At 33.4% G+C, this 72089-nt stretch overlaps 1 long non-coding RNA gene across 1 annotated transcript; it reads left to right on the top strand.

The window, feature by feature from the left end:
- The first annotated feature begins 310 nt into the window (after positions 1-310).
- On the top strand, positions 311-52755 carry LOC126952634 (uncharacterized). The gene is made up of 3 exons (XR_007724967.1): positions 311-494; positions 45445-45521; positions 47412-52755. It is a non-coding gene; the product is annotated as an uncharacterized LOC126952634 (long non-coding RNA).
- Positions 52756-72089: the final 19334 nt, after the last annotated feature.

The following is a 72089-nucleotide window of genomic DNA, read 5'->3' on the forward strand; positions in this document are numbered from 1 at the left end:
ACATAAACAGCTTTTTATTAAAAGAATTTTGCACTATGTGAGAGTCTGTTAGCTAGAGAGAGAGTAGAGCATCTGAAGTCAGAGTTTATCCCAATTATAATTAATGTGTTTGGTCTACTTTTAGTTGTTTGGATTCCATGCAATTTATTTACTCTGAATGTTTACATCTATATAAAGTCACATATAAATATTATTGTTGTAGGAGTTATTCATAAGTTATTTTATGAAGATAGAAAAATGTGTCCTTGGGAAGTCTGCATTTTTTAAAGCATCTCCAGAAAAGCTTCTCATAAAACACTGGCTCTTAGAGCCAGGATGGCAATCTTTGATATGCAAATGCAGGCCATTAGAAACTGGGTCCACCCAACATGGTGATTCCCCTGACCTTCTTGCCCAGGCTTTTAATAGCTTTGAAGATTGTAACATTGGACTAGAGAAGGAATATACAGAATGTCATGCGCATCCGTGTGAAGAGACCACCAAACAGGCTTTGTGTGAGTAATAAAGCTTTTTAATCACCTGGGTGCAGGCGGGCTGAGTCCGAAAAGAGAGTCAGCGAAGGGAGATAAGTGTGGGGCCATTTTATAGGATTTGGGTAAAGGAAAATTCCAGTCACAGGGGGGTTGTTCTCTGGCGGGCAGGAGTGGGGATCACAAGGTGCTCAGTGGGGGAGATTTTTGAGCCAGGATGAGCCAGGAAAAGGAATTTCACAAGGTAATGTCATCTCTTAAGGCAAGGACCAGCCATTTTCACTTCTTTTGTGGTGGAATGTCATCAGTTAAGGTGGGGCAGGGCATTTTCACTTCTTTTGTGATTCTTTAGTTACTTTAGGCCATCTAGGCATATACCTGTGAGTCACAGGGGATGCGATGGCTTGGCTTGGGCTCAGAGGCCTGACACAGGACTCATAAAGAACTAACAGGTTCACAAATATCAAGCAAAACAAGAGTTAGTTAAATGGATTGCACTCAGAAAGTTAAAGCAAACTTTTTTACTTTGGCTTGGAATATTGTTAATCCTTGTTTTGGTTTTCAGAGTCAAGGAAACTTATTTAAACTATTTATGGCCTTTAATAATTGAGTAAGGTATACTCCTATGAACAACATTTGGAGCATGCTTGTTTTTCTCTGCTTGGTTCCTCTAAAATTTGGAGACTATCGGGGAGTACTCAACTTATGGCAATATAGCTGTTTGCATCAGTGCAGTAAGAATCCATTTTTCTTTGTCAACAGGACACATTTGGAAAAACTGGTTACTTTGCCAAGCTTTGGCTGAAAGGGTGAGCTTCCCTTTAAGGAATCAAGCTTGACATGCAGAGCCAATAAAAGTCCCTTTGGGAGAACTGGTCTCATACTTTGTCTACACAAGTTTCCTAACCTGTGGTCAGGTCAGTAAAGAATGTCAGTTTCTAACAGGTCTGGAAGCTCTGAGTTTATCTTGGGACCTCAAGAGGAGAGGATCACCCAACTTACAGGTATTAGGGGATACAAACTTATGACTAGGCTCGGCTTCAAAAGTCTTATCTGAAATTCCTTGTGGAATAGAGTTTCATCAAAGCCAACCCAAAAGGCCTATGTAAAAAATAACCATTCTTGCTGCACTTTATGCAAATAATCAAGCCTAGTATAAGACTAAAGTTTATTCATAATTAGTTTTTACCAAAAATGAGGACTGGACAGAAAAGTTTTGCTCCAAAACTTATCATACACATTGTCATTAAATCCTAGTCTCGTTAATTGTTTTTAAGCTTTCTGCCTACACTTTACACTGACCCTGTTTATTCATGTGAATCAAGTGGGGATCTTCTGCAGCTTGAAAATAAAGGATGGGTAATGTAAAAATGTGAACCAATATGCTAGTTCTGGACAATTATCTTGCAAATTCTGCCAGGTAATGAAAGTGAGTAAGGTACCCATAACCCAGAGGTTTCTTTGTTTGGGAAAATAAAACCAAGGAACTTCATAGACCCCCAAAGGGGAATTCTATATCTTGGCAAGCAAAATTTTAGATGGAAATTATCTACTACATAACACTTGTGGGAATTGCTATGCTTGCTCTACTGTTTGCAATAGGATTATACATGGTAGCACCTTCTAACTGAAATATTGGAGAGAGAGTTTCCATTGCAGACGTATTCTGCTTAATTATTAGCCTTAGAGCAGGAATAATAGTTGACAAAAAGGAAGGATGAAAGTTTTACCACCACTGAGTCTGCTAGGGCTTTTTGTTGGGTTTAGCGATGCACTTTTAAATGAAACATGCTGCTTTTAGATTAACACCTCTAGTAAAGTAGAAGAAAATCTACAGATACTTAAAGATCAAATCAAAATTATTGACAGGCTCATGGAAAATGCTGGCTTCAGCCCCACGTGGCTACAATCCCTCTTTAGTGAATTCCAGTCTTCTTTATGAAATTGGTTAGCCCCTTTATGAAGCCTTCTTTGGCTTATACATCTTGTATTAACATTTTAATTGTCTATGCTCAATACTATTGAGCATTACATAAACAATGTTACATTGCTCAATACTATAATTCAAATTGTTTCTTCTCTCCTAGAAGCAATCAAACTCCAAATACTGCTGTAAACTGAATCACACATGGACATGCCATTCTTTCAAGGACCCTTATATCGACCCCAGGAGGAACCCTAGCTGTTGTTCCCCATTCAATGCCCCTCTGCAGCAGGAAGTAGCCAGAAAGAGTCATCACCCAAAACCCCCTAGCAGCAGTTAGTGAGGCATCTCCACAGGGGGGAATGTTGTAAAAGTTATTAAGAAATTATTTTAGGCAGATACAGAGGAAAAGGGGTCCTTGGGAAGTTTTCATTTTTTAAAGCATCTCCAGAAAATTTCTTGTAAAGCCCTGGCTCTTAGAGCCAGACCAGCAACCTTTGATCTGCACGTGCCAGCCATTATAAACTGGATCCACCCAACATGGCAATTCCCTCAGCCTTCTTGCCTTTTCCCCACATGCTCCTGGCAACATGACCACCCCCACAAATCCCCATGTGTATAGAACATCCATCATGCTCTGCATTTGCTTATGAAAAGGCTAGGGTGGGAGGACAAGCTTTTTTGCAGGCTACGTGAATGACATGCCTGGTCAAACCCTATGCAAATCATATATTACCTCCTCCAGCCTCTGCATATATACCTGGCTGGTGTCCACTGCACTTGAGGACCTCCTCTTTTGGCTTTGGAGCCCCCTTCCCTCTGTCTCTGTATTGGGGTAGCTTCTGCCTTCTGTCTTCTCCCTTCCTTCTTGCCTATTAAATTCTCCACTCCTTAAAACCAGTCCAGGTACATGTGTCCATGTTGTTTTATCTAAACCGGCATGAGGACCAAGAACCCTGGTGTTTCTCCACTCATCAGAGCCAAATCATTTTGAGCTGTTAAATCCTACTAGAAAGCAGGACTAAAGGCTAATGAGTGGGAAAATGATAGAGACAACACATTAAACATGTAGAAAATCTCAGTTGCGGGATAATGGAAAGAAAAAAGAAAGCTAAATAGGAAAATGAAAATCCCTCATCCTCTTCAAGATCCCTCATTGCAATGGTATTTCACTCGTGGCCTTAGATTTGCCTGCATTACAATTATTAAGTACCTGTTTTATTTCTTTTTACTCAAAAAAATGTCTCAAAAGCAAATAATATAATGTTACACATTTTATAAATGATGCAATGTTGTGAAATGCTATCCTAGAGTTCTATGTCCAGGAAAATTATGTTACAAATTTGTGGTAATATAATAAAATAATTACAAACAAAACAATACAGTAAATAATGACTAATTTGGGAGGCATCAAGTATACATGTTATTATTTTATGCATCCACTTAAAGAATAAAGAACAGAATGTTTAGCTTATTTATTAAGGTAATGATGGAGGGTAATGAGAGGAAACAGAAAATATGTTGACGTAAATCCCAATTTGCCACAAACATTTTGAAGAGGCTATCTCACAATTTAAAAGACAAATTGTGAGAATATTTTTAGAATGTTCAGTTATGCTGTTTACAAAACATACTGGCAAATATATCAGATAAATAACAATGAAAACAAGGTAGATAATTTATAATCCAAATTATAACATAAATATACATAAGTTCATAGTTATATAAATACATAACTGAGTAAATAAAAAGAGACAAATAATCCTTAGAGAATAATATATACATATATTATCTATATTATATTTTCTCTATATATATTCTGCCTTCCAAGAGTTGGACCTTAATCCCTTCACCTTGAGTATGGACTGGATTTAACAATTCTCTGAAGAATAGACTACAGAAAGGGAAAAAAAGCAATTCTTTTGTAGAAAACTGGCAAACACCATTATTAACTAAATGATCAAGGTTGTATCATCAGTGATAAATTATGTTGACATCATGTACTCCCTGATAGAATATAATGAGAGTGGCTTGTAACTGAGGGAGTCTTCTTCCCCAAAACCTATATCTAATCCAAATACAAAACACGTTAGACAAACATACATTGAGGAACATTCCATAGATATTTGAACAATACACATTAGCTCTCTTATCTTCATAAAAACATGAAAGTGTGAGACACAGTAACAAAACAGAGCAGGTGAAAGACACGTGATAACTAAATGGAATATGGTATTCAGTATTGGCTCCTAGTACAGAGAAAGGACATTAGTGGAAAATTGGAAAAATCAAAATAGTACTTGGAGTTTACTTAAGTAATGTACCACCACTGTTGGTTCTGAATTTTAACAAGCATACCACGGTTATGTAAGATGTTAACATTAGAAGATAGAAATAAAGGAACACTTTATATCATCTTTGCAACTTTTTGGCAAATCTAAGATTAATTCTAAATAAAAAAGTTGACTAAAAGTAAGAAAATAGAAATTTAATAACAAAAAAAATAGAGCCCCCAAAATATTTTAGATAAACACATTAATGTTTAATGATAAAAGCAACGATTCACTAGAAATGTATTACTGTTACAAAACATGTACCTGATATCAAGTCCTTAGGAACTTAAAGGGATACAGATTATGAAGTTAAAATTCCAATGACACTCTGAAAACTACTGCTCCAAAACATGTGCCTGATACCAAGTCCTCGATAATTTAAAGGAATACAGATTGTGCAGTGAAACTTCCAATGAAACTGTGAAATATTAATACAGTTCTCTGGATAACAAGGGACTCATATAGATAAAGCTAAATATGAGAAAGAAATCTCATTAACATGTTTAAAAACTGACTTTACAAGTGTTAATAAAGTATGGTGAATAATAATTAGATAATATACCTTTTCCAGTATCCACAAGAAGTGTTTACAAAAGTTGATTAAGTTCAGGCCACAGAGAAGGTCAAACAAAGAGTCAAATGGAAACGAAAATTTCCTGAGAACTGAGAGATAAAGAAAATACTACATCTCCATTTTTTAAGATACACATAAAGATAAATTACTTATATAGTGTAAGCTTGAACAACATGAGAGTTAGGGACACTGATCCCCTGTACAGTCAAAAATCCACATATAACTTTTTTGATTCTCCAAAAACTTAAATACCAATAGGCTACTGCTGACAGGAAGCCTTAATGATAACGTAACTGATTAACACATATTTTGTATGTTATATGTATGATATAATGTATTTATTTATTATTTTTATGTATTTTATTATTATATATTATTATTATTATTTTTTGACACAGAGTCTCACTCTGTCACCCAGGATGGAGTGCAGTGGTGCGATCTTGGCTCACTGCACCCTCCATCTTTTGGGTTCAAGAAATTCTCCTGTCTCAGTCTCCCTAGTAGCTGAGATTACAGGTGCCCACCACCACACCCAGATAATTTTTGTATTTTAGTAGAGACGGGGTTTCACCACATTGGCCAGGCTGGTCTCAAACCCCTGACCTCAAGCAATCTTAGTCTCCCAAAGTGCTGAGATTACAGGCGTGAGCCACTGCGCCCAAACAATTTCGTCTTATAATAAAGAAAGATAGAGAAAAGAAAATGTTATTAAGAGTCATAAGAAAAAAAATATATTTACTATTCATTAAGTGGAAGTAGTACATCATTAAGGTCTTCATCCTTATCATCTTCAAATTGAGTAGGACGCACAGGAGAAAAGGAGAGATGGCCTTGCTGTCTCGGGGGGACAGAGATGAGTGAGGTGGAGAAAGTGGAAAGGGAGGCAGGAAAGGCAGGGATACTGGGCATAACTTTACAGAAATACATGGTAATTTCTGTCTGACTTTTTAACCTTTTCATTTATCTAAAAATGTTTCTATGCAATATCAATCTTTTCACTATTTGCTCTAGTTTGGTGCCCATATCATAAAAAGGTGCACCCTGTGAAAGAAATCAAAGCAGTCTGGAATAATTAAAACTCTTTTGCCTGATTGTCTAATATCAATTTGTTTTCTGACACTGCGTCCTCTACGTCGTCTTCCCCATTGTCTGTTACTGATTCAGAAGCAGGCATCTCCATCAAGTGGTTTTTATTAGTTCTTGAATTTTTCCAAGATCCATATCTTAGAACCCACATCCCCCCCCCTTTTTTTTTTCTGTGTACACAATCTATTTCATGGTTTTCTTGATTGGCTCCATTGTACATACTGAGAATTCATGTGCAACATCTAGACACTATTTTCTCCAGCACAAATACATTGTGTCTGGGTTGATAGCCTTTTCTATAACAATGATGCCATCTTTAATGGTGTAATCCTTTACAAGTTTCATAATGTTCCATAGCATTGACAATTACTTTCACAGAGTACCATGTGTAATGAACCTTAAAAGTCCTCATGACTCTCTCATATGGAGGCTGAATTAGAGACATTGAGTTTGGGGGCAAGCAGACTACTTTAATGCCTTCAGTGTTGCACTGATGGAATTCTAGAAGACTAAGGACATTGTCCAATATCAAAAGAACTTCAAAAGACAGTCCGTATGGGCAAGGTACTTCCTTGGAACATGAATGGAACTAATGTAGAAAAAAAGGTCTCATAATCTAACCAAAAGGCTTGAAGCTGGTATTTATCTTTTCTCTTCAAATGGACAGCAGCTTTATGGATAAAGGCAGTCCTTATCATAAACCCAACTGCATTTGCACAAAAATGTAGTTAGCCTATACTTTTCTGCCTTAAATCCTGATACTTACTTCTCTTCCTTAATAATAGGTGTCCTTTGTGACTTTTTTATTGTTGTTGTTTTTCCAGAATAGGATACTTTTATCTGCATTAAAAACCCGTTCAGGCAGGTATCCTTTCTCCTCAATGATTTTGTTAATGGCATCTCAGAACTAGTCTGCCAACTTTTGGTGAGTAGAAGATGGTCCTTCTGCTGAGGGTTTTTAACCCAAATCTCTTTTTATATTAATTAAACCATCCTTTCCTGGCATTACATTCTCCAGTTTTAGATCCTTTATCATCCTTTTGCTTAAAGTGGTCATATAATGACTTTGTTTTTATCAAATCATATTAGAGTTTATAGACATGCCTTTCTTATAGCAATTTTGCACCCACATAAAAGCTGTATTTTCAATATAAGATACAAAGGTATTTCACAAAAAGTGCAAGGTTTTTATGCCTGCTGGTGTAGCTGCAGTGATGACTTCACAAATTTTCTTTGCTTTTTTAATAATGGCTCTTATGCTGGATTCATTTATCTTAAAATAACAGGCAGCCACAGTAAACAACTTCAATCTATGACGGTACATATCAAGCATTCAACTCTTTCTTGTAATGTCGTAACTTTTCGCTGTTTCTTGGGAATGCTTTCAGCATCACTAGTGGCCCTTTGTATGGGTACAGTGGTGTTATTTAAGGTTTACAGTATTGCATTAAACACAATGAAGCACACATGGTTCTTACAAAATAACTATGAGAGATCAATTTTTACTGCAATCTGCAATTTACTGGAGAGAGGAATCGCTCAAACAGTGATAATTAGTGTCACAGAGCACTTTTTAAAATTTTTCATTTATTTATTTATTTCTATTTCAACAGTTTGGGTATAGGTGGTTATTGGTTAAATTGATAAGTTATTTAGTGGTGAATTTTGAAATTTTAGTGCACCCATCATCCAAGAAGTGTACACTGTACATTATGTAATCTTTTATCCCTCACTGTCTCCCAATCTTCTTCACTCCAAGTCCCCAAAGTCCATTCTATCATTCTGTATGTCTATGCATCCTCATAGCTTAGCTCCACTTATAACTGAGAACATACAGTATTTAGTTTTCCATTCCTGAATTACTTCAATTAGAATAATTAATTATTCTAATTACTTCAGAATTGGTAATTAGAATAATTACTAATTATTCTATGAATAATGGTCGTTATTATTCAGAATAATGGTCTCCAGCTCCATCCAAGTTGCTGCAAAATACATTATTTCATTCCATTTTATGGCTGAGTAGTATTCCATGGTGTGTATGTGTGTATATATGTATGTGTGTGTGTATATATATATACACATACACACACACACACACACACATATATACATATATATCACATTTTCTTTATCCACTCATCGGTAGATGTGCACTTAGGTTGGTTCTTTGTAATTGTGAACTGTGCTGCTATAAAATGAATGTGCAAATATCTTTTTCGTACAATGACTTTTTTTTGTTTGGGTAGATATCCAATAGTGGGATTTCTTGATTGAATGGTATATCTACTTTTAGTTCTTTAAGGAATCTCCATACTGGTTTCCATAGTGGTTGTACTAATTTACATTTCCACCAGCAGTGTAAAAGTGTTTCCTTTTAAGCTTATCCACTCCAACACTCTTTTTTTAAAAACAAAACAAAACAAAACAGAAAACAACAACTCTTTAATTATGTTCATTCTAGCAGGAGTAAGGTGGTATCTTATTGTGGTTTTCATCTGCATTTCCTTGATGATTAGTGATGTTGAGCATTTTTTTTTATTTGTTTGTTGGCTGTTTGTATATCTTCTTTTGAGAAACATCTATTCATGTCATTTGCCCACTTTTTGATGGCAATTTTCTTTTTCTTGATTATTTGAGTTCTTTGTAGATTGTGGATACTAGTCCTTTGTCAGATGCATAGTTTTTGAATATTTTCTCCTATTCCATTGGTTGTCTTTATACTCCACTGATTATTTCTTTTGCAGTGCAAAAGCAATTTTAGTTTAATGAGGTCCCATTTATTTATTTTTTCTGTTTCAGTTGTATTTGCTTTTGGGGTCTTTGCCTAAATCAATGTCAAAAAGAGTTTTTCTGATGTTATATTCTATAATGTATATGGTTTCAGGTCTTAGATTTAAGTCTTTGATCCATCTTGAGTTGATTTTTATATAAGGTGAGAGATGGGTTTACAGTTTCATTTTTCTGCATGCGGTGTGTGCATAGAGCCAGTACTATCTATTGAATAGGGTGTCCTTTCCTCAATTCATGTTTTTGTATGCTTTGTAGAAGGTCAATTGACTGCAAGCATTTGGCTTTATTTTTGAGTTCTCTATTCTGTTCCATTGGTCTAAGTGCCTATTTTTATATCAGTACTGTGCTGTTTTGGGAACTACAGCCTTATACAGTAATTTGAAGTCTGATAATGTGATGCCTTTAGATTTGTTCTTTTGCTTATTATTGCTCTGGTTATGTGGGCTCTCCTTTGGTTTCATAAGAATTTTAGATTTATTTTCTATAGTTCTGTGAAAAATGATGACATTTTCATGGGAATTGCATTGAATCTGTGATTGCTTTTAGCAGTATGGTCATTTTTACAATACTGATTCTTCCCATCCATGAGCATGGAATGTGTTTTGATTTGTTTGCGTCATCTATGACTTATTTCAGCAGTATTTTGTAGTTTTCTTTGTAGCGATCTTTCACCTCCTTAAGTATATTCCTTAGTATTTTATTATTCTTTTGCAGCTGTTGTAAAAGGAATTGAGTTCTTGATTTGATTCTCAGCCTTGTTGTTGGTGGTGTATAGCAGTGCTACTGATTTCTGTACATTGATTTTGTAACCTGAGACTTTACTAAAATTGCTTATCAATTGTAGAAGTCTTTTGGATTAGACTTCAGGGTTTTCTAGGAATACAGTCATATCATCAGTGAACAGTGACAATTTGACTACCTATTTTCCAATTTGGATGCCCTTTATTATTTTTTTTCTTGCCCCACCAGGCATTTTTAGGTGGATACTTGCAATACTTGAGCTCACAGCAGTAGTAGGTGGCTAAAAAATTATTACAGTATCACAGTATATATTACAATTAATTTTACACAGTTATAATTTAATACTGTCTTTACATTTGTTTATATTTACCTCTACTGAGAATAGCAACATGTATGGTGTATTTATATATGTCAGTATTGATAAATTTCAGCATTTTATAATAAATTAATGTATATTTTATGGTAGTAAATAAAATAGATTAGTACCTACATATATTTTATGCATGCATGACAGACATTTTCCTTAATTTTTTAATATTTCTGGGCTACCTGATTTGTGAGTTTTTTCAAATTGTTGCACATCTCCACACAACTAGTTAATATATTTATTTTTATAAATCCTCATTATAAGGAAACTCATACAGCTCAACTCTGTATTGTTCAAGGGTCAACTATATAAGCAAAACCAAAAATACTACTTTTGTTTGTTCAATACTGTTTTCAGTATTTCCATCTTATAGGTGTCAGAGCACTTTAGGATAATAAAAGCTCTGAAAATATCTTTAAAAATATAATTAACCTAGCATTTCTCAACTTTTTCCTAACCAACAAAACCTCTCTCATACAACACCTAATAAGTTCTCATGTACGGACTATTCTATGGGACACTTGGACAAAATGTCTTCAAACATGTTTTTCTGGTTTATAGAAGCAAATGATTAACATTGTGTACTAAATGGCAAAACGTTAATGTAAATGTTTAATATTTAGAAGTCACTCCTCCTGTAACTTTAAAATACATTTTGAAGTAGTTAAGCTTCAAAATGCATTTAAAATCTTTTTTTTTTTCTTTTTTCTCCTTTTCCCCTAGTCTTGACATGTAACTTTGATGTAAAATGTAGAAGCATTTTTTTCCTTAGTCTTAAAACATAGCTTCGAAATGTACTTTGAAACTCTGTTCTCTCTCTTTCCCATCAGACACGTGGTTGAATCATGCACACTTTCCCACCAGATGCTTGGTTGCATCTAACTTCATGCTTGTTAAGAAATTCCATGGGCTAATTTTACAACAAGCCAGTCAAGGAATCCCCGCTGTGGAATTCTCCTCAATTTGGAGATTACCTAACTTGAAATGGATAATCTACAACCTGGATGCAGCTGAAATGGCTTCAGCTGGCATTCCAGGTGGACAATAGTTCAAGACAGCCCTTGCAACAAGACATACAGACCTGCATCCTATATTACTCCTGCATGTTTCCCCTACCAAGTCTCTCCTTTTTAAACCCCTTCCCTCAGTCTAACACTGTAGATGGCTCAGGTGAGGCTTGAGCCTGGCCATTCCCCCTTCTGCTAGCATTTGAATAAAAGCTACTTTCTTTTTTACCACACCTTGCTTTTTAAAATTTATTTATTTTTTATTATACTTTAAGTTCTGGGTTACAACACCTTGTTTCTTATGCTTTAACTTCTGAGCAGTGAGCAGATGAACTTGAGTTGGTTACACTGCCTTTAAATAACAGACTCGTTGAGATTTAGATTGAATGAGTCAAGCATTTTAATGATCCATTCAGACTACTTGGCCAATAAACTGTTAGTACAGAATAAAGCTTTCTAAATAAATTTTGCCCCAGTCTTTATTTATTTTCACATAATACAAATTTAACCTATTAGCAAAAGCAGTAAGGAGAAGGTGCTAAAGCCTCACATTAATGCTAATATGAGAATAATATATTACCATGCGTATTAACTTCAATAAATATTTCCTTTCTTTAAAAACATGCATCGAAATTCTGACCAGACATTGTATTCTGTAAAACACTGAATGGAAATAGTTGCTTGTGAGATATTTTTAGAGAAGTTTGGAAATTTAAATGAAATATTACTATTCAAATACAAAATTGCAATGAACAAAATGTCCTTTCAAACAGAAAGTCACTCTATAGTTATGGAAGAGTTGAACCCTTTACAGGATTTTGTAGTATATCTCCATATCATGGATGTTCTTAATGATAATTATTTAATTGACTCTTTATAATTATAGTTTAGGATGCAGTTCAATTATTAAAAGACTTGTAGATGTGAAATATTTTATTCAAAATGTTGTTTAAAAAACTTGTTTGGCTTCTGTTCTAACGGACATTATGTCTGCATCTAGCATTTTCATTTACTGAGTCCTGACACCTTCTCTCATTTGAATGATGTTGTTAGCCGTTTTAAATGAAGTAAATGTTCTTCAAAGCATTATAAATTACTCATTAAGTATCTGATAATGTGTTTAAATGGGCAACTCACCAACAAAGTCTAGGGGAATCAATAATGAAGTTTAATTCAATCTACTACAGCTCTGCTAGCTAGTATACCATTTAAAAATTTAAGAGTATTTAAACTGCTGAGACATTTCCTGGCATTTTAATAGGCTCTTTTATAACAATATTTTTCCCTTGTATAAGCAATCATGACTATTGTTAATGGAGTCAATTCAAATCTCATTGGCCTTTTCTATTTTGTTATTGTTGTTGTTGTTGTTGTTGTTTTTGTTGTTGTTGTTGTTTCTCCTCTTAGGAGGCCATCCACCTCAGCCCATCATTTATTATTGACATTCCTGGCAGAATAGAATCAGGTTCTAGAATCAGGTTCACTCATCAGAGATAACTGTAGGGTACATTTTAGGGGGAATAAAGGTGGAACCTTTGTAGTATGGAAGATCAATAATATGGAAGAAGAGAAAATACTTAATTCCAGAATTTTAAATAAATATCAGTAGATAGCATTGAATCAAGTTGGGAGGATATCAAAGACTTTCATTTATCAGCCAATGCTCTATATACTGACAAACAAAAATAAAGAGATTTAATCTGAGTTCCAGTTAAATTTGTCTTCACTTTTGCAGCTACATTAAATTAGGTTTTAAAACACCTAATTTGAGTCTCAAAGTTTTATGTCTACTTTCCTGCCCTAGAGTTAACCATTGATTACACAAATGACAGCATATCAGCTTTTTTATTGTAAATAATAATAAACGCTGTGAAGAGCTGTGGAGGCAGTCATATTTGTAATTGCAGGCTTGTTTGAAGTAACGCAATTAAAATGTAACAACAATTTGGGTAACGGGAATGTCCACATAGAAAAATCTGTGTGTGTGGGTGTGTGTGTGGGTGTGTGTGTGCACACACATGTATGTAACTCGTGTCTATATCATCCCTATGTATTTAAATAAAATTAAAATAGTTCAACACTTATTGATAATTACTGATAAGCTGAAGTCTTTTTAGTCATTTCTGGATATAATTTCTGAAGCCTCAACTTATATTCAGAAATTTTAACCGTGTGTAGAAAAAATTGCAACAGTTGGTTTCTTTTCTGTTTTCCACAAATAGTAGAGGAAAATAACAATTCTTCCTATGTCTGCCAAAAAACAAACTCTGTTGTTTTTCTTATACATGCAAAAACAGGAAGTGGCTTCAAGCTAAATTAAAAGAAAAATAGTAGCTCTTGTAATGTTTAATATAGTGTATAGTTTATATAGGTTTTTTAAAAAAAGCTTGGTAATTTAATGTGTTCCTCTATTATATTTAGTATTCCTCCCTTTTCATTCTTTCTCTTTCATTCAAGAACATTAGCCTGTACAGACATTTTGAGTGCTGACTATCCAAATATTAAAAATTTAAAAAATAAAAAAGTTTTCATAGTCAAAGATTAAGGACAGTATTCTATTAACAAGTACTCTGATGGCATTTTGGAGAAAACTATAATTTTTTAAATAGCAGAATAGAAATAATTTGTTAAGAAATCTTACCATTTGGCTTGTACTAAAAAGAGACGTCTCAGAAACTGTTGACAAGTAGGAGGCCAGTTGATTTTTTTCTTTTCCAATTAGAAGAGTCTATTAGTCTCGAAGCTTAAAAACTTTCTTTTGAAAGCTAGAATAATCATATTCTTGTAACTCAAACTAGAGTGAGTGCAGCTTTTAAAAGGGGCACTTACACATAACTATTTCAGGAGTGGTAACTCTATGAACTTGTAGGTAGTAAACTCTTAAAAAAATTTCCAAGAAAACAGTAAATTTAATTTATTTATAAACTTGTAATTGATTTAATTTTTTCTTTACAACGGTGCTGATTTACTCAAGTTATATAGGCTTTCAATTAAATTCAATAAGTTTACCTTAAGTACCTACCACATGGAAGGGTCTGCACTAACGCTTTAGGGAATAAAATAATGAATGACAGTATCTGGTCCCAGGATATTTATATTTTTACTAGACAGGTTGATGAAATTTGGTAACATTTTATACTGTATAAATGCATAAACAAAGAAATCTACAATTATTACCAAAAACAATTGAGAATTAAAACAATTTCGTTGTAATTTCATGTGATAGAAACCAGCCTAAGCACTCTCCATATGCCATTTTAGCTGATCCTCCTACAATATGTGTTACCTAAGTATTCTATCAGGAAAGTGAAATTGAGTGAAATTAAGTACATTTCTTTATGCTCCTAATTACTATGTGGCAGATCTAAGCTACGAACCCAGAACTAGCCCCAAAGACACTAGAAATTGTATTAGGTGAAAATGAACAGGTACGACTTTGGCTAGCAAACATGTTTAAATGATATTTGTTCTCCTACTAAGAGAAACAAGCAAACTTATAAGAATAAATAAATAAAAAGAAATATTAACAAAAAATGATTTTTAAAAAGAACTCGAAAAATCTTAAAAATAAGAAATAAGTGGCAAGGAAGTGTTATAAGCAAATAGACTTGAAGAGGTTCAACCTTTTTCATAGTCAAATAAGTAAAAAGAAAAGTTGAAAGTGAGGAGCGCCTCTGCCCGGCTGCGGTGCATCAGTCCAGATGTGAAGTGGCAGGCTTGTGTATGATCTTTCTGCCCTCCCAAAGTTTGCATTTTCGACAGTAAAGTTTACTTTTAAATTAAAATTTTTTAATTGAGAAAAAAAAAAAAAGAAAAGTTGAAATGTGACTATTTTTCATTTTAGTATGAACTACTTCAAAGTCAATGTTTGTCATTAAAATATATATTTTATATATATATATGCCTATTCTCACAGTGCTATAAAGAAATATCTAAAATTGGATAATTTATAAAGAAAAGAGATTTAATTGGCTCACAGTGTCGCAGGCTGTACAGGAAGCCTTACAGCTTCCGCTGCTGTGGAGACCTCAGGGAGATTTCAATTGTGGCGGAAGGCAAAGCAGGCGCCGCACTTCATATGGCCAAAGCAGGAGGAATAGAGAGAGTGGGGAGGTGCTACACACTATTAAACAACCAAATCTCACCAGAACTCACTCACTAAGACTAGAACAGCACAAAGGGGGATGGTGTTAAACCATTCATGAGAAACCACCCCATGATCCAATCACCTCCCACCACGCCCCACCTCCAACCTTGAGAATTACAATTTGGGCAGGGACACAAATCCAAACCATATCAATATACATGTGGTAAAACGTATTATCTCCTTTATCTGTACTCCAATATTTTCCTCCTCCAATCTAAACATATGCAATCAATGTGTGCCATTTTAGGGTTTGTTTGTTTTTGTTTTTCCTGTGCATTATGAATATATAGTTTACAGGATAAATATAAACATATGCTTATAGACATAGATATATACACAAATAAATAGAAAAATAGAAAAACACGTTGACATAGATCAAATATGTAATGAATTTTTTTTCACATGAATTGGTTTATACTGTATAGTTTTCTTTTTTGTTTTTTTTGTTTTTGTTTTTTTAATCATTGTCTTTTCATCTTAACAATACATTTGGTGATCTTTTCATGTCAATATATCTACCATATTCTTTTTAACAACTATATAGAATGTCATGATATGGATGACCAAATTTACCTAAATGTTTTTCTATTATTTAAAAATAATAGTTACATGTTACATAACTATTCTATCAGGAAAGTGAGATTTTTTTGGTTTGTTTTTAAAAATAGTTTTTTGGTTTTTTTTTTTTTTGCTCGAAAAATATAGAATATAATAGAATTGACTTCCTTGATTTTCTAGGTTTAATGGAGTGAAAGGTTTGGATTTGATAAATACTGCCCATTCGCTTTTCAGAAAGGCACTATAAATTTACAATATCACCAAAATTGTATGAGGGTTTCTTAGTTCCTACATTTTTTTTATGACAAGATTTATATTCAACTTTTAAAAATTAGGTTATCTCATTAGTTTATTCATATTTCCTGAATGATTTTTTTATTCATCCAACATATTTTTTTAATTGAAAATCTACTGTGTTCAAACTAACATGATTCTAAGACCTGGAGACATGGTGATAAGCTATTCAAGCCAGGATTCTGCTCTATTTTGGAATTTTAATTCTAATGACAGAAAATAGTCAAAACTTGTGCTAATAAAATATAAATTAAAAAATTAATAACAATTTGATAATCTTTTTTTTTATAAATTGTGTGTTCATGTATTATGTCCATTACTTAATGGACATATTTTACTTAATGACTTTTCTTTTTAAATATATGTAGTTTTCCCTAAATTTTCATTAATGTTCGCCTTACATTATTTTAATAATTAAATCTGATAGTAATATAAGAACTGTTTTCTCCAAAACTTGGTTCAACTTTGTCCTCTCCATTTCATGATTTAGGGCCTCACTCTCAGAATACTTTTCACTTGTAATGGCAAGGTTACTTGGAGTCAGTAAGTTTTGAATGCCCTGAGGTTAAATAAAAAACACAGAGACTAGCTCTTCCCAGTCGCTGAAGCAATATTCAGGTTAGTTATATTTGGTTTGAATCACATGCTTATCCCTACACTGTCACTGCAATTAAGGAATAGAGTGCTTTAATCAGCTAGAAGTAAACTTCAGCCACAGGCTCTACCTCTAAAGGAGGTGAAGAGAATTCTACCAGAATTCTGTCAACTAAATTGGGGAATATTTCTCCTGAAAATAAACGTTAGAGCGTGAAACCAGAAAACAAATATTGAGATTCTTTTGGAGAATAGATACAGTAAGGGTTTTTGTTAAATTTAGGGACACTATCATATTTTTCCATATGGAGTAAGCATAAATATCAAATGATAATAATAATGTACTTAGTACCATCAGAAAAATCGCCAACACTATATATTCAAAGCTAAAAATTTTAGTAAGAGCTTTATTATTTCCTTTATTTCCCATAATTAATTTATTTACTTTGACCATTATAGTGAACTCTGCATGAACAAAGATTACATTCATTCACTCATCTTCCATTTTCAGAACTTAGCATATGGTAATTAAAAAGTATTTATTGAATTAATCCAATGGCTCAAAAATAAACCCTTCATTTATTTACAAGCTCTGCCAATATTCTCCATTCACATTACATTCACATTAGTGAATGTAATGTGAAATATTATATTATTTATAATATTATTATAAATATTTAGATATTAGAAATATACAAAATAGATTTCTTATTTCTCTGTTCTCCCTGTTTAATCTAGTCAAATTTAGAATCATGTAAATTTAAAGCAAAGTTAACCTTAGAAATCACATTTCATTTTATAAATTATAGAAAATTGACTAAAGGTAAATAGTTGAAACAAGAGAGACTAGCAAGTTTCCTCTCAGCTAAGTACTTTATTTGCTATATTTTGAAGAATGATTCAGGAATTTTAGGAATTCTTCAAGAAATTACAGTGCTTCCATGTTCCTTCCCCCAAAATGTGTGTAAACTCACAACCATTATTATTACAATTTTTTATCATCTAGCATCACTCTATTGGCTAAATCTCAAATCCAATGTGGGTTTCTACTCAAAAGCCCAGTCTCCTCACTTTTTGTTAAAATTCATGCAAGTGACATGTAATAATACCCTTGATTTCATAGATAATTAAGAACTTTGTTGAATAATACATACTAAGTCAAAAATAAGACCACTATGGCCTAGTTTCCTTAGGCCTTAATGTAAAAGATGTGTGCAATGTGTGTGTAAGTTTTGTTTCTGATTTATATGTTAGTAATTCAACTTAACTTTAGGCTTGAGTTCAACTTTCAAGGAAAAACCTAAATTAACATTCTAGATATAGATAAATCATGGATCACAGTTTCTTGGAAATATAAATTAAACTAGACATTTTCCTATATAGCATTATGTGGTATGGCTATCATAAATGAAAGATACACATACATTCAAATCTATGAAATTTAATTTTAATGTTTCACATTTTGCTACAGAGTTTTTCCACAAGCTTTGACCAAACTACTGCTATAAGTGATGAATAAGAAATACGTATTGAGGACAATAGCTTTGTTAAAAGCAGTCAGCCAACCCGGGTAGCTTCACAGGTTAGGTATCTGGAAGCAGTCTCTGAAATATATGTCTTTTTTTCTTTTTGAGAAAGAGCCTTGCTCTGTCACCCAGGCTGGAGTGCAATGGTGTGATCTTGGCTTACCGCAACCTCCGCCTACCGGGTTCAAGTAATTCTCCTGCCTCAGTCTCCCAAGTAGCTGGGATTACAGGTGCCTGTCACCATGCCCAGCTAATTTTTTGTGTTTTTACTAGAGATGGGTTTCACTATGTTGAGCAGGCTGGTCTTGAACTCCTCACCTCAGGTGATCCACTCGCCTTGGCCTCCTAAAGTGCTGGGATTACAGGCGTGAGCCACCACGCCCGGTCTCTGGCCTCTGAAATATTTACATGGAAAAAATGTTCATTCAGGCAATTAACTGAGGAGTGTTCTCACTGCCAATACCTCTCTAAGAGTAAGAGTGGAAGGGTTGAGAGAAGGGAGAACATGGGCCGCCGTATAGCCATAAAGAAACAAGACAAAAAGACCTCTGAATATCATAGCAGGATGAAGTTAAGATGGACCTGCAGAACTGGCCTAAATTGTGCATTCAATATCATGCATATTGATCAGTTACAGGACATATGCTGCTTCAGGAAGATTATATGACCTTGGGTGGAACAGTTTCCTTCATCTGGGAACAATCTACATGAAGAAGTCTGACATGTAAAGTTTTCCTGCCAATAGGCCCAGCAGCTAGGGAATCCCATTTGCCAACTAGGTTCCACTCTGCAACTAGATTGATGACACTGGGGTAGAATCTTGGGGTTTCTCTAAGTACCCTCTAACACTCTAGCATTAAATGAGATGAAAGCACACGAATATTACTGTAAAGGTTAAATCATTTGTCTAGCAGGATAATGAAGAAACTCAAAAGATTACCTATTTTTAAATGAGTATAAACATGCTCCAAACATGACATTTTTTATTCCATAAATACAATAGTTTATGCCAAACAGTACTCATTTGAAATGATTGACAAAAAAATGGAATTCTGCAGAAAGAGATCATACTGAGACTTCAAATTCTTTCTGAACCTATTTCTGACTCACATAAATTAAACAATCCTTTACTTTTAATTTTACAGTGTGTGCTTTTTGAGACCATGATTTTCTTAATATATTCTGTATGTCCTAATGGGCAGAAGAGAAAGAAAATGAAAGCCTGTGAAAATATGTAATACAAGTACACATTTTAGCTAAAGATATTTAAGACTTTCAATAATCCAAAATAAATAGTACAGAACAGCACAAGGGATCACTTAAAGGTCAGTTTTCAGTATCGAGTGCTGTTAGACCTAGCAAAGTAAATATAATGTTCTTGTACTTATTAAGCTAGAACAGTTTAAACATGAGGCATGTACCTATTAGATCTGCCTGTAGTACATTATCATTAAAAACAGTAATTATCTTTACTGCTGAGTGAATTAGTAAATTGCTCCTGACCCACTTTCCCATCTATTCATAAGACAGGCCAGATTGCTATTGTTTTCCTGAGGATTATTCCAGTATGTTGTCCTCTGTGTAATAAACCTAAACTCTGAATGAAATTATCCCAATAATGTATGAGGCTCTGTCTTTATGGAATTGTGTCATTGAGCAGAAAATTTCAAAGCCCCCAAAATATCTGTTACTGCTCTACCTATTTCACTGTAAATCAAAAAACTGGTCCTCAGTCTTTTCCTCCAAAGATGAACAAACCTCTGATCCTAGAAAAGATGATCTGAAACATACTCTACATTCTTAATTGAGAATCAGAGTATTTTCATCAGATACCTCATTCCAATAAAAGACATTTACACGTTTTAATACACAGTTTAGCATGGATGAGATACACCTGTTTACAAATATATACTCCTTGCCACATTTGCAACTGAAAAATTGACCTGATAGTAACACTTTTTGATATAATATTATAGATGTGTAATTTTCTTTAAAATCAAGTGATGATGCTAAATCATATCCAGTGTTTTAATGTTGTAAGTTTATGTCCATTTTGTCTACAGTATATATACAGAAGTCATATATTTGAGTAAATTTCCATGGAAAACCATTTTATATAAATAGTATTTTATCAGTGACTTGAAAGAATTCACTTCTGGGCCTAAGAGACAAAAGGTCTGCTTAGGTTCAGGTAAGGCTTTCTCCTTCACCACGCGGAGGAGGCTGATTTGGCCAGAGGCCAGGGCGCAGACACATCATGCAATGTGAGAAAATTTCTAAGAAAAAGAACCATCGGCCGGGCGCGGTGGCTCAAGCCTGTAATCCCAGCACTTTGGGAGGCCGAAGACGGGTGGATCACGAGGTAAGGAGATCAAGACCATCCTGGCTAACACGGTGAAACCCCGTCTCTACTAAAAAATACAAAACAAAAAAACTAGCTGGGCGTGGTGGCGGGCGCCTGTAGTCCCAGCTACTCGGGAGGCTGAGCAGGAGAATGGCGTGAACCTGGGAGGCGGAGCTTGCAGTGAGCTGAGATCCGGCCACTGCACTCCAGCCTGGGCGACAGAGCGAGACTCCGTCTCAAAAAAAAAAAAAAAAGAGCCATCGTGGGCAGATATCAAAGATTGACTGCCTAGATGAAAATGTTGGCAGATTTTTAATGTAGTAAGTTAATGGAAGAGGGAATTTGTTTCTCTATATTCCAACTGAAGACACCTAAGTGCCCAATGAACTAACAGGCAGTCTAGTATCGTCGCTATTTTAAATGGGACCCTTCCTGCACCAAAAAGAAGTCCCTTTCATGACCTTAAATATTTTCAGATTAGATTCGTATTAACTTCTGTTACTTCTGTTTGAATACAAGTTTATTATTAATATCTCCATTAACACCTTCATGGTGGAAGGAAAAGATAATGGATACAAGTGGTTCAGTAATATTTCGTTTCTTTCCAAATCGAGGAGGAATGTGGAATTTGCTAAGATGCCTGAGAAGTGGAGAGCATTCCTTGAAAGGGAATGGATGTGCCAAGAGTCTGAAAGCAGTAAATCACCTGGTGTATTTGCAGACTGAAAAAGACTCACGGGGCTGAAATTGAGTATTTGAAGAGAATATGTAGTTGGAGGAGTATAAAGGTCCCTCCAAGCAGACATTTATATCCTCTGATTAAGAGTTAAAGCTTTATGTCAAGTTTATATATGATGTATCTTGTGATACAATAGTATTTCAACATATTAATTGAGATTTCTTTTAAAATTTTATGCCGTCATTTTGACATTAATCAATTGTACTCTGTCTCCCTCCTCAGCTCAGTAAGATAGGATACTTCATGCTCAGTGCCTCAAAGAATGGGAGACATACCAAAATTCAGAGAAGAAAAGAAGTCAAGTAAATCTTTGGCCTTTGAATTTCAAAATGAGAGTAAATTCCAAAAATTCAGGGATTAAATGCTAGTTTCAAGAAGATGTTCAAGTTCCTTAAACTAGGAAGAGCTCCCTTATATAATGTGTGGTGTGGTGGGAAAAGGAATATCAGGGATGAAATAGTGACAGATGTGACAATGTAGCAAAGAAAGCAAGTTGAACTAAAGAAGTCAAGCCCTGGGAGTGGTCGTGGTGAGGAGATCACAGCAGTGACCTGTGTGTCCTATTGTCACTGTCCAAAAGCTGGATGAAAGGATGGGTGTCTTTGCATATGTCAGCTTCGATAAAAATGACCTTAACCACATCAGACTGTCATTTGTCACCATTACTCCCCTACATAGTCTGCATTAGTGAAACATGGCATGTAAGCTTCCTGAACTGAGATGAACTCCTGGGGAAGGAAGTATGAAGCTCAATTCAACTGAGAGTAGTTTCTGTCACTTAAAATTGGACTTATGATTTCAGTCAGATCTTGGAAGGCACATTGGTAGCATCCTACCAGGCTTTCAAAAGACAATGAAGCCAAGAAATACAATCTTTTATATCATTACTGATAAGAGATAAATATCATTTATGGACAATGCAGAAAGAAACCAAGCTGTTATATATAAAATAGTAGCAGAACATGAATAAATATAGTATTTGCACATAATACAGTTGACCTTTAAACAGAGATTTCGGTAACTTACCCTTGTGCAGCTGAAAGTTAGTGTGGAACTTTTGATTCCCCCAAAACTCAACTAGTAAGAGCCTACTGCTGACCAGAAACATAAACAATTAATTTAACAAATGTAGTACTTTACATGTTAAGCCAGAGAAAAGGAAATCATATGGAAAAGAAAATATATTTACTATTCATTAAGTGGAAGTGTGTTATCATAAAAGGTCCTCATCCTTGTTATCTTCAAGTTGAGTAGAGTGAGGAGAAGGAGGAGGAAAAGGAAGGGCTGTTCTTGCTGTCTCAGGGTTGGCAGTGGTGGACGAAAGTCCGTGTATAAGTGACTCACGCATTTCAAACTTGCATTGTTCAAAAGTCAACTGCATTTAAGGAATGTTGCTCTCTAAATTATATGACAGTGCTCTATTATACATTTTTACATGTAAAAGGATAAAAAAAACCTCTCAAAAACTTTCCTAGAAAGAGCAAAGATTTATCAGAATGTGTGTGGGTGTATGAGCCTGTGTATGTTTGTGCACTCGTGCATTTTTTAAAACTCTATTTTTGGCAGAACAATAATTTGGCAATCTATTTTATAATAATCCTATTGCCTTTAAAATGTTATCTCCATAACACTAAAAGCCTGAAACCACCATATTAGAGATGTAAGTCCAATTTATTTATTTTCTTTAGGTTATGCACAGACGTTAAGCGCAAAATTCAATCAATGTTAACACATATATACCTTTTATAAAGCATGTACATCGTGCCAGAAACTTTGCTCGTGCCTTTCCTTCCCACTACTGCCAATATAGCAGTAGCAACCACTATTATGATTTTTTAAATGTTGAATAAATTCTGTTACTTCATATAAATGGAATCATATCATATATACACTCATAATCTAGATTTTATCCATCAATGTGATTTTTGTTAATTTTCATTTACTTTGTTTCATGTATAAGTGGTTTATTCCCTTTCATTTTTGAGTAGTAGTAGTATATAATAGTCATAATTTGGTCATTTACTTTCCTTTTGATGAGCATTAGTTACAATTTTGTTTTGCTTATTATCAATAAAACCATCTTTCTCTTGACACATTTTTAGTTTTCTTGATTAAATACCTAAAAGTGGAATTACTGGATAATGGGGTAGATGCATACTTGATTTTTTTTTAATGTCAAACTGTTTTCCAAAGCAGTTGCACAATTTTACATTCTCACCAGGAATTTATGAGAGTTCAAGATACTCCATATCATTGACAACTTTGGTGTTAATATCTCAATCTCTCTCTTTCTCTCTTTCATTTTAGCCATTCCAGTGTGTTTGTAATTGTTGTATTAACCCCTTTTCCTTTTGCCCCAGAATAGACGCTGGCAACACTTACCGCTCCAGCATTACCCTGAGATAACTTTACCATGCAATATTTCACTTTTATTATTATTTTTGCATCACTCTAATATATTGACTTCAGAAACAAAATACATCATTCTATTTATAGCTTTCTGTTTTTAGTAGTGGCATTTTCATTTGCAAAGTATAATAATTCTCCGTCACTGAAAATGTCAAATCCTAAAAAAGGTAGCATTCCTACACATTATGTTAACATTGTTCTCAAACAGTTGGCCAAGGATTCGTTTGATATATATGATTTTTCCAAAATAGACAATTTTGATGATTCAGATGATTCTGCTGTTAGTTCTGTTTAGAAATAACTCCAAGATTAGTTTTTATATTTTATTTTCATATCGCTTCAGCCTCAAAGAGCATGTTTATGTAAAATTAAATGAGCGCTGGCAAAGAGCTGGGTTTTTTTTTGTTGTTGTTTGTTTGTTTGTATGTGGGAAAAAGGTTGATTTGCATGCCCGACCATTAATGATGATAGGCATCTTTCTATGTACTTAATCATTATTTATAGTTTTCCTTTATAAAATGTATAACTTTTTGCAACTTTTTTCTAAATTTGTTTGCTCTTTAATTATTGATTTGAAGATTTTTATATAATTCATATGCAAATCTCTTGTCGGACAAGTGTGCTGCAAATAATTTCTTCTTTTGAGCTTGGTTTTTCTTTTCTTTTGTATATTTAGATGGGGTCTCACTATCTTGCCCAGGTTGGTCTTTAACTCCTGGCCTCAAATGATCTTCCCATCTCAACCTCCCAATTTGTTGGGATTACAGGAATGAGCCAATGCATCTCCTAGTGTCTTGTCTTGTCTTTTCCTTTCTTTTCTTTTTTCTTTTCTTTTCCTTTCTTTTTTTATCCTTTTCTTTCTTCCTTTCTTTTGTTTTTGTTTTTGTTTTTAGATGGAGTCTCACTCTGTTGCTCAGCATCTGAAGTGCAGTGGCATGATCTTGGCTCACTGCAACCTGCTCTTCCGGTTTCAAGCAATTCTCCTGCCTCAGTCTCCCCAGTAGCTGGGATGACAGGAGCCCACCACCATGCCTAGCTAATTTTTGTATTTTTAGTGGAGACGGGGTTTCACCATATTGGACCAGTCTTGTCTCAAACTCCTGAACTCAGTTTATCTGACTGTCTCAGCCTCCCAAAGTGCTGGGATTACAGGCATTAGCCACTGTGCCCAGATACTTGTCTTTTCTTTTGTTTTTGGATGAAAATTTTATAGTTATGGTAGTAGAATTTATCCTTTTAAGATTTTCCTCTTAAGATTTGTGCTTTTATCTATCCCAGGATTGAAAACAGCATCTCCAGGTTTTCCTACACAACCTTCAGTGTTTTAGCTTTTATGCATAAACCTATAATCTACCTTGAATTAATTGTGTATGACCTGAGTCAGGGGTTGACATTTAGGTTTTGCTGTATGTTAATTCAGTTTTTCCAAAACATTTCTTAAATATACTTTCTTTTTCCTATGTCATTACCTTGGCACTTTTGTTGAATATTAATTGACTGTATATGTATACATCATATTTCTTGAATTCCTACTCCTTTCTAAGGATTAATCTATGTAATGTACCAGTACTACACTATCTTCATTACTGTTGCCTTAGGGTAAAAGTCTGAGTTCCCAACGTTATTCCTTTTTCCAAAATTGAACTATTCTAAGTTATTCAGTGTTCACATACATCTTATAATTATCTCCTTTAATTTCTACATAAAATTCTGTAGGAATTTTAATTACTATGCTTTTAAATTGGTAATAAATATGTGGATAATTGATACTTTATCAAAACTGAGTTTTCCGATTCATGAAGATGACATATAATTCAATTTATTTAAGTCTCTATTTCTCTCAGCAATGTTTTTAGCTTACAGTGGAGACGTGTTGCACACAGTTTTCTAATTTTTTAAACTACATTTGTAATCCAGTTCTAAATATAATTGTGATTATATTTTAATTCCAATTTCTTTTTTTTTTTTTTTTTTGCTGCAAGTATATAGAAAGTTAATTGATTTTTTTAAAACTTGGCTTTGTATCTTTTGAACTTGCTAACTTCATTTTTTACGTCTAATAAGTTGTTTTGGGGCTTTCTACAAAAATATTCAGGTTGATTGGGAATAAACATCTACTTCTTATTTTCTTATTTCTAAGCCTCTGTTAGTTTCTCTTTTCTTACAGCATGCACGGTTAGGACTTCCACAGAGATGCTGAGAAGATGTGAAGAGACAGATATCCTTGCCTTTCTCCATATCCCATTACATCATTAAGTGTAAAATTAGCTGAAGTTATCAGTATCTTCTTTGTATCATTTTAAGGAAACTATCCTTTAATCTTTGCAGAATTTTTTTTTTTTTTAATCAACGTATTGATTTTGTCAAATGCATTTGCTGAATCCTGTGAGATAATAACAGGGTTTTTTTTCTATTATTCTGCTAATGTGGTGAATTATATCAATTCATTTTTAAATGTGGAAATCACATTGCATTACTAGAGTAAACACCAATTTTTCATGAGATATTATCTCTCTTACATATCAATGTACATGATTTGTTAATATCTTCTTAATGTATTTTGTGTCAATATTTGTTAGGAAGTGGTCTATAATTTTCTTAAAAAGTATTTTTCAGGTTTTAATATGTAGTTCATGATGGGCTCAAAAAATGGTTTATAGATTTTATTTCCTCCTCTATTTTCTAAAAGACTGTATAATATTTGTGTCATTTCTTCCTGAAACATTTGTAGAATTCATCAGTGTAACAACATGTATCTAAAGTTCTTTTTGTGGGACAGTTCTTAATTAAGAATTTAATTCCATAGATAAAGAGCTACTGGGATTTTCTACCTTTTTCGTTGGTCAGTTCGGTACTATGTTATTCAAAGAATCTGTCCATTTAATCTAAATTATAATATATATTGGCATAAAGTTGTTCTTAACAGTCTTTTGTTTTCTTTTAAGGTCCTTTGGACTTGCTATAATATTCCTCATATACTCCTAATATTATATTCGGTGATTTCTGTCTCTTTTTTAATTTTTTCTTCTCTACAACAGTCTCCTGAGGATTTCTCACATCAATAATGCTTTCAAAAATGAACATTTAGCGCTAATGACTTTATCCCATGTTTATTCTTTTTATTTTAATTAATTTTGGCTCTTTATTATTTTTTTCCTTCTATATACTTTAGGTTTAATTTTTTCATATATTTTGAGTCTTACAGGAAAAAATGAATAATTGATTATTAAGCACTTATTCTTTTTTAATATGAGTACTTAAACTGTACATTTCCATACATGCAACACTTTAGCAGCAATCAGCAAATTTTGATATGTTTTATTTTCATCATCATTCCCTTTAAGTTACTTTCAAATTTCCCTTTAATTTGATATATCTTTAATCCATAAGTTATTTAGTAATCTGGCAGTGATGTTTCAAATATCCAGATATTCTAATTAAATTCTACTTTGGTAGAAAATATTACGTGTAATACTACATTAAAAAATACATTTAGACATATTTTATTGTCCAGTATATGATTCACCTTGATCATTTTCCATGTGAGCTTGAAATACACTAGTATTGAGATGTTTTCAAATTTTCTTTATCTTTAATAAATTTTATCTGGTTGCTCTGTCGTTTACAAAGTAAGGGTTGTGAAAATATTCAGCTTTGTATGTTGATTTGTCTCTGTCTCCTTTTATTTCTGCCAGTTTTCGCTTCATGTATTTTGACACTCTGTCATTAAGTACAAAAATATTGTTATATCTTACTGATGAATTGACCCTTTCATCATTATCAAATGTCCCCATTTTTCTCTGGTAATAGTCCCAGTCTCAAAGCCTATTTGTCAGAAAATTATATAGCTACAATGACTTCTTTGTGCCTAATGCTTTCATGCTATAGCTTTTTCTATCTTATTGCTTTCAATGTCTTTGTGCTTACTATTAAACTATATTTCTTGTAGTCAGCATACAGTTGTGTATTCCTTTTTTATTATCCTGCTTTACAATCTCTGCCTTTTTAATTGAGATATTTATCCTATTTGAATGTAATATAACTAATAATGTGATTGTTTTTAATTCTATAATCTATACAAATTTTCCCATTGGTTTCTTCTTCCTCTGTTTCTCTTTTTCTGTCTTATTTTGGGTTAGTTAAACATTTTCTAGTACTTCATTTTACTTCCTCAATTGCTTTTTTGGCTATACTTTTGGTGCCCTTTTAGTACTTGTGGGTTTTTGTTTTTGTTTTATGTTTTTTTTGTCTTTTTTCTTTTGTGACAGTGCCTTGCTCTGTCACTCAGGCTAGAATGCAGTGGTGCAATCAGAGCTCACTGCAGCCTTGGCATCCTAAATGCAAGCAATCCTCTCACCTTAGCCTCCTGAGAAGCTGGGACTACAGGTGTGTACTACCATAGCTAACTAATTTTTTAGTTTTAATTTTTTGTAGAGACAAGGTCTCATTATGTTTCCCAGGCTAGTCTTGAACTCCTAGGCTCAAGCAGTCTTCCACGTTGGCCCCTTATAGTTTTGGGATTATGGGAGCCACCACGCCTGGCCAATATTCATTTTTAAATATTAACTTATCCCAAACAAGGTGCCAATTTCTGTAAAAAGTAAGAAACTTGCAACAATACATCCCAATTGAACTCACTTTTTTTTTTTTTTTTTTTTTGCTATTGATGACACATATTTTTCACATTTATATGCAATAAAATCTATTATAAAAATATTGTTTTTAACGAAGCCACATGATGCTAGTTTCCAATTCAGGTTATTTCTCTTCAGCCCAAAAAAAATTTGAAAATTTTTAGTAATACATGTTTATTCAGAATGATTGCTTTCAATGTTTGTTTATCTACCATATACCTTGGGTTCAAGCCAGAGGATCTCTTGAACCTAGGTGTTAGGGCTACTGTCAGCTATGATCACTCCACTGTACTCCAGGCCAGGTGACAAAACAAGACCCATCTCTTAAAAATGTATATATAGTTTTTTTTACCTTAGTTTTTATAGGATATTTGTGATAGTTGTAGAATTTGAAATTGACTATTTTTTTTTCTTTCTGCACTCTAAGATATTATTCAAAATTATTTTTGCTCTCTGTCAGTGTTTCTGAAAGGAGGTCAGCCATCATTCCTATCATTGATCTTCCCTGATGTGTTTTTTTTCTCTGACTGTTTAAAGATTTTCCCTTTATCTTCATTAGCATCATACTATGATATTCATACATACAGTTCTCCTTTTATTTGTCCTGTTTGGGTTTCACTGAGACATTTTGATCTGTTATTTAAAGTATTTTCACCAAACTAAGAAATTTCAATTATTGTCTATATAATTTTTCTATCACATTATATTTCAATTTTCACTTTGAGACTCACATTTTATGGATGGTCCAGTGCTTACTAGCACTTGATTCTTTTCTCACAACACAGTGAGGCTCTTTTTATGCTTATAGTGTATTTTTTCTTTTCTTTAGGTTGAAAAATTTATATATATATATATTTTTGAGATTACTTACTCTGTCTCCCTAGTCATCTACTATGTTAATCAATCCAGAAAATCAATAAAAATATAGAAGATAAACAATTCTATTAAGAAAGTTAATACAATTAACATTTATAGAACACTACACAAAATACAGCGTTTTCAAGGTTTTATGGCCCATACCCCAAAATAGACTCTATTTAAGGCCATAAAACATATCACAATACATTTCATAGGACTTACGTCAATCAAAGTATGTTTTACAGGCATAACAAACATTAAATGATATATTTCTAAATTACCCATGGCTCAAAACTAAAATTATAAGTGAAATTAGAGAAAATTCTGAACCAAACAAATATAAATGAAAAGAAAACATATCAACATTGTATGTGATGCATAAAGGTTAACGGTTTTTATGTCGAGATTTATAGCATTTAATGCTCATAATGGAATACACAGAAAGGTCCTAAATCAGTGACACAAGGTTCCACCTTAAGAAACCAGAAAGAAAATAAAAAATTAAGCAAAAGGATGTAACAAATAAATGTGTGTTAGTCTGTTCTCCCACTGCTATAAAGACATAACCTGAGACTGGATAGTTTTTAAAGAAAGAGTTTTAATTGTCTCATGGTTCCACAGGCTGTACAGGAAGCATGGCAGTATCTGCTTCTGGGTAGGCCTCAAGGATCTTTTACTCCTACCAAAAGGCAAAGCAGGACCAGGCGTCTCACACGCAGGACCAGGACCAGGACCAAGACGGAAGGGAAATGCAACACATTTTTAAACGACTAGATATCACGAGAACTCACTATCATGAGAACAGAACCAATGAGGAAATCTGCCCCCATTATCCAATCACCTCCCACCATGCCCCACCTCCAACACTGGGGATTAAAATTTGACTTGAGATTTAGACAATGACACAGATTCAAACCATATTAAAATAAGAGAGGAAGTCAATAAAATAAAATTGAAACAAATCATAAATAAAATCAATAATGCCAACATTTCTTTTTTTAGGATCAATAAAATTAATACATCTCTAGACAGACTGATTTTTTTTAAAACTGAAGATACAAATGACTAATATTTGAATAAAAACACCCTATAGATATCCAATGAATATTTTGTCTTAATACATTGATTGTAGTTTTAAATTCTAGAGTTTCCTTGTGGTTCTTTTTTGTCGTTTTCCTTTCTCTGTGGCGATTTCTCAAATATTCACTCACTTTCGCTTTCTTTAGCTTTAAATCATTGAACTTCTTTATAATGGCTGTTTAAAAGTTATTGTCTGATAATTCTAGAAGTTGGGGCATCTATTTCTATTGCCTTTCACCCACTTCCTCTTTGTAGTCACATTCCCCTGCTACATGGCATGTTTAGAAATCTTTTATTTTTGGATTATATATTTTAGAGACTCAGGATTATATCACTTCCTTTTATGGGCTGAGATTTATTCTAACAAACTGTTACAAATACTGACAGATACTTTTCATTCATTGAGCTTGTGTTTATTCTTTGTTTGGACACATCAATTTCTGTTTTACCCTTGGATTTTACATGTGACCTTTACACTAGGGCATGGAAATGACTCTTACTCCTAAGGTGAGGTTTCCTTGGGTCTCAGCTTTTTATCTTTGGTGCTCAGGGAGGTTGCTACTATTTGGCTATTCCAGCATTCTAATGTCTCCCAGAATTGCACTTCCTGTAGTATCTCTGTTCAACTCACACCCACACAGAGGCCATTTCTGTTAATACCTAGTCTTCTTTCCTTCTGCATGAGTAGCTCAGCCCTTGGCCAAAGACCAAGGTAAATTCCCACACAGACTTCTGAAACCCCCTTTGTGTAGTTCTCCTTTTTCCAGAACACTACTCCAGAAATTCTGGCCATATGTTCAGGCTGGAACTACAATAACTTCTTCCTTCACTCAGAGGTGTACTTAGTTCTCCTCCTTGTAGCAATAAGATTATGTCACTAGGCAAACACCTGGAGAGAGTTCAGGCCTCATCTTGTGTATTTCCTTTCTCTCCAATATGAGAGTCCTGTGCTGAGTTTTATTAAATACCTGAAAATAGTATGTTTCCAACTTCATAGTTGTTATGGCAGTAAGGTAACTCTGAACCCATTTTCTCTGTGAGGCCCAACGGAAGTCAACACTCCATTATTATTTATTAAAATATTTTTCACCCTGCTGCTTATTATTTGATAATAACTGCAATACACTTGTAACCAGTGCCCAGTTTATCTTCATTATATTGGTGCATTTTTATGTTGGTGAAACTGTAATATTAGACACTCTTTTGTAATAAATAAAAAGTATTCATATGTATCCCATAGTTTGAGAATATCTGTTTAAAACATTTTAAATAGATCCAGGCACAAGAAAAAATAATTTAGAATTTGCCAAAAAATTCTCCCTCTGCCTCTCTTGTCACATTTAGTGTTTATTCAAACTCATAGCAAACTCATAAATTATCGTTGGCTGGCTTATGCTTATCCTCTCAGCTTTGTATAGTCAATATTATAGAGAAGGCTTTCTTTTTAGCTCCCAGCAGATATTCTTTCTATTTTCTCTACTTATAAAATATTTATTAGTGTTAATGAAGATAACAATTTATATATAAATGTAATTGGACTTTTTAGTTCATTATTGTCTGTTATGACCCAGTCACTGTATTAGGTACTCAACATCTTGTGCAGGTTTTTAAAAAACTTTGTGCTTAAATTATTTACTCATCTATAAACTGGGGATAAATTAATTACTATTAATAGGATCGTGAGAATGCAGCAGCATAATTTATACAAAATCATTTGGATAGTGCTTGGCACATAATATGCATGCATGCATTATTAGAGGTTTATTATTTACATCTTACAAACTTTATGAATAGCTACCATTTTCATAACTCCATTACTAATCATCCTCTGTAATAACTCTCTTCATCACTCATTGACTTAAATTATTTACCATACGTTTCCTAGAAAATGATATTTGTCCATTTTAAACTGAACCTACTTAAAACTGTACCACAGTTTCCATCCAAAATACAAGATTTTTGCTACTAGATGATTTGCAGGTACTAATGTTTTATTTTTATGACTTAGATCAAGAACTTTTTTTCTTCTTTTACCTCCCACATCTTCTCATCCTTCTTGTGAGTTACATCTACATTTTACATCAACTGTACTTTCTCTGTTAGCATTCTTGTTAGACCTTAATATTCTGTTTTGGGAAAGGACAATAATTTTTTTTAACTGTTTTGGATTCTTTTATTTCCTTCCCTTTATTTGGTAAACCAGAGATATGTGAGTCTTCACAAACTGTAAATATGTGTTTTTAAAGTATTATTCAATCTATTCCCGATGACTTAAGGCTAGCGTTTACACTGCCTTTCTTAGTATTCAATAAACAAAATAACCCATTGGGGAATTAACTAATTGGGGAATTAATTATTAATAATTGTTTTAGGCTGGGCATGGTGGCTCATGTCTGTACTCTCAGCACTTTGGGAAGCCAAGATGGGTGGATGGCTTGACTACATGAGTTTGAGACCAGCCTGGGCAACATGGCAAAATTCCATCTCTTCTTAATATATAAAGGAAATTAGCCAGGCATTTGTGGTGGCACATGCCTGTAGTCCCAGCTACTCAGGAGGCTGAGATGGGAGGATCTTTTGAGCCTGGGAAGTTGAGGCTGTACCGAGGCTGTAGTGTGAAAAGATTCTTTACACATGCATATTAAGCAAGTATTACCAATTCCCTAAGCAACTACCATGCATTCCTATTGTGTCTCAAATTGATTCCTTCCAGTGGGTTCTTGGTCTCATTTACTTAAAGAATGAAGTCGCAGACCCTCACAGTGTTACAGTTCTTAAAGATGATGTGTCTGGAGTCTGTTCCTTCAGATGTTCAGATGTGTCTAGAGTTTCTTCCTTATGGTGGGTTTGTGATCTTGCTGACTTCGGAAGTGAAGCTGCAGACCTTCTGCAGTGAGTGTTACAGCTTCTAAAGGGAGCGCACACCCAAAGAGTGTGCCACAGCAAGATTCATTGCAAAGAGTGAAAGAGCAAATATCCCACAGCATGGAAATGGAGCTGAGCGGGTGTCACTGCTGGCTTCCGTGGCCTGCTTTTATTCCCTTATTTGGCTCCAACCACGTCCTGCTGATTGGTTCATTTTACAGAGAGCTTGTTGGTCAGTCTTACAGAGTGCTGATTGGTCCTTTTTACAGAGTGCTGATTGGTCCGTTTTTACTGAGTGCTGATTGGTGCATTTACAAACCTTTAGCTAGACACAGAGTGCTAATTGGTGTATTTACAAACCATTAGCTAGACACAGAGCACTGATTGGTGCATTTACCATCCTTTAGCTAGACAGAAAACTTCTCCAAGTCCCCACTCCACCCAGAAGCCCAGCCAGCTTCACCTCTCACTATTATCAACTGTACAATACAATTCAACCCACATGGATATTGACCAGTACTCAATATCCTTAAAATTACATAGTACATACATTCACTTAACAGACGTAGCACATTTAGGTCAAGATATTTCTCATCAACACGGATATTCCCTACCAACCCTGGTTTCTCAACCACCAAGCATGGAGAAATCATCATCCCGCTTGGGAAGTTCTTCCCTCCTCGCTCCAGGCTCCTAACACTTGGGGGTGACTATACTGAAACTATACCTGGCATCTGGTTCTTACTTCAGGGCTATAACATCAAGACAATCCTCACGTTACCCTTAAATAAGACATCTCAATGGATTCGTGACTACTACCCTATTAACCAGTCATGGGAGCACTGTCATGCATTTGGTATTTTTTTAACTTTGGGAGTGCTGTGACTCAGCATGGCAGGAACCTGATAACTGCCAAATCAGCTGTAGCTGAACTTACCTTGAACATTCAGAATCAACATACCAACATACCAATGAACATTCTGAATCATCCATACCATGATAAGGTGCTAAATTAATTCGTGCTTGAAGGACATACCAAATTAATCAATATACATTTACGCCTGCACGTTTACGCACACTATTTCAAGAACCACTTCTGATTAAATCCGCAAAACTCCCGTCTCCTGATCTCTGAATTTATTATTAACTTGGGTAAAACGTACTCTTGCCAAACTCCAAAAACAAGAGACTAAAACACAATCTAGTCAGCGCCCTAAACAATCATATTTTAATCTTGAAAAACCTCAACTCAACTCCTCAATTAACATTATTTTCTAAAAATTCTAACGTTCTCTGACCAAATAGGATCTTCCTATTTTTTACGTCAGCTAATGTCTGTCTTAGTACTTACATAATACTTCGAGCATTCCTCTCTGAAAAGTGTGAACTCCACATATTATATTCCTAAACTAATATGACTTTAACTCTAAATGACCCCTCAGACTAAATCTCTATCAACTCAACTTTTTAATCCCCTAAACTTTCAGGACTGTAGACAACTATCATGCCACTGCACTCTAGCCTGGAGGACGGAGTGAGACCCTGTCTCAAAAAATAAATAAATTATTATTTTAGTGTGACTACTAACATTTGTAAATGATTATTATTTGCATATGTATAAATGCAAAAATGTATATGTCCATATACATATTTATAAATATGCCAATTTAATGTGCCAATGTATGCCAATATAAATATGCCAAAGATATTTATATTGTCACAGAAACACAATATTTGCAATTCATGGCTAAGGAAATAGAAAACTAGATGAACAGAATGCAATGTTTAATGGCCTAGATTCTAGTGCCATAATTCCCCTTTGCCCGGTTTTATCTTTATAATACAGTGGATAATAATTACACCAATTTAATGAAGTTTTTATAAGAACTAAGTAAATTCGTATATGCAATAGCTTGGATTTGTGCCTGGTATGTAGTAAGTTTCCAATAAATCATAGATCTTATAGTTTACAGAGATTTCAGTAACAAACGTAAGTAACAGGACTCGGTACTGGAACCCGTTACCCTGATAACTGTAGCTCAAAGACCACAATTAGGCTCTACTGTCTCCCTCAGAAGGCCTGGCATATTAGGTTGGTGCAAAAGTAATTGCGGTTTTTGCAATTAAAATTAATTACAGGCTGGCACGGAGGCTTACGCCTGTAATCCCAGCACTTTGGGAAGCCGAAGCGAGCACATCACCTGAGGTTGAGGAAGTCGAGACCAGCCTGACCAACATGGAGAAATCCCGTCTCTACTAAAAATACAAAATTAGCTGTGCCCAGTGGCGCATGTCTGTTATCCCAGCTTCTCGGGAGGCTGAGGCAGGAGAATCGCTTGAACCTGGGAGACAGAGGTTGCCATGAGCTGAGATGGCACCATTTCACTGCAGCCTGCGCAACAAGAGTGAAACTTCGTTTCCAATAATAATAATAATAATAATAATAATAATAATAATAATAATTACAAAACCACAATTACTTAACATTCTAAGAGTTTTGCACACATTATCTCCCATAAGCACACATTCAATTAAGGCCAATTTACTTATTTATTGAGCTCACAGTAAACTTTTTTACCTCCATTCATAAGGGCACCACCTACTCAAATTTTTGTAAACCTCAGAACACTGCTCAATTTTTCATGGAGCCAGGCTTCCCATAATACTTTATTATTTCTTTTATTACTGCACAATTTACCTCATTATTCCCATGATCTCAAAGAACATGCAATCAATAACTATAAGTTCCATTTCTCTCTTTATTGTCTATAGTACTGTCTGTTATTTTTGAATCCATAACACCTAATATTTGAATTGATTTATGAATGTGCCACTTTCAAATATTAACAATCTATTATGCGTTTACATTTCTTTATAATCCAATCTAACTCTGAGTTTAGAAACACTGAAGGCAGTGATTTCTTTGTATTTTTATCACCCATTCATCGTACTTGGTACAGTGATCCCAATGTGCCTGGTCATTATAACTACATATTTATAATTAATAATACTTAAATATATTTAGATAAATTCACAACTAATACATTGGTGATTTATATTTGATTGTTAGACTATAATTCTCAGAAGAATTTAATGTTACATCATTTTACAAATATTCCTGTTTAAAATATTTTGAATCAGATGGACATTATCATATTTTTCTAACAAAATCTGTGAAGCAATGAAAGCAGATCACAAATTATGTAGTCAGATAGTAAAGTAAAATATTAAATTTAAGAACATAATCAGAAATCAAATCAAGTTTTACAAATAATGTTAGTGTTTCCTGAGTTACACAGCAGAGATATATTTTACCAGTAATTCTATTATAAAATATATACATTCAAATATTACTATTTCATAGCAAGTGATTACAATTCAATCCTTTCATTACACAACTTTGCCAAATCAATTTTTTTTTGTTGGAAACATGACTTGGAAATTTCTAACTTGTGAGACATTTAATTTCTTTGACAATAATACTATTTGTTGTTATTAATATCGAATTTCTTAAATTATAGAGACAAGAAATGAAATGAAAACAAATTATTTCCCTCTTCCTCATAATAATAACAATAATAATGATAATAAAAATCACTAGTTGTCTTTACTGCTCTACTTGGATACAGCTCTAACATAAATTTGGCAGAATTTCTAGAAAGTTCATTCTGAGAGCTTGCTCATACTGCCAAAAAATACTTTCTCATCTTTAAAAAATAGAAATGTAATAAGAAATATGATTTTCAAATATTTCATACAAATAACCTCAGAAGTTTATGGCCTGAATCCAAATGAGTATTTTATAAAAGTCAACTCATCTAGAAAAGAATGTTGGAATCCTGACAAACATGGAATAAATCCCGAGTCTTTAGACAGCTTCTACCTGAGTAAAAATCCTGCTTTTTCTCTTAAGCTTATCTTTTAAAATGCTCCATTTTAGTTCTGAAAATTCTGGCTAATGAAAAATAACTCTAATGCTTTTATTTCTTTCTGTAGTTAAAGTATCAAAAAAATAAGAATGACTCAGACATCAATGTTGAAGAGTGTTACAGAAACAGTGAAAATACGAAAAATTAAAAGTTTTTTGTACTAAAAATCTACATGTTGATAGCTGAGTAGATAAAAGCAGCAGATGAAAAACATGTAAATATAATTTTATATTTTGCTTATATTGAAACTTGTCTTCTTTTCTATAATGTTTTCATATGGAAATCTAATATATATTCACTCATTTAATATATTAGGACTCATCTGGCCGACAATATTTTTTCTCTGATTATTTATGCAACCACATTTAAATATTTGAAAATTATTTTGGACATTCATTGCAATTAATGGTTTTAAGAAGTCATATTTTTAGTTGAAAAGCTTTTCTAAGTGACTTCTGACATGGTAGATCCTGCAGAATTTTCTTCAAGTTCAAAAACAAACAAAAAAATCTATAAAAATACATTTTCATTTCTGGAAATGACTGTTTCATTTCCAGAATAAGCTCATTTTGGTTTACAATTTTCTGCCCACTCTTAAAATTGTCTGTGTCATTTTTAAACCTGTAAACCTTATGTGGAGAAATATGTAGCAAGTATATGGTGAATTAATTATTCCTTTTTACAAGAATCCTTTTTTTAGTCCAGCTGTTGAGAAGTTCTTTACCATTATTCAAAATACTAGCAAACCAATAGCAATGCACATTTTCCTCTGGAGATGATGCAGCAAAACAGTGAAACTTATATTTTAACAATTGAAGTTTGAAAACATATTGAGAGAGCAAAAACTGTATTAATAAAGAAGATACAAATTATTAAAATAAACAAAATAGATGAAAGCTAAGTCATATACATGAGGCAAAATAATTACAATTCAAATTGATTTTTCAAAAAATAAATGTAAAGCAGAGGAATATATTACTTTATTAAGGAAAAACATAAAACTGGCTATAAAATTACTAATTTAAGTGGGGAAATAACACAGGTATATGATATCAAAATAAATTTAAGAGAAGAATCTATCCAACTTTATGCAAATTCTTCTAAAACATAAATTTTCCACAAAAATATAAATTACGTAATATGACTTTTAAAACGGGAGATAATATGACCCTTAAAAACAGAGTTTTTTTTTTTTTTTCTTTTCCTTTTTCTTTTGTTTTTAATGCAGGGTCTTGTTTTGTCACCCAGGTTGGAGTGCAGTGGAGCAACCATGGCTCACTGCAGCTTTGACCTCCCAGGGTCAAGTGGTCCTCTCACCTCAGCTTCCCAGGTAGCTGGGACTACAGGTACATGCCACCAGGCTGATATATATATATATATATATACACACACACACACACACACACACACATACACACACACATATACACACACACACACACACACACACACATAATTTTATATATTTTTTAAATTTTAGAGACATTGTCTGTTTATGTTGCCCAGGCTGGTCTCAAACCTCTGGCCTCAAGAGCTCTTCCTGCCTCATCCTGCCAAAGTGCTAGGATTACAGATGTGAGCCACTGTGCCCAACCAGGGGATTCTTCAAACAGAGAAATTATCTTGGAAGAAATTGAAGATTTTGTTACAGAGTTAGTTTTAAAAGCACTAGCCTAAATGCCTATGTAGAATTCTATTTAAAAAAATGAGACAATCATGATTTTAACATTATTCAACTGACCATAGACAATGAAGGGCTTGAAGCGGGAGGGAGATAAACTTATTGCAACCCCTTAAGTACTATTTAAAATGTTTAATTTTTCATTAAAATGTGATATAAACATTTTCATGTTAATTATCAAAAGCAAATAATAGTCGTAGTTATATTCCACTTTTAAATTCCAAAGTAGGAAATATTAATAAACTTAAAATCATCAATCCTGGTAATAGGTTTTAGGAACTCAAAAATGCTTTCTCTAGAAATCAAGTATTTTGACAAAATTTATCTATCAAAACCGTAATTCTTTTATTCCAATATTTCCACTTGAAATTAACAAATATTATAACAAAATATTAGGTTCATATATTTTTTCATAACATCATTTAAAATAATATTCAAGGTTAGCAATAACTTTAAATGTCCAACAGCAATAAAATGTCTACTCAAATCTCTAGCAAACTAACTTTAGTAGATTTTTAATATTCATATGTATTATCATGCAGTATGTATTGTCTACCATCATTCACTCAGCATTATATTTATGAGTTTTTCATTTTATTAAAATAACTGTAGTTTGTTATTTCATTGTTTAGACAATTCTGTGTTATAAATATATAAATGAACTTATTAATTTATAATTTATTAATTAATTTCCAATTATTCTACTGTTGATGTATGTTTAGCTTGTTTCTTGTGTTGCTATTTATATTTTTCTACGTACATTATGCACTTTTTGGTGGACATGTGCATGTGTTTCTGCTTTGTGTCTCTGTGTGTGTGTGTGTGTGTTTGTGTGTATATATATATAGAGAGAGAGAGAGAGAGAGAGAGACAGACATGAAAATATTGGGTGGTAAGATATACATTTATTTACATTTAGTAGAAAATACCAAACAGCTTTTCCAAGGGGCAGTATCAGTTCATACACTATCTGTGAAAGAACATATCTTCACCTACACTTGGTATTAGCAGACTCCTGAAAATAAACTATTTTTGTTAATTGTAGTAGTATCTGTGTATGTTATTCTGTATTACTTTGAAACCAAACATATTGAGCACAACTTTGCTATTTTTAAAGTTTCTATTCAAGTCTACTGCCCATTGTTTTATTATCATCTTCCAATTGATTTGTAGAAATTCTGTTTTTACATATATGTGGTTGCAGATATCTTCAACTTTTTCAAATATTTTTCGCTCACTTTATGATGTGTTTTCACAAACAAGTATTTCTTAATTAATCATAATTAAACTTCTTTGGTATCTCTCTGATTCCTTTGTGCAGATTTTATTTTTAATATTTTGTCTAGATTTTCTAGTTGTTCTCACTGTGAGAGTGGGTTCAATTACTCTGCTACCCTCTGCCATTATAAAGTGTTTTTAAAGTATAATTCCAATGGTTACATGAGTATTTTATCATCCTAATATTTTGTTCAATGTCTACATTTCGTGATATATTCTGATTTTTACTACTTATCTGATAATGGAAAATATCCTGTTTGAAGAAATAGAAGACAAATGGGGAGCTTCCTCAATGAGATGAAGAAGAAAACTTCAAATGCACACCAAAAAGCATATGATATCCTGTTATCTCAATTATTTAACAATGTATTAAAGCATTATTTATGAAGATGAGACTATTTTAAAAATATAATATGTAAGTTTCATGTGTTAACCTTTGTCTAAAACCCATGATAAGATGCTTACTATTCGAGAGAAAGTATTATGACTGTATAACCCAGTGAATCCATCTTCTTTTTACTTCATGCTAATCCTTGTCCCTAATGATATTTTATTTTAATGAGTTGCATCTCCTTCCACGACAGTATTCAGCCCCCTCCATCTCTTTACCTACCTTTAGGTCAGGAGTACTAGTGGAGGGGCTCCAGTGAATTTTCTCAGTAATAACAACAAATGGCTTACATTTTTTAAAAAATTCAATATTGATTGAAACATTTTAAAGGCTAACAATTATAGAACACAAGATGAAAGCCAACGAAAACTATTAAAGCTTTGCTATGTGTTTGCTTACTATTGAAAGAGGTTAATAGAGGGGAAACAGAGAATTTTAGCAGAAATTCTGACTGCAATCCCAGGATAAAACTTAAAATTGCTTCCATAGCCAAACTTCTGTATATCTTAGGAACCAAATAATACCAGTTGGGTTTCTGAGAAATAAAGCTTAGCAAGAATTTGACAGAACCTTCTGAAAGAATGTTAAAGTAAATTGACAAGGGCAAAGCTTTAGAGGCCATTTTGAAATATCACAAAAGGGCATTCACATATACACACACAAGCCATCAAATACAGTTGCTCTTTAAAGTATATTAGTATTGCACTTAAATAGAACCTGACAGTGTGCATAAGAGCTGTCCAATTCCTAATAAAATAACGCTAAACAATAATAATTATAGTATATTGCATGTATAATTTATGTTATAATATGTAGTACCTTTTTACATAATTTAAGCTCACTACAAGCTGTGGTTTAAAAAATAGTTATGTCTGGTTGTCTGTTTCATAAAACAAATGCAAGGCTAGACAAACAACCCCCTTACCCCCACCTCCCCGCTACCTCAAAGACACACACACACACACACTTCCAGTAACTAAATAATTCAACTCACATCTTGACAGCATCATATGTTGGATAACCCAAAATATAAATAAGTAGTCATTTCCAAGCTGTTACAGAAAGAAGCCTACAAAGGAAATAATTACATTACAGATATGAATTGTCTGCTTGCAGTTGGGAAATATGAAAAGTGAAAGAAGGGGATGTGAAATCTACCTCCGTTTTCATAGAAGATAAATTCTATTCAAGGACCAGTATAACATTGTAATTAGTTTCTTCAATCATATATTTCTGTTTCTAGACATTTTCTTAACATAAAAAGTTGATTATCGAAAGTAGAATGTACTTAACAGAGAAAAGCCAACAAATTTATGATTCAAAAATCTTTTCAATATCTAAAGTACCTAATTGTTTGTTCAGTGGGGAATTACTGATTTCACTTTAGCAATTTCTAATTCCATTTCTTTCCACTAGTGAGCATAATATATTCAAATGTTTTATTAAGTAACATTATGAAACTTAGGCATTTGGGGCAAAAGTGGTAGATTTGAAGCCAATTGACAAAAGCTGTCCCTCCAAAACCTAGTAAATGAAAAACATCAGTCTATTAAATTCAGAAAAGAAAAAAATAAAACCATAGTAGAAACAGAAAAAGAAAGGAGGAGAAAGAGGAAGAAGAAGAGAAAAAAACAACTTTATGGTATTTAATTTTTATTTTCTTTAAATGTTTGAAGCCATGTTATACTGCAAAAGTGTTCAGGACAAGGTCAAGTTTGCACTTAACAAGTAATTCAAATATTTCAATTTATTTTATATATTTAAAAAAATTGCCATGATAAAAATCTACATGATACTCTTTCATTTGGTACCTTAGAAAGAAAACATTGAACCAGAAATCTTTTTGATTATGTGGATTCTGGTTATTACACCATCATTTTTAATCTTCTGAATATCTCATCGCCTTCTGGCATTTTTAAAAAGGATTTGGAATTACAAACTTTGATTTAGGAACAATATGAAAAAGTTAATGATAAAAATCCTGAGAAAAATTATTAATGACTGCACATTTTGAGAAAAAGAGAGAGACAATGAGCAGTGTTGCGGCTTGTATCAGGTCCTTGTGAGAACACACACAGTGTAATATTCATGAGTGTTATGGTACTGTGTAGAAGTGGAAGTGATGGTTGAACCTTTAGGAAATTTGCCTGTAAGGAGAGAGAGATGCAGAATTAAGGGAAGTGGGTTTTGTTATTGTTATTTGTTTTTTTCTTTCCTTTTGTTTTGCTTTAAGAAGTCAAGAATGTTTACATAATGAAGAAAAGAAGTCACAAATTACCAGAAAAGGGGAATTTGAAATTTACTGAGGAAAGAAGCAAGGAAAAGAGTTATAGTAATTTTGAAATCACAAAACATCAGACTTTGGACCAGCATAACAAAAAACTTCATGATAGGTTAGCTGTATTCCAAAGATAATCTGAAACCAAAAGTGTTTAAATAAAGTGTAACCAAGTATTAAATGTGATTTTAAAAAGAAGTCTTCCAGTAGAATTCCATTTACATGAGATTTAAAATACTTTCCAATGAATAGTTTTCAAACTCTATTATTTAAACAATACAGACTGATTAAACCTTATATTTGGCATTAGAAAACTCTAGAGACATAGCAAGGAAATAAATATAAGAAATTGACAACAAAGTTTGTAGTATTTGGATGAATTTTCCTAAATTCCAACAGGACAGGAATAATAAAAGGAAGGAACAAGAGGAATGATATTTTTAATGAGATTAGTTTGCTTTTGTTGGCCTGAAAAAGAGTTTGACTTCTAAAATTCACAATACAAAAATAGTAAAAACAAAAAACACCCACAAGATGCTAGCCATTTAAAATGAACCCTACTGCTTGAATGCGGCAAAAAAGCAAAATATTTGACAAAATAAGTGTCACTCACAAAACAATATCAAGTATTATTTAATATGTTTTCATTTGAAGATATTTATTTCTGTCAGTAGTTACGGCAATAATCTCATGTGTGTGAGTATTCAAAGTACTATTCAAGTGAGGACTGGAATTTCTCCGATTAGCCTTATCAGAAGTTCTTGTCTTTTCATACTCCTTTCTATTTTGTATACCTTTTTGTAGTCCTTATTTTTATTGGCAATAAGCTTGCTATATCAAAGTTATAAAGTACCAGTTGATTGATATATTTTTTATTTGAAGGCAACTGATTTCTTCATAACCTTGAATTTTAAAGATTCACTACTAATTTAAAAGAAAAAAAGAATGAAATAAGTGGAAATGAATTACTTTTTAGAAAAAGATTTATTCATTTTCTTATCTATCAATAAATAAAATTATTGCGAAAGTAGTACAATTGTTGGAAAAGTACTATAAGCAAAACTTTGCTGTAAAATTATTTTCTCTACAAGATAGAGTCTTGTATTTAATAGTTTGTTCTGCATTTCTTTTGGCTGGTTTTATTTTAATTATTACTTAGATTGTAATAAAATAGTATCTTTATTCCATAGCTTACTGCTTTCATTGCCTTTTCATCTATCACCTTCCTAACTCTTTAAATGTGGCACCATTGTTGCTTCTACAGAAATGACTCCATTGTCAAAATATAGATATGCTCAACATGGGCAAATTGACACAGTGATTCCTTATTCCATGAAGAAACACCTATTAAATAGTTGCTGATGTATATACATTTGGTTTATTTCATCAAATGGGTTTATAAGCAAAAGTTCATTTTAGAAAAGTAAATATTCCTGAAGATTTTCTAAAGTAGAGAGTGTGCTAATTTTCATGCTGCTTGGCAAGTAACCAAAGGGACTTAGTCAAGGGCTGAGTTACTGGATATTCAAATGGAAACACACAAAGCCTGCTTTCCCCTTGCACACAAGGTCAGTAATGGAGCTCAAATTGAGACATTCTTCTATGTTCTCAAATAAATTTCCACATAGATCCTGGTGAATGTGAATGGACTTGGAGCTGTGAGACATCACGAAGAGCCAGAGGACTTCCTCACGATGAATTTCACAGCCAGCCAAACAGCCTGAGCCTGTTTCAGACTGTCTTCCTTGTGCTCATGGCAACAATGTGGAGACATTAATAGGCTGAGTCAGTTCTTCTCTTCCTTCTGGAAAATTAGCTTTGGGAGAGCCAACCAGCGTCTAATGCACACACATTTCATCTAATGCACACACATTTCATCTAATGCACGCACATTTCTTGGCATACAAAAGCAATTGGTCTTTAGGGAGAAAACATTTTTCTTTTAATTCAAGGTGAAATAAAGATCTGAAATGAGCCATTTTAATGGCACATGCCCCAAAATGTAATTGTATTAAAAACTTCTAGATTGGCAACATATGAAAAAAGTCTCATACAAATCATTGAAAAACAAAGAAACAAAGACAAATATTTTTCCTTCTATAGATTCTAGCATAAGTGTAGAAATAAGTGAGAAAACATGTGGTATCTTTTGCTTTTTTTTTCCCTTTTGGAAATTACTATCACTGTAGTGTTTTAAGGCAAGGTAAAAAATAAATTTTAAATATTGTTGCATTTTAGGGGAATGGGGAAAATGATTATGGGTCAGCTTTATCACCCATTGGAGTTACAAGCTTATACTAAATACTTTGATTAAAAGTATTAGGAAAATGACAAACAACAACCAAGGATAAATGAAGTGATGAAATAATGTTGAATTTTCCTCTTCAACATTTTCCTCAGCCAAGCAACATTTTGGACTCCTAAAACACCAGCCCTCAGTTCATGCTACTTTTACGTGTCTTCTAATATTACATGTTTTCTTAGACAGTATCCAGGCTCCTGGATTTATTTGTCCAATAAGTCCAATTGTCTTCTTTCTTCCAGGTGTGCTCCTCTGCCAGAGAAGTATATGTTTGTTGATGGGTTCACTTCTGGATCCTTTGTTTTCTCCCGTGGTTTCTGTGAGTTTGTCTCACCTCTTTCTTTTTTACTACCTTTAGTAATCATGAAAATGTCTACTCTATAACTGTTGCTTTTGCTGTGAATTTTGCTGTATTCAAGACTTCAAACTAAAGGGTGATATATAGATATTCAAATCAGTGTCTCCCCAGATAATCATACCACTCTGGTTACATTTTAAATGGATTATCTGTCATTTCCAGATAGCCACATAACCAAGAGGGTATAATATACCTAGTTTAAAACACAGGGCATTGGGGAAAAAAAAAAAAAAAATATATATATATATATATATATACACACACACACACACACACACAGAGAGACACACACACACACATATATTATATCACAATTCATATAATACATATAAATTATATATGTATATACACAATTTTTTAATGTGTAATTTTTATGTTTTTTAGAGATGAGGTCTTGTTTTGTTGCCCAGATTGGTCTCCATATCCTGGCTTCAAATAATCCTCTTTCTTTGACCTCCCAAAGTGCTGGGATTACTGGGATTACAGTCATGAGCCATTGTTCCCTGTTGAAAAAATATTTCTGAGTATATTAGTTTTTGATTGATTTTAAACCGTGGCTTAAATTGGAGTTTAGAAATTACGCATTACACTTGTTGGGGTGATGAGACAAAGAAACAAGTGGTGAGGCATATTCCAAGCCCTGCCTCAGCTTCTCTCCCAACACTCAGGTTTTCTCCCAACAATACTGGCTTCAAACTTAATGTTTGGAAAGTGAAACCTTTGCTTTGGTAAATAACATTTTATCTTAAATCGATAATTTTTAGAAGAATTCAAAATTATTTGAAAGAAAAACAGTTTTTTAAGCCAATTATTTGAGAATAAAAATAAAAAAAAATTCTATATTCAAATAATGTTAAAACTATAATTAATTACTCAAAATATCCATTATTTCTTACATTATTTTTACTTACAAAGTTACTATTATTATCATACCTTTATATCATATTTAGAATGGTCCATGCAAAACTAACTCTTTAGGGAATATACAAATAGTCATTTAGAAGTTTATAATTTTCATCTCTATAATTTGTCAATTGAAATCTACTTATGAGACATGGTTTCTAGAGTCATTTTTAATTCTCTTGAACTGTGAACGTTTGTCCTTCAAAAAAGGAGACATTTTAAAAGATATTTAACTAAAACATATTTTATTAACACCAAGAGCAAAATAATCACCAGAAACGACCAAGGCTGTTCATTCAAAATGAAAGTGAGCAGTTTGGCCCTGACACAATTTCACTGTCAAATTTTTTATGCATTTAGTTTCCTTAGTTTAGAAAAAGAAGTGATCCAGTGGTCTTTTTCATTTAGGTAAAAAGTTGTCACTTTCTTCAATAATGCACTACAGTATATGGAAGGCTTGTATTAAAATATTTATTAAGCTATTATATTTGGAAGTCTTTTATTAAAATATTAAATATACCAAGCAAAAGCTGAATTAATATACACTACTTCAAATATTTTTTGTACTAAAACTACTTTACTGAAATATTTTGGACTTCTAAATTTAAAAAATATGTACACATAAATCAAATCATGTGCATGAGCACCAATAGATACAAGGCAAACACACTGTACCAAGATATCCTGGGGGATACAAAGGCAGCAAGGAGGACTCCTCCTCTGAGGTCAATAGTGTGGAAAAGGACACATTAAAAAATGTGTTGACTTTTAAAATTTATCCACAAATTCTTTGTCATTTCCTTTAAAAGATGGAGCCTAATTCTTCCGTCCTTAAGTGTAGGCTGTACTTAGTGGGTCATTTCTATTCAATAGAATAAGGTAAAGGGACTGTGTGTGACTCTGCAACTAGGACATGAAAGACCTTGTGGATGCCTCTCTCTCTCTCAGATCACTTGCTCTCAGGGACCCTATCACGAGGACGTGTCACATCCTGAGGAAACTCAGACATACCCGTTTAGAATCTCATGTGGTAAGGAACTGAGCCCTTTGGCAACAGCCATGCAGGTGAGTCATCCCAGGAGTGGATTTTGTAGTCCCAGTCAAGCCTTTAGATGATGACAGTCACAGATGACATCTTGATTCCAACCTCATGAAAAGTCCTGAGCCAGAATAAGTCAGAGAAACAGCTCCTGAATTCCTGCGGCACAGAAACTAAGAGAGAATAATTTTATTATTATTGTCTGAAGCCACGGGGTTTGGGATAATTTGTTAGGCAGTAATATATATTAATAAAAAGAATAATGTAAGGGTAATCATGCTTACTGTTAAAAGAGAGTATAAGTGAAAATATGTTAAGGGAAGTAATTACTTTTAGTTTGGGAAGCAGAAAGAACTCTGGAGAAGGTATGATATGAACTGGATCTTATGAGTTTAAAGACAAGTAATAGTTGGCTATTTCCAGACCAAGGAAAAGATATTTCCAATACTAGAATAGCATGAGAAAAGACTCATATGAATAATAAGATACATATCTTTCTCATTTGTTACATTGTCATAAATAACATTGTAATAAATAATAGTCCTACTTTATCAGCTTACTGTAATACATTGAATGTAATATGCCTATCATAATGTCTCGACCATGGTAAGCATTCAGTAAATTTTAACAGCTGTTACCATTTTAAAATGAGATGTTGGAGTTATTTTAATGGTCATTTTAATCAAACGGATCCAAGATAAATGTTGGATAAATACCTCCATTTCAAACCCAAGTGTGAAGTCTACTTTCTACTGATGATAGTTATATGGTTCTGTATTCTTTTTCCCATTTGTTGCCTAATAATAGAGAATGTGTTTAGCAAATAACTACATTCTTCTCCAGTCTGTTTTCTCCAAAACCAACCTCTTCCAAATGTCTTTTTTTTTTTTTTTTGCAGACCATAAGTTAGCTTTAGCTCTTTCATCTAACCATCCCATCACTTCACCTAGACCTACATCATTTTAAAATGAAATCACTTCAATAGAAGCCCCCATCATGTGTGATACTTGTTCTGCTGGAAACTAAGTACTCTTTGCTATATTCCTTAAATTCTACTTACTTAAACCATGCTTTGTCAAATAACTTGTATCAGTTCCTAATTTATATTGCAATAGTTTTAAAGTCCGGTCATATTGTGGTCTCCTTCTAACTATATAAAAATGAAGCTTCGATATAGATTTTTCCCTCTATTCATTATGGTTTCCATGATGCCAAGCACACAGATGTTGGAAAAATACACACACACACACACACACACACACACAAATACACACATATTTCTTTGTTCATACTGTCTTCCTCACTTGATGTTTCATAGTCTGTCTTCATTTACCTTCCATGACTCAGAAAAGTCCTCCTCTATGCTGTTTTTCCTGACTCCTGTAGTGCATATTTATCTGCACATCCTCCACAGCTGACAGAATCATAACTGTATTCTGTTATGTTCTTGTGTTGCTTGCTTTTATTTTTATCTCTCTAAATATATTGTAAATTTCTTCAAATTGTTTCTTTTCTCCAACTCCCTCAGTAAGTATTATAGATTTCATTTCAGATCAGCTGCATAAGACAGGAGGAAAAAAAATCCTAATTTTTTAATTAATTGGAGTTATACTTGAAATACAATTTATTGAATAGGTAATCTTTTTTCAAATCCTTTTTTACATAGAAACTAAGCATATAGTAGCTCATTTTTATTTACTATTTGTTTGTTTAAAGAAATAAAGAGACAACATACGAGATTAGAAAGTCATTTTGGAAACAGAATCTTTAGACATGGGCAAGAAAAGGTAAGAGTTATGGACAATGGCTCTAAGGTTTCTGGCTTTGGTGATCATTGAATTACAGAGAACCACAGGAGGAAATGGAAGCACATTTCTAGCCAGGAAAAAACATTTTGATAAATGGAATCTTGGGATTTGTAGGTTTCAATGTAGCTGTGACCAGCAAGGACATTCAAAGGCTATTGTTGGCTGGTGGAGAAATATACACATGGACTGTAAGGAGCCAGCCCTCAACAGGAGGCAGTTTTTCCAACTCAAAATTACACTTTGAGTAGGGAGAGTAGCTGATGTCAGAGCTTTCTTCCACTGATATTTCAGGCATGCAGCCATGGTGGCATTCTTATGCAGATTGAGACATGAAATTGTGCAGTGAACCAGAAAGCAGTACAAGAAGAGTAAATGAGTCCCCTTTCAGAAAAAAGGCATTCCAATTCAGCTGCTGGGAGAAATTAACTCTGAACTCTGATCATTTTTCTTGGTGAGGAAATACTGATTAACAGAACCCTATGCTAAGATGTAAACACACGTGTGCATACACACACAGACACACACACACGGGATTGTTCTCATTTGTGGCAAAAATTAAAATATCTTCTAAATTATTTGTAATTTTAAAGTTAAAATCTTGGTAAGGAAAATGAGTGAAGGTTTGGGAGAGTTTCTTTGGTAATTGAAACTCAATTTGTGTAGTTGTTAGCTATGTAAGAACTTGTTCTTTATCACTACATAAAAATCGCTCTTATTGTCTGTGGACATTACAAGATTTCAAGGTGTGGTGATAAATTTGTTCTTAGAAAAAGTCATTAGAGAAAGATTAATGCAGTGAGTATGTTTTTTATTTAAAATATATAGAAAGAACATCACTATTTTGTTTTAATTTTATTTTTTTTCTTCAACTTTTATTTTAAGTTCAGGGGTACATGTGCAGGATCCAAAGGTTTGTAACATAGGAAAATGTGTGTCATAGTGATTTGCTGCACAAGTCATCTCATCTCCTAGGTATTAAGCCCAGTGTCCATTAGCCATTCTTCCTGACACTCTCCCTTCTCCTACAGCCCTCTCAACAGAACCCAGAGTATGTTGTTCCCCTCCATGTGTCCATGTGTTCTTATCATTCAGCTACCACTTATAAGTGAGAATATGTGGTGTTTAGTTTTCTCGTCCTGCATTAGTTTGCTGAGGATAATGTCTTCCAAATCCATCCATGTCCCTGCAAAGGACATGATCTTAGTCCTTTTTATGGCTGTATGGCTGCATAATATTCCATGATGTACATGTACCACATTTTCTTTATCCAGTCTATCATTGATGGGCATTTGGTTGATTCTGTGTCTTTGCTATTGTAAACAGTGCTGCAATGAACATATGCATGCATGTAATTTTATAATAAAAGGATTTATGTTCCTTCAGGTATATGCCCAGTAATGAGACTGCTAGGTAAAATAGTATTTCTGTCCCTAGGTCTCTGAGGAATCACCACACTGTCTTCCACAACAGCTGAACTAATTTAACTCCAACCAAGCATGCAAAAGCGTTCCTTTTTCTCCACAACTTCATCAGCATCTGTTGTTTTTTGACTTTTTAATAATAGCCATTCTGCCTGGCATGAGACGGTATCATATTGTGGTTTTGATTCACATTTCTCTAATGATTAGCGACGTTGAACTTTTTCTCATGTTTATTGGATGCATACATGTCTTCTTTAGAGAGGTGTCTGTTCCTGCCTTTTGCCCACTTTTTAATGATATTGCGTTTTTTCTTGTATATTTGGTTAAGTTCCTTATAAACTCTGGATATTAGACCTTTGTCAGATGAATAGATTGCAAAAATTTTCTCCCATTCTATAGGTTGTCTGTTCACTCTTGTGAGAGTTTGTTTGTTTGTTTTTGCTGTGCAGAAGCTCTTTAAGAAACATCATTAGTTTTAAAGGAATGTGTATATGTATGTCAATGAAATAAAGAAAAATTTGCGAATGTTACCTGTAGATGGTATTATAAGTAGTTTTCAAACTTCTAATTTTCTATTTATTACAGATTATTTTTTATAAAAATATATTCATTTATAATCATAGAAAGGTAATACTTTCTAGAAGTGCATGAATGGAAGAAGGAAGACAGGATGATTTCACATACACATCTAACATAAGAACTGGGGAGCTAAGCAGAGTGTTGATAAGCTCAACTCCCCAAGCAAATAGCGTAAGTGCATGGTTACACTTTTTAAAAAAATTTTATATGCTTACGTATCTGAAAGTCTTCAAGTGTGTGAGATACAATTCAGACGTTTGCTTTGCCAATTCCTTCTGTTAAGATTTTTCGAGTTTTCCTTCTTATGAGAAGTAATAGGCCATGATTCACCTGGATGGTTTTTGATAGTATATACTAAAGTCAATATTAAAACTTATTTGAGCCCCATGGATAGATTATTCTATTTATCCAAAAGTACCACTTCAGATTGGTTTCATTGCTAAATGAATGGTTCATTTCTACTTGCTAAACTTTCATGAGTCAGTGAATGCCCCATTCACTCCTGAGAACATTATTACTCATTCTTCCTAGAATCAAAACTGGAATAGTCCATAGCTCCTTTTCATTTACTGTGTGATGTTCATTCAATTACAACTGTTACGTTGTCTACTGTAATTGTTGAAAAAATCTGACTCATTTTCTCTATCAATACTATCATTGTGTATCCATTCCAGTCATTGTGCTCACTCCATTTTCTTTGCCTTTATCATTGTTGGTCTCTCGATACATTATAGTATTGACTAAGATGAAAGCTAAGCTACATAAGCCACCTGGAATGAGACAGTTTTCAAAATTACAGTCTTTGAGTACTTGTATAACTGCCATGTTTGACATCTAGAAATGTCTATATATGTAAAGATTTTACAAGTAATTTTATCAATTAATAAAAATCTCAGAAAGTATTATTTATACAGAGATAAAGAGTAATGCTATGTTAAAGTACATGTTTGTACTTTATAACCATTCTATATCAGCTAAATAAAATTAATGTAGAAAAAATTTAAATTTTCTATTAAATCTATTCTTGTAAAAAGTAGGTTTACCCATCAAATTTCAAGTAAGAGACCAAGGATATGTTCCATATATTTTTTTCTGAAAACAATGTTACCGTATAAGATTTTATTTGATTTGTATTTTATTATAAACTACTGAAGTAATATTTATGGAAAACACTATTTATAGGGAATTTATCATTATGAAATATAAAATTCTCAAGGAAAATAATGATGCTGAGGAAAATTTAGTTTGCCATTGATACTGAAAGCATTTTTTCCTAATTTATATTTGTTACAATAAAAGTGTGAAGATAGAACACTAAGGGGAATGTGAAAATGTTTAATAACTGGTTTTCTTTAACATACATACTAATTTCTATTTTTATCCTTCAGGGACTTTTCAGTATCTATTTCAGTTAGAATATTTTTGCTTACAAATTGTTTAAAAAAAAAAAACTCCAGTGGCTCAATCAATAAGGATTTATGATATTTAAGAAGAAATCTGGAGGCAGACTTGGCTCTGTGGTTGTTAATTCAGAAGCTCAACGATATCATGCAAGATTCAGGTTCTTTCCATTTCTCCCTCTGGCACCTGTACTTGAACTTTCGATTCATTCTCACAGGATGGGTTCTGCAGTTCCAGGGATTCATGCAGGCATTATGCTGTCCAGAGGATGAAGTTAATTCATCTTTCTCTGTTTCTCTTTATGAGGGAAAGAAAATATTTTCCAGAATCGCCTAGCAAACTTTGTCATATCTCATTTGCAGACGATGGGTTGGTATAACCAATCCTAAGCCACCTGCTTGTTAGGAAAATGAGGTTTAAACTGTTCAAGATTTCTACCTAAACTTAGGAGAGGTAGAGTTAACATGAGTAAAATTATAAGATTGTTTTCCTAAGAAAAATGGGGTAAACTGATATTAAGTAGATCGTCAACAGGTCTCTTGCACCTCCAGAATTTCAATAAAATTATTGTAAAATATTTTTTTCTCATTATATGCAATTTAAATTCTGTTTTTCCATTCTGTACTTGGCTGAAACATTTTTGGATTTTATTGTTTGTTAGGCATTATTTTTCTGCTAACACACATCTAAAGAGCTTTATGTCTTTCTTTCTTTAAGGAAGGAGCTAAAGTCCTTCCTTAAGCACTTTATCGTCCTACCTCCTTAGGTTAATGTACTGTTTAAGAGTTTGGGTTCTAAGTCAGACGGGGACTCATCACTTACAAGCTAATAGACTTTTGGTGAATGACCCTGTACCTCAGTTTATTGTCATCATCCATGATATTGAAGAGAGTAAAAAAACTCATAGGAGGCTACTTCAGCCTGTTCAGGCTGTTATAACAAAATACCACAAACTAGGTGACTTAAACAACAGACATTTATTTCTCATAGTTCAGAAGGCTGAGGAGTCCAAGATCAAGGCACAGACAGACTCAGTGTCTAATGGGTACCTGTATGCTGGATAATAGACAATCATCTTTTTGCTGTGTCCTCACACAGCAGAATGGACGAAGGAGGTCTCTGGAATCTCTTTTTTAAGGGTATTAACTCCATCCATGAGGGCTCCATCCTCATAACTCAGCCACCTGAGAAATAACTCACTCCCTAATACCATCAAATTGGGGGTTAGAATTTCAACATATGAATTTGGGGAGGACACAAACATTCAGTTTATACTATCCTGCCCCTGCTTGCCAAAAATTCATATCTTTCTCATATGTAAAATGCATTTATCCCCTCCCAGCAGCCTCAAACGTCTAAACTCATTCCAGCAACAGCTCAAAAGTCTAAAACCCAAAGTCTCATCTATATGTTATCTAAATTAGATATGGGTGAGACCCAAGGTATGTTTCATCCTGACACAAATTCTCCTTCAGCTGTGGAAACCAACCATGTTGTGTGTTTCCAAAATATAATAGTGGAACAGGCATAGGGACAGATATTCCCTTTTCAATGGGGAGAAATGGGGAAAAAGAAAGGAATGAGAGGTCCCAGGCAAGTCCAAAACCTAATGGGGCAAACAACATTACTCCTTAAGCCTCAAGAATAATCCTCTTTCCTCTTTGTTCTGCCTTCCAGCTACACTAAGGGGACAAAGTTAACCCACTGTTCAGCAGGATGACTCCTCAGTGGTTCTCTGCCTGGACCCTGTGGCTCTCCCTAGTTGCATCCTGATGCTCTACAAATCGAACACAGTAGTCTACGCAAATTATACATCACAGTGCCTGCCACATAAGTGCTTAAGTAACAGTTTGTCTTCATATTGTTATTAGTTATACAGTTAATATTTTGGTAAAATTTATATGTAAACACTCTCAGATCATAATTATAATATTATAAGATTCAAACTTGTTTCTACTCTGCCTTTTGCTGTGATTTGTGATTTCCATTTTTAGAGGCTACACATTATTCCTTTTCTTCCTAACTAATCTCAATTAATGTTGCTCACAATTTATATAACTCATGTATTTTATTACAGAACTCTAGATTTTTAAATGCAGATATCAGTAAAAATACTGTGATACACTACAACTTCACAGGAAAGGTTTGCTGGTAGAAAGATTATTGCACATGTATAAAAGTTACTATTTTATTTTATTATATTCTTTCTGCAAATTCTTATTAAAATACTATTTGAAACAAAGATAATTTTTAGCAATAGTAACTGTATTAGTCTGTTATCACACTGCTAACAAAGATATGCCTGAGACTGGGCAATTTACAAAAAAAAATAGTTTTATTGGACTTACAGTTACAGGTGGCTGAGGAGGCCTCACAATCATGGTAGAAAGTGAAAGGTACTTCTCACATGGTGGCAGACAAGAGAAGACAGCTTGTACAGGGAAACTCCCCTTTTTAAAACCATCAGATCTCATGAGACACATTCACTATCATGAGAACAGCACAGGAAAGATCTTCCCTCATATTCAGTCACCTCCCACTGGCTTTCTCCCATGACATGGGGGAATGGTAGGAGTTATAATTCAAGATGAGATTTGGGTACTGACACAACCAAGTCGTATCATTCCATCCTGGTCCCTCCCAAATATCGTACATTCACATTTCAAAACCAATCATGCCTTCCCAACAGTCCCCCAAAATTTTAACTTATTTCAGCATTAACTCAAAAGTTCACAGCCCAATGTCTCATCTGAGACAAGGTGAGTCCCTTCCACCTATGAGCCTGTAAAATCAAAAGCAAGTTAGTTACTTCCTAGATTCAATGAGAGTACAGATGCTGGGTAGATACAGCCATTCCAAATGGGAGAAATTGGCCAAAACAAAGGGGCTACAGGCACTGTGCAAATCTGAAATCTAGCAGGGCAGTCAAATTCTAAAGCTCTGAAATGATCTTCTTTGACTTCAAGTCTCATATCCAGGTCATGGTGCTGCAAGAGGTAGGTTCCCATAGTCTTGAGCAGCTCTGCCCCTGTGGCTTTGCAGAGTAAAGCCTCCCTCCAAGCTCTTTTCAGGGGCTGGTGTTGAGTGTCTGTGGCTTTTCCAGCAACATGGTGCCACCTGTTGGTGGATCTACCATTCTGGGGTCTGGAGGACGGTGGCCCTCTTCTCACAGAGTCACCAGGTGGTTCCCCAGTAGGGACTCTTTGTGAGTGCTCAAACATCACATTTTGCTTCTCACTGCCCTAGCAGAGGCTCTCCATGATCACCCCACGCCCACAGCAAACTTCTGACTGGACAGCCAGGCTATATTATCTGAAATTTAGGTGGAGGTTCTCAAACCTCAATTCTTCATGTCTTTGCACCTGCAGGCTCAACACCATGTGAAAGCTGCCAAGGCTTGGGGCTTGTACCATCTGAAGCCATTGCTGGAGCTATACATTGACCCCTTTTAGTCACAGCTGGGATGTGGGACACCAAGTCAGACCTCCAGGCCTGTGGTGGTAGGGAATGCAATGAAGACCTCTGATATGTTCTAGAAACATTTTCCCAATTGTCTTGGGATTAACATTTGGATCCTTGTTACTTACACAAATTTCTGCATCTGGCTTGAATTTCTCCTCAGAAAATGGGATTATCTTTTCTATCGCATTGTCTGGCTGCAAATTTTCCAAACTTTTATGTTCTGCTTCCCTTATAAAACGGAATGTCTTTAACAGCATCTAAGTTACCTCTTGAATGCTTTGCTGCTTATAAATTTCTTCCACCAGATACCCTAAATCATCTCTCTCTCAGGTTTGAAGTTCCACAAATCTCTAGGTCAAGGGCAAAATGCCACCAGTCTCTTTGCTGAAACATAACAAGAGTTACCTTTGCTCCAGTTGCCAACAAGTTCCTCATCTCCATCTGAGATCATCTCAGCTTGGAACTTGTTGTTCATACCAATATCAGCATGTTTGTCAAAGACATTAAATAAATCTCTAGGAAGTTCCAAACTTTCCCACATTTTCTTGTCTTATGAGCCCTCCAAACTGTTCCTACCTCTGCCTGTTACCCAGTTCAAAAGTTGCTTTCACATTTTCAAGTATCTTTTCAGCTGTGCCCCACTCTACTGCTACCAATTTAATGTATTAGTCTGTTTTCATGCTGCTGATAAAGACATACCTGAGACTGGGCAATTTACAAAAGAAAGAGTTTTATTGGACTTACAGTTTCATGTGGCTGGGGAGGCCTCACAATCATGGTGAAAGGTGAAAGGCACATCTCACACAGTTGCTGACAAGAGAAGAGAGCTTGTGCAGGGAAACTGCCCTTTTAAAAACCATCAGATCTCATGAAACTCATTCACTATCATGAGAACAGCACATGAAAGACCCATTCCCATAATTCAATCACTTCCAGCCTGGCTCCTCCCATGACATGTTGGAACTGTGGGAGTTACCATCAAGATGAGATTTGGGTGCGGACACAGCCAAACCATGTCAGTAACTAACCAATTATTTTGCAACTATGGACTTGAGTAATTGTCTTTCTGTTCAACTACTTTGAGACAACAGGCTCTGAAGTTTTTACTTCAAAACATGTTCTCTACTACCCTATTTAAGTAGATACTCCCTCACCCAGGGATTTTCAATAAGACCCATTTTTCTTATTCTGTAATCTATAATCTTCTTTTCAGCTTGAAATCTGTTTTCCTGTTTATTTGTGTTTTCTTTTTTGTTTTAAGAGATGGTCTCACTCTGTTGTGCAGGCTGGAGTGCAATGGAGCAATCCTAGCTCATTGTAACCTCTAACTCCTCAGCTTAAGTTATCCTCCGAACTCAAACTCCTCAGTATGTGGAACTACAGGCCCATGCCATAATGCCTCACTGCTTTTACATTTTTTTGTTTTTGTAAAGTTGGTGTATTAGTCCATTCTCACATTGCTATAAAGAACTATCTGAGACTGAGTAGTTTATAAAGAAAGGAGGTTTAATTGACTCACAGTTCTGCAGAATGTACAGGAGGCATAGCTGTGGAGGCCTCAGGAAACTTACAATCATAGTAGAAGGCAAAGGTCAAGCAAACACGTCTCACAGAGAGACAGAGAAGGGAGAAGTGCTATACACTTTTAAACAACCAGATCTCATGAAAACTCTATCATGAGACAGAACTAAGGGAATGGTACTAAATCTTTAGAAACCCACTCCATGATCTAATTACCTCCCACCAATCCCCACCTCCAACACTCAGGATCACAATTCAATAAGAAATTTTTGTTGGGTATACAGAGTCAAACCATAATTAGTTGGGGTCTCACTATATTGCTCATGCTGGTCTCAAACTCTTGATCTCAAGCTCTTCTCTCACCTTGATATACCAATGTCCTGAGATGACAGGAGTGAGTCACCACACCCAGCCAGGAATCTGTTTTTATGAATAAACAGAAATGCTAAGAGAACACCTTCCAGGAATGTTTACAAGGATATTAATATGGCCCTCAATAAAGCATATCTTAATTATTGATATCTAAGAACTCTCAAATTTATCATTGGATGTGATTGCATCAAGTATTTATCACTGAATCAATCATGGAACTTTGTGTAATGCAAGCTTTATTGTTTATATTTTTACTCCACTTGTCACTCCTGGAACTGGATTTGGAAGAAACCCTAACCCCACTGACTGAGTTTGAAGAAACAGTGATTTCCTCACTGCAAAATCAGGATGGTATTGATAGTCAATGGTAGAAATGAAAATGAATGCAAAGTAGAAAAACTCACAAATGCACATTGCATCATGTACTTATTTATTCCATTGTACTGATTAAGCAATTGTTACACATCAGGTACTTTATTGTCAGTGATACATAGGTAGAAAATCACAAGACATATGCACTTTCAGAGTTTATATTGTATCGGATCTAATGTTACTTATAACTTTTTACATCTTAACAGTATGGTTTAATTGTAGGAAAACATAAATTTTCAAAATTGTCTTCTCAAGAGTTTCTGATACCTTGCATAATTAAATGTGAACACGTCCTTTGACAGAGCAATAACACCTCTAAGAAAAGTATTATAGATTTCTTCATCAAGATTAAAAATAATGTAAGCCCAAGCTTATTTATTGCAGCTTTGCATGTGATACAAAAAGGTTAAAAATATTCTGAGATCCTTCAAGACTCAGGAAATTAATTACTTATATGATGGAATAACATGTCACCCCAAAAATAATAAAAAAAGAATACAGGAAAAAAATTTCCTAAATACTAAAACAGGAAATTTTCTAAATATATTAAATAAAAATATACTTTTCTATAGATCATGGTTGTAGGATGCTACCATAAAAGTATTTTTAAAAAGTGTATACAATGTGTGTCTGTGTATAAAGTATTACTAGGGAATGCAAAGTTAACTGGCAGGCTTATTTGACTCAGGGTCAGGAACCTAGGTGTATGGAGATTAGATCTAGGAGAGTTTTCACACTTTACTCTGCTTTTAACTTGTAAACTTTTAATAATGTGAGTGTAAAACTCTTCATATAATAAAACTTTGAGAACATTTAAAGAAAAATTATCTCACAAAATCCTTATAAGATAGTTAAACGGGGCACTTGATTTTGTTGAAAGCATATTATCTTAGAATGTAGAAATGAAAGCTAAAAATCTACAGAAAGCAATTTAGGAAACAGACAGATAGATTTAGAAGTTTTAATAATAAGTTAACAGTAGTTCTTGAAAAATGGCACAGAAATGAATGAAAGGAAAGGAGTAATCTAGAAAAGTGTGGAAGAAATATGCTAACGTAAATAAAAATACATTTTTTTCAGATAAAAAGGATAAATGAAGTATTGAAGAGAGTATATGAAAAACTCATTGTAATAAAATTTTGAAATCTTCAAATTAAAGAAAAATACTATAATATTCTAAAAAATTAGTAATAAAATGAACAATAATTATTACAAATAAGTAAAAGTAAGCAATGATAAAAATTTAATATGTGAATGATATAAATTTTTAACTATCTGACATGTGATAAAAAAAGAAAAAACCCTGTGTATACATACCTCTGGTGTTTTCCTGTGTGTTCTAATCTCTTCTTATAAAGACGCAAGTCAGATTAGATTGGAGTTCGCCATAATGACCTGATTTTAATTTTTCACCTCTATAATACCCTATCATCATATAGTCACATTTTGAGGTACTGGACCTATCATTACACATAGTCATATTCACATGAAAAAATACAGATGAAATTTGAAATTAAAAACAATGCCATTTCCATTAGCACCACAAAAATACAATGCTTAGGTCTAAATTGAACAAAATAAGTACAAAATCTATATGAGGAAAATTATACAGTCTGATGAACAAAATCAAAGATTAATTAAATAAATGGAGAGATATCCTATGTTCATGGATAGAAAGACTTAATATCATCAAGATGTCAGTCTTTCCAAACTTAATCTATAAATTCAATGCAATCCCAATTAAAATGTCAGCAAGTTATTTTAGGTATATCAGCAAAGTGATTCTGAAGTTCTTTTGGAGAAAAAAAGAGATTCAAAATGGCTAATACAACATTGAAAGAGAATAACAAAGCTGAAGGAACGACACTACTGGACTTTAAGACACTCTAAAGTTACAGTAATCATGAAAGTATAATATTGGTGAAAGACTAGACAAATAGATTAATGTAACACATAGATTCAAAAATAGATTCACATTTGTACTCAACTGATGTTTGACAAAAAAAGCAAAGGCAATACAATCAAGCAAAGATAGTCTTTTCTACAAATGATGTGGAAGCAACTGGACAGCCACATGCAAAAAAAAAAAAAAAAAAAAAAAAAAAACCCTAAACACAGACCTTATACTGTTCACAAAGGTTAACTCAAAAGGAATCATAAAATTAAATGTAAAACAAAAAACTGTAAAACTCGTAGAAGATAATATAAGAGAAAAGCTAGATGATATTGGGTACAGTGATGACCTTTTAGATACAACATCAAAAACACAATCCATGAAAAAAATGATTGATAAGCTGGACTTATTAAAATTAAAATTTTGTGCTATCCAAAGGACAATGTCAAGAAAATAAAAAGATAAATCCCAAATGAGAAGAAAATATTTTCATAAGACACATCTTATAAAGTCCTCTTATCTGAAATATAAAATGAACATTTAAAAGTCAATAATAAAAAATTATTTAAAATGAACCTAAGACTTTAATAGACACTCTACCTGTGTGTGTGTGTGTGTATGTGTGTGTGTGTGCATACATACACAATGCAAATAAGCATGTGAAACATTGTTCCACATCATGTTTCATGAGGGAAGTGCAAACAAACAATTAGATACGACTTCAATGGCAAACATATTGAACACTGATAATACCAAATGTTGTTGCAGATGTGGAGCAACCAAAACTCTTATTCATTGCTGGTGGAATGCAAAATGGTACAGTCACTTTCCAATGCAGTCTGACAGTTTTATGTAAAACTAAACATTCTCTTAACATATGAATCAGAAATTTCACTTCTTGCAATTTCCCCAAATGAGTAGAAATTTTGCGTCCATGAAAACCTGAACACGTATGTTTATAGCAGCATTCTTTTTTTTTTTTTTTTTTTTTTTTTGAGACGGAGTCTCGCTCTGTCACCCAGGCTGGAGTGCAGTGGCGCCAGATCTCAGCTCACTGCAAGCTCTGCCTCCCGGGTTTACGCCATTCTCCTGCCTCAGCCTCCCGAGTAGCTGGGAATACAGGTGCCTGCCACCTCGCCCGGCTAGTTTTTTTTGCATTTTTTAGTAGAGACAGGGTTTCACCGTGTTAGCCAGGATGGTCTCGATCTCCTGACCTTGTGATCCGCCCGTCTCGGCCTCCCAAAGTGCTGGGATTACAGGCTTGAGCCACCGCGCCCGGCCTATAGAAGCATTCTTCATAATTTTCAAAACTAGGAAACAACTAAATTGTCCTTCAGTAGATGAATAGATAAATACACTATGGAACATTCAAAGAGTGGAATATTATTTAGCACTGTTAAAGCAAAATTTATACAATAATTGTTGTTACAGCACAGCAAGGAAGATTTTATGGGGACTGCTTGAAATAGATTTTGCAGTGGTAAGGGAAAAGATTGGGATCAACTCCAAATATAGCATGGAAATTGGGAATTTATAGCCAAGGAGCAGAGTGAGGCTCAGTGGATGGAAAATTACTAAGAGGAAACATGAGGGCTAAGGGGAATTCTGGCTGCATTGATCAAATTGGATTCTTGATGAAGACAGGCCAGAGTGATTAGATATGACTTTGCGGGATGGTGGATAATGACAAACCTGATCATATATCTAGAGTGATCAAATATTCAGATTAGGGAGTTCTTGCTAAAACTGGATTTTACAAGAAAGTGCATACATGGAACTAGAAGAAGGTTCACGAGTCCGACCAAGGTATGGTGAAGCAAAGAGTCTTTGTCAGCACTAAAAAGAAATGAGCTATCAAGCTATGAAAAGACATGATGAAATCTTAAATGTTTATTACTGAGTGAAATAAGTGAACCTGAAAAGGCTGCATACTGTATGCTTCCAACTCTATGACATCCAGGACAAGGCAAAACTGTACAGTTAATAAAAATATCAGTTGTTGTAGCGGGTTGGCAGCAGGAGATTAATAGGCAGAACACAGAGGCAGTGAAAATACCCTGTATGATACTGTAATGATTGATACATGTCTCTTCATCAAACTCATAAAATGTACAACAAGAAGTGTGAACCCCAATATAAACCATGGATTTTAGATGATTATGATGTGTTTACATGGATTTATCAATTGTAACTATTCTACCACTCTAATGAGGAATGCTAATCGTGAGGGAGGTTATGCATGTGTGTGAGCAGGGATGTGTGGAAAATCTCTGTACCTTCTTAGTTTTGCTGTGAACCTAAAATTATAAAATGCCTAATAAAATAGATTCAAAATAGTTTGAAAAAAGCCATAGACTTTTAGGAAAAAATATACATATCTTTCTCAATTATTGATCAATCTAGGAGACAAAATATCAAGAAAAAGATTTGAATAGAGTTTACATGCTTTTCTTAATGGCTATATGCAGATGTCTACATTCAACATTATTCCCATGCACATAAGAAATATTCACAAAAACCATTAGTACACCAAACTATAACAAATAGTTGGACAAATATCATATGAAATATATTACACAGACCACATGTGCTGACCACAATATTAGTTTTAAAAAAGCTAAATTATAAAATCCTATATTTTTAAACATTAAAAATATTTTAAAACACTTTTGGATCAAGAAGCAAATAATAACAGAAATATGAAAATCTTAGAACAGAATGATAAAAAAATCAAAAATTTAAAATGTAAATAATGTTTCAAGTGAAATCTAAATCTGTAAGCTTATATAGAAAAAAAGCTGAAAATTAACCAGTTTGATATATAAAAAATTAGAAAAAAACAAAAATTACAATAGACCTAATAAGATATACAGAAGATTAAAAAATTACAGCTGGGATCAATGATAGAGGCAAGAAAAATAGATTAGAGATAAACAAAGCCATATGAAAATTTAAAAAGACATACAAACCATAAATTTCCCAAGATTGACCAAATAAAACAAATAGAAATAAATATAAACAAAAATGTGAACATAACTACAAATAAAACAAGTATTACAAAAAATTTATGCAAACAAGTTAATGCTTAGACACAACAGACTAAATGAAAGGAAAAAAAATGTTGAAATTGACTGAAGAAGAAATACACATTCTGAATAGTTGTATATTTATTTAAGAACTTGAAGCAGTGGTTACAAATCTTGGTATAAAGAAGATATCCAGCCTAGATGGTGCTTAAGAGAATTTTCTACAAACTTTCAAATGATAATTCACCACAGTCTTATACAAAATCTTCTGAAGAATAGAGAAAAAGAAAATATTTCTCATCTTTTTTTATGTAGGATGACTATAATCTTGAAAATAAACAACAATAGCACACTACATAACAATGTTCTGGTCAACTATGGACTGTACATAAAGCAGTGGTCCTATAAGATTATAATGGAGTTTCCCTATATAGGTGTACCATGTTTTATCTTTTATACCATATTTTCACTGTTACCTATTTTATGTTTAGATATGTTTAGATCCACAAAAACTTACCATTGTGTTATAATTTCCTAGGGCATTCAATAAAATAACCTACGGTACAGGTTTAAGTCCAGGAGCAGTAAGCTATTTCATATAGCTTTGGTGTGCAATAGGCTGTATCATTTAGGTTTGCATAAATATATGCTATGATGTTTGCACAATTACAAAGTCACCTAAGGACACATTTCTTAGAATCTATTCCCATCAACAATGCATTTATATATATAAAAATTTATGTGCACACATATACATATATATGATGAATATATTTACATCAATTTAAATTTATAAATGTATAAAGTTATATATAATATATTTATGTGTTCACTTACATTTATAGATAGATATCTGTATATATCTGTTTGTATGCTATTAAATATACAATTTATCTAAAAAGATAAGTAGATCCAATTTCTGTACTTTTTGACTTTTATCGACATAATCAGAATTATCAATCTTTTTATTTCTGTATAGCATATTTGTCTTGTTTAAAAACTCTTAAGCACTTAAATCATGTTTCTTGAAGGAAAACCTAATATTATAAAAATAACAAGTGTTATCAAGTAAATTTATGATTTCATTACAATACTAATCAAAACTCCAAAAGGAGTTTCTTAATACAAAACTTCACACATTAATTCTAAAGTTCTATGGAAGACAGGAAGGCCATTAGCAACCAATAAAGATTTTAAAACTAAATAATAGTGAAGAGGGACATATCTAACAGAGAAAGAAGTGATATTTTATGTTAATATAAATTTTACAAATGAAATTGTATAATTACAGAAAGAAACTAATATAATGTGAGAATGTAGTTAATGAAAAAGATTTACATTTTATACCAGTGGAAGGAAGTATAAGCTATCCATAAATGGTTTGGATAAAATTAGATACCTATGAAAAATTATCAAATTCCTATTTACAACAAAACTTCAACAGATTAAAATTGTGAATGTGAAACAATACTACATATGAAGATAGTAGAAGAATATATAGTCAACCATTAGAAGAAAATGTAGGGTAAAGTGGGCCTACCTAAATTGCTAGGGTATTCTTAGTAGCAACAAAGAAAAAAATTATAATTTAAGAACACTTTTGTACTATAAAATATTCATTAAAGAAAAGTTAAATACAAAAATGAATTGATAGACAATATTTGCTGGAGATTTAACAGGTAAATTCCATAACAAAATACATAAATACCTCCCAGATTTTAATTTTTTAAATTTACAATATATAGAAAAAACATGAAGTAATATTAAACTCTCAGACAGCTACGACCTTTAAAGAACGGAGCAAATATGAAGGGTAGATGTGAAAGAGACTGTAGTGTTTCCTTCATACTGACCAAACCTTGGGCAGTGAAGAACTTCTTGTATCATATGAAGATTGAGGGTATTTTGAAGATTGAATCTCAGGCATAGTGTGTGAAAGTGTGAAACAGCATGAGAGTTTGATGTTGCTAATGCTAGTTCTATAAAGTTAATGATTACTGCGGGCAAAGGTGTGGAGATGAGGTTAACCAGCTAATAGAAGGAGAAAGGAAATAATAAAAAAATCTTACTTCAAAATAAGACCAGAAAGGAGAAAAAATTACAACAAAATGGATAAATACAAAACAAATACGATTGTAGGTTTATATTCCAATATATAAGTAGCTTCATTAAATATAAATACTTAGTCAAAAGACAAATGTCAGATAGAATAAAAATTAAAATGAACCAGATAATTAAGTCTTCATGCTAAAGTCCCTGTAGTTATATGGAAAATCACTAATGTATTTGAAGCAGAAGGATAAAAACATTAGCTTTGTGTTTTGGAAAGATCGTTTTGGCAGGGAATATTGAATTAATACAAGCAAATTAACCATGATCCCTGGTCTCTGGTACTTTGTTTCTGGCCCCTGTACTGAAAGAGCTCACAATCCAGTGACACAGACAAATCTGTAAACAAACAAATTACAACACCAGGCCACAGTTAAACTTTTTAGAAAAAAAGTTTGGATTGGCAAACTCAGTTTGGGGAAAGCATCACAGACAAAATAACATTTAATCTAGGATATGTGTATTTATTTGGTGAGCTATTCTTTTATTTGTGTGCCAATGAAATAGAAATTTTGTATCAAATCACAGGAACAGTTCATGGGTGACAGGAGTTGAGTTTTGGTGTGTTATTTAACCGTTTCCTTTTTATTGTTTAGTTGGTATGGTACCCTACTTCCTAAATATTTAAACAATGTTTCAAATAGTTAAGTAACTAGACTCAAGGGTTATATATTTGATAACAAAATAAAATTTACACCATTGTATAATAAAAAATGAAAAGAAAGAGCAAATACATACAGGTTTTTTACCATATTTTTTTTTAAATGCAATTATTATTTCAAATTAAGTAAAACAGAAATTGATATATGGGATGATAGTGTCTGTTGTTGGGTAAAAGAAAAATGTACACAATATCAATTTTATCTACTCTCCGATTAGTTCACCTGATCTCACATTAATATTAATATTTGGAATTCCAATGTGTAATGATAGAAATGCTATATATTGAAGAAAAATTATGACTTTTTAATATTTCCAAGGGAATATTTTAGCTTTTTATAAACATCTACCCCAAGAAAACTCAATATAGAGAACTTTAAGACCTACATCAATAAAAATGCATATTCCAGTTACAATGATATAGATTAGTATATGTAAGCTGCCCAGTTGTGATATGTATATACCACATAATTCAAAAACAGGTAATCTAGGATATCAATGCTGAATATCATTTAGCAATTTCAGTTTAAAAAGTCATTTAAAATGAATTTTCATTGCATTATTTTCATATCTATAAAATAAAAAAGATGATATATACGACATGAAGAATATATAAATTTAATATGTATTTCACGAATTAAACTTATAGTGCTTAATGGGACTCTCAAAATTATTTCCATTTGGAAAGAGATACTCTTGCTGGTAAAAGTATTAAGTACTAAGATGGAAAATAAAATGCTGTTTCTGTTTCCTGAAAGATTAAAACATTATATGGAACATCTAACTCTGATGGGTCTTTCTTCTTATCACATATTGCTCTGTATTTTGTGTAATCAAATTATGGATTTCATATCATTATTCTGTTTGCAAATGAGCATACTACATATCATAGTTGGATCTCCCTTAGCTATGCAGCAAAAACATAAAAATCCTGTTTTCTGTTAACAATTGTGCAATGAATGCTTAAAAATAAGTGTATGCACACATTTTTAATGTGTAGACAATTTGCATTTATTTGCACTTTGAAATAGTCTTATACACTCACATTTTCTCTACTTTTGTTACTTTTGAACAAATTTGCATAAAGTATGAAAATTCCCCAGCTGTTCAATGGAATACATTATATTCTGCTTTCAAAGAAAGTGTTAAGTGACATTTCCTTTCTTTAATTTAGCACCCATTTTATTAACTTTCAATTTAAAGAAACATAAATACCACATAAACAAATGTATGCCTAGAATGAGGAAAGATACGAAATAAGACTCCACCTAAGGTTTGGAACTCAAGGACTTAATGAGATGTAATTGCATCATAAATACATATTTCTAAGAGTAACATGCTGTGCCAAATACGTTACAGAAAAGTCATTAATTATAACAGAAAAAAAGTTTACAAATAAAAATCATCATGGTGGTATAGATATAAATTTCAAAATATTTTAAAATTGCTTCTTAAAATGTAGGCCTACAGAGTCTTTGTGCTAAACAGGTAACATTAGGTAGCAGGCACATAAACTAAATGCAACTGAGCAAAAAGACTCCATTGTAAGGCAGTTTTGTTTTCAGCAAATACCTGTTTTAGGCATCTATCACTAACTCTTGACTAGCAAAAAGCTTTGGTAGTTTCTCATGCTTGTCACATTTGTTGGAAATTCAGCATTTAGAAGCAAAATTTCCATACTTAAATATATTATTTTCCACTTCACCTTACTAACTTAAAATATTATATTTTGAAAGTAAATGAGTACTTTAGGGTATCTACCTGTTCAATGTATTATGCAAAGCAATTTTCATTATATAATATTTTATTGGAAAGTCTCTACTGCTTTGAATTTAAAGTAGTTGTCAGCCATTTATTGACAATTTTGTTTTAGATGGTTTGTATACAGACAATTATTCCCTATAGTCACAAATAAATATAAAAGTTGAAATTATGATTCAAAGTAATGCTTGGTTGTAAAATTTTCCACAAGAAACAGTAGAAAACAAATGTTTGGTTCTCTTTGGACTAGTAATCTGGAATAAGATAAATTTTTCTGAAATCATTTAAAATATTGGTACTCTTAGCTGATCAAGCTTGTTAAAAAGATATAATTTTACAATTATTACATGTCAGCTAAAAATGAAAGGGAAATCTTTTTTAAAGGTAAAGTAGATGTTCAGTAGTTTATTGTGCTAGAAGTTTCAGAATGAAAACCGATAGCTCATGACATTTGTAATACTTTATTATCTACTCTCAATTGAAATATGTTAGGCAAATCTCATAGGTTAATTCTGATACACCAAATAAAAGTGCTTTGAGAACATTACAAATGTGTGTATGTGTAAACTTTAGTCAGATATCTAAGGATCTGACACAATAATATATAATAAATACTATATCTCAGCTGAAATAAAGTTTTTAAAAAGTAGATTGTATGAAGGATTACTGTAGTCAAAAAGTAGATTTTATCTCTATAACATATATATACATATGAAATCTAAAATCCGAAGTATTATATATACATGAATATGCATGTGTACTTATATAAGGTGAGAGAGAGGGAGTGAGAAACAGAGAGCTGCAGAGACACATGACAGAGAAGAGAGATCAATAAATTACTCAGACAAGAATAATTGTAGAGTTTAACTCCATACCAAAAATGGCACTTGCATTTCTCTGTCCTTTTTTGGGGTATTAGAAATTCTAAATAAAAATTTTTCCCAACTCATGGAAATGTATTTATGTATTCAAGTCATCTTTTTGTTTTAAATTTTACTATCACTTTTTTAAACTTAAGGATTCCGAAAGAAATTATCATATGTCCTCTTTTATATTTATTTTTATTTTTATTTCCATGGGTTTTGGGGGAACAGGTGGTGTTTGGTTACAGGAATAAGTTCTTTATTGGTGATTCTGAGATTTTGGTGCACCCATCACCTGAGCAGCATACACTGTATCCAGTTTGCCATATTTTATCCCTCGCCATCCCCCAAACTTTCCCCCAAGACCCCACAGTCCAATGTATTATTCTTATGCCGTTACATCCTCATAGCTTAGCTCCCACATGAGTGAGAACATACAATGTTTAGTTTTACATTCCTGAGTTACTTCACTTAGAACAATAATCTCCAGTTCCATCCAGGCTGCTGTGAATGCCATTATTTTGTTTCTTTTTATGACAAAGTATTATTCCATGGTATATATATACCACATTTTCTTTATCCACTCATTGATTGATAAGCATTTGGGCTGGTTCCTTTTTTTTTTTCTTTTTCGGAGATAGAGTCTCGCTCTGTTGCCCTGGCTGGAGTGCAGTGGCGAGATCTCAGCTCCCTGCAACCTTTGCCTCCGCAACCTTAGCTGGTGGTTCCATATTTTTGCAATTGCAAATGGTGCCACTATAAAAATGGTTGTGCAAGTATTGGGATGCTGGACCAAATGGTAGATCTACTTTTAGTTCTTTAAGGAATCTCCACACTCTTTTCCACAGTGGTTGTACTAGTTTACATTCCCACCAGTAGTGTAAAAGTGTTCCCTTTTCACCACATCCGTGCCAACATCTATTATTTTTTTATTTTTTGATTATGGCCATTCTTGCAGGAATGAGGTGGTATTGCATTGTGGTTTTGATTTGCATTTCCCTGATAATCAGTGATGTTGAGCATTTGTCCATATGCTTGTTAGCCATTTGTATATCTTCTTTTGAGAATTGCCTGTTCAAGTCTTTAGCCTACTTTTTGATGAGCTTGTTTGCTTTTATTATTTTTTTATTTATTGTTGCTAATCTGTTTGAGTTTCTTGTAGATTCTGGATATTAATTCTTTGTCAGATATGTAGATTACAAATATTTTTTCCCATTCTGTGGGTTGCCTGTTTACTCTGCTGATTGTTTCTTTTGATGTGCAGAGGCTTTTTAGTTTAATTAAGTTCCATCTTTTTATCTTTGTTTTGTTGTGTTTGCTTTTGGGTTCTTGGTCATGAAGTCATTACCTAAGCCAATGTCTAGAAGGGTTTTTTCAATGTTATAGTTTTTTATGGTTTCAGGTCTTAGATTTAAGCCTTTGACCCATTTCAAGTTGATTTTTGTATAAGGTGAGAGATGAGGATCCAGTTTCATTCTTCTGCATGTGGCTAGCCAATTATCCAAGCACCATTTGTTGAATAGGGTGTCCTTTCCCCACTTTGTATTTTTGTTTGCTTTGTCAAAGAGCAACCAAAGAGTTGGCTGTAAGTATCTGGCTTCATTTCTGTGTTCTATATTCTGTTCTATTGGTCTATGTGCCTGTTTTTATATCAGTACCATGCTGTTTTGGTCAGTATGGTCTCATATATATTATAGTTTGCAGTTGGGTTATGAGATGCCTCCAGATTTGTTTTTGTTTTTTTTGTTTTTGTTTTTGTTTTTTGCTTAGTATTGCTTTGGCCTTTTGGGCTCGTTTTTTGGTTTTACATGAGTTTTAGGATTGTTTTTTCTAGTTCTGTGAAGAATAATGGCAGTATTTTCATGGGAATTGCATTGAATTTGTAGATTGCTTTTGGCCATATGGTCATCTTCACAATACTGATTCTACCTATCCATGAGCATGGGATATGTGTCCAGTTATTTGTATCATCTATGATTTCTTTCAGCAGTGTTTTTAGTTTTCCTTTTAGAGATCTTTCATGTCCTTGGTTAGGTATATTCCTAAGGACTTTACTATTCTTAATTTTTTGCTGCTACTGTGAAGGGGGTTGATTTGATTCTCAGCTTGGTTGCTGTTGGTGTATAGCAGAGCCACTTATTTGTGTACATTAATTTTGTATCCTGAAACTTTGGTGAATTCATTTACCAGTTCTAGGAGCTTTTTCAATAAGTCTTCAGGTTTTCTACATATACAATCATATCATCAGCAAACAGTAACAGTTTGACGTCATCTTTACCAGTTTGGATACTCTTTGTTTCTTTATCTTGTCTAATTGCTCTGCATAGGATTTCCAGTACTATATTGAATAGAAGTGGTAAAACTGGGCAACTTTGTCTTGTTACAGTTCTCAGGGGGAATGTTTTTAATTTTTCCCCATTCAGTATTATGTTGGCTGTGGGTCTGTCATAGATGGCTTTTATTACATTAAGTTTTATCCCTTCAATGACAATTTTGCTAGGGTTCTAATCAATGAAAGATGCTGGATTTTGGCAAATGCTTTTTCTTCATCTCTTGAAATGATTATGTAATTTTTGTTTTTAATTCTTTTTATGTGGTATATCACATTTATTGACTTGTGGATGTTAAACTATCCTTGCGTCCCTGGCATGAAACCCACTTGATCTTGGTGGATTATCTTTTTGATATGCTATTCATTTTGGTTAGCCAGTGTTTTGTTAAGGATTTTTGCATTTATATTCACCAAAGATGTTGGTCTGTACTTTTCTTTTTTGTTATGTTCTTTCCTGGTTTTGGTATTAGAGTGATACTAGCTTCATAGAACTATTTAGAGAGGATCTCCTTTTTCTCTTTCTTGTGGAATAGTGTCAATAGGATTGGTACAAATTATTTTTCGAATGTGTAATAGAATTCAGTTGTGAATTTGTCTGATCCTAGACTTTTTTGAGGGGGGGAGGCTGGCAAATTTTTTATTACTCTTTATATTATCTCGTTTTCATGCTGCTGATAAAGACATACCTGAAACCGTGAACAAAAAGAGGTTTAATTGGACATACAGTTCCACATGACTAAGGAGGCCTCAGAATCATGATGGGAGGCAAAATGCACTACTTATGTGATAACAGCAAGAGAAAAATGAGGAAGAAGAAAAGCAGAAACCGCTGAAACCCGTCAGATCTCATGAAATTATTCACTATCAGGAGAATAGCATGGGAAAAATCAGCCCCCATGATTTAATTACCTCCCCCTGGCTTCCTCCCACAACACATAGGTATTCTGGGAGATACAATTCAAGTTGAAATTTGGGTGGGGACACAGCCAAACCATATCATTCTGAC

The sequence above is a fragment of the Macaca thibetana genome, chromosome 4 (assembly GCF_024542745.1).
Source record: "Macaca thibetana thibetana isolate TM-01 chromosome 4, ASM2454274v1, whole genome shotgun sequence".
Lineage (NCBI taxonomy): Eukaryota > Metazoa > Chordata > Mammalia > Primates > Cercopithecidae > Macaca > Macaca thibetana.